Raw genomic sequence first — 72089 nt, forward strand, 5'->3', positions numbered from 1 at the left:
GTAATCATGAAAATGTTTCCCTTCACTACAGTACAACACAGGCTTTATTTTTATCTAAGTATAATCTAGGTAAGGTATGAAACAATGTTTACTTAACTGTACTGTTCTAAATTTCATTTCTGACGGTCTGATTCTTGTTGTTTGTAATATACTGTATATCTAATCTACTTTTCTTTTTTTTTACAGGTTCCTCTCCGAAGGAACCATCACCTTAACGTGGTGGAGAGGTTTGCGTGCCCCAATGAACCTGGGAGCTATGTTGTCTGGTGCCTTGTGCTCCTGGAAGGGTCTCCCATGGCAAATTGGTCTCTGGGGAGGGGCCTGACTAAGAATGGTTCAAGAAGACCCAAAGAGCATGATGAAGAGTATTAGTTCGAGCTGAGGCATTGAGGTCATTTCACTCCATCAGACAAGGTAAGCTAAAAGCTGATCTCTGACGAGGCCAGATGATTTAAGGCGAACATTTTTATAATGCCTCCTTCTAGCTTGATAACAAAGTAAGTGGGAACTAATCTCTCCTGATGTAGGTGTGATCTAGGTAAGGTATGTCCACTTAATTGTATTGTTTTCAAATGCATATTTGATTGTGTTTTGTGTTTTTAATGTGTTTTCTCATAATCATTTCATTTTGTGTCATTTTACTGGCAGATGCTGAAATAGAGAAGAAGGGAAGCTGATTGATGGAAGAGGAGAATTGAAATTGTGACGAGAACTTGAAGATGGAGAGAAGTTCAGTATAAGTTCCATCAGAAGGCATTTGAGATCATTTCACTCCATCAGACAAGGTAAGCTTGATTTTCACTTAAGTATTAACTGAGTAAGTATGGAAAGATGTCCCCTTTACTTAAGGTAATTTACAGTTGCAGTGCATCCAGGAGATGATTCCTACATAATATTGTAAATGTTTGTCCATCCATCCATCCATCTTCAACCGCTTATCCGGAATCGGGTCGCGGGGGTAACAGTTCCAACTGAGACTTCCAGATTTCCTTATCCTGCGCAACTTCCTCCACTCCCTCTGGGAGTATACCGAGACGTTCCCAGGCCAGTCTGGAGATATAATCCTTCCATCTGGTCTTTGGTCTGCCACGGGGTCTCCTCCCAGTGGGACGCGCATCGAGGACCTTCCTAGGAAGGCCCTCGGGGGGCATCCGTACTAGATGCCCGAACCACCTAAGCTGGCTCCTTTCCAAGTGAAGGAGCAGCGGTTCTACTCCAAGTCTCTCTCGGGTGATTGAACTTCTCACCCTTTCTCTAAGGGAGATACCAGCCACCCTTCTGAGAAAACTCATTTCGGCCGCTTGTACCCGAGACCTTATACTTTCTGTCATGACCCACACTTCATGACCATAGGTGAGAGTGGGAACGAAGATTGCTCGAAAGACAGACAGCTTTGCCTTCCGGCTCAACTCTTTTTTCTTCACAACAGTGCGATTCAGCGACTGCAAAACTGCTCCTGCTGCTCCGATTCTCCGGCTGATCTCCTTCTCCGTATTCCCCTTTCTCTCACTTGTGAACAAGACCCCGAGATACTTAAACTCCTTCACCTGGGGTAATATCTCATTCCCTACTTGAACTGCACAATCCATCGGTTCCCTGCTGAGAACCATGGCCTCAGACTTAGAATGTTTGTTATTTATTTAAAAAAATTGGTTCTTGGTTTACCTACGTTTTTAGGTTACTACTTCTAGGCATGTGATATGGGGCCGCCCTAGTGTTGCTGTTAGAGCACACGCCTTTCCCGTCGTGGGTTCAAACGCAGCCGGGGTCGACGTCAGCAACGAAACGCGGTCGCAATGGGCCCCTTGTTCTGAATAGGGGCCGCCCTAGTGTAGCTGTTAGAGCACACGCCTTTCCCGTCGTGGGTTCAAACGCAGCTGGGGTCGACGTCAGCGTGGAATTGCGGTCGCAACAGGCCCCATATTGTAAATCGCTCTGGATCAAGACCTGCTTGATTTTCACGTAAGTATTTTAATGTGTTCGTTTGATAGGCATCCTATCTTCTAGGCATGTGATATGGGGCCGCCCTAGTGTTGCTGTTAGAGCACACGCCTTTCCCGTCGTGGGTTCAAACGCAGCCGGGGTCGACGTCAGCAAGGAAACGCGGTCGCAATGGGCCCCTTGTTCTGAATAGGGGCCGCCCTAGTGTAGCTGTTAGAGCACACGCCTTTCCCGTCGTGGGTTCAAACGCAGCTGGGGTCGACGTCAGCGTGGAATTGCGGTCGCAACGGGCCCCATATTGTAAATCGCTCTGGATCAAGACCTGCTTGATTTTCACGTAAGTATTTTAATGTGTTCGTTTGATAGGCATCCTATCGTCAGACGAACATTTTATAATGCTTCCTTCTAGCTCCATATCAAGGTAAGTGGGAAATAATATGTCCTTAGCTGTATTGTTTTAATTATTTTTAGACAACAATAAATGTATTTTTTTAATGCCTCCTACTGTAGCTTGTTAACTGGTAATCATGAAAATGTTTCCCTTCACTACAGTACAACACAGGCTTTATTTTTATCTAAGTATAATCTAGGTAAGGTATGAAACAATGTTTACTTAACTGTACTGTTCTAAATTTCATTTCTGACGGTCTGATTCTTGTTGTTTGTAATATACTGTATATCTAATCTACTTTTCTTTTTTTTACAGGTTCCTCTCCGAAGGAACCATCACCTTAACGTGGTGGAGAGGTTTGCGTGCCCCAATGAACCTGGGAGCTATGTTGTCTGGTGCCTTGTGCTCCTGGAAGGGTCTCCCATGGCAAATTGGTCTCTGGGGAGGGGCCTGACTAAGAATGGTTCAAGAAGACCCAAAGAGCATGATGAAGAGTATTAGTTCGAGCTGAGGCATTGAGGTCATTTCACTCCATCAGACAAGGTAAGCTAAAAGCTGATCTCTGACGAGGCCAGATGATTTAAGGCGAACATTTTTATAATGCCTCCTTCTAGCTTGATAACAAAGTAAGTGGGAACTAATCTCTCCTGATGTAGGTGTGATCTAGGTATGGTATGTCCACTTAATTGTATTGTTTTCAAATGCATATTTGATTGTGTTTTGTGTTTTTAATGTGTTTTCTCATAATCATTTCATTTTGTGTCATTTTACAGGCAGATGCTGAAATAGAGAAGAAGGGAAGCTGATTGATGGAAGAGGAGAATTTAAATTGTGACGAGAACTTGAAGATGGAGAGAAGTTCAGTATAAGTTCCATCAGAAGGCATTTGAGATCGTTTCACTCCATCAGACAAGGTAAGCTTGATTTTCACTTAAGTATTAACTGAGTAAGTATGGAAAGATGTCCCCTTTACTTAAGGTAATTTACAGTTGCAGTGCATCCAGGAGATGATTCCTACATAATATTGTAAATGTTTGTCTGTCCATCCATCCATCCATCTTCAACCGCTTATCCGGAATCGGGTCGCGGGGGTAACAGTTCCAACTGAGACTTCCAGATTTCTTTATCCTGCGCAACTTCCTCCACTCCCTCTGGGAGTATACCGAGACGTTCCCAGGCCAGTCTGGAGATATAATCCTTCCATCTGGTCTTTGGTCTGCCACGGGGTCTCCTCCCAGTGGGACGCGCATCGAGGACCTTCCTAGGAAGGCGCTCGGGGGGCATCCGTACTAGATGCCCGAACCACCTAAGCTGGCTCCTTTCCAAGTGAAGGAGCAGCGGTTCTACTCCAAGTCTCTCTCGGGTGATTGAACTTCTCACCCTTTCTCTAAGGGAGATACCAGCCACCCTTCTGAGAAAACTCATTTCGGCCGCTTGTACCCGAGACCTTATACTTTCTGTCATGACCCACACTTCATGACCATAGGTGAGAGTGGGAACGAAGATTGCTCGAAAGACAGACAGCTTTGCCTTCCGGCTCAACTCTTTTTTCTTCACAACAGTGCGATTCAGCGACTGCAAAACTGCTCCTGCTGCTCCGATTCTCCGGCTGATCTCCTTCTCCGTATTCCCCTTTCTCTCACTTGTGAACAAGACCCGGAGATACTTAAACTCCTTCACCTGGGGTAATATCTCATTCCCTACTTGAACTGCACAATCCATCGGTTCCCTGCTGAGAACCATGGCCTCAGACTTAGAATGTTTGTTATTTATTTAAAAAAATTGGTTCTTGGTTTACCTACGTTTTTAGGTTACTACTTCTAGGCATGTGATATGGGGCCGCCCTAGTGTTGCTGTTAGAGCACACGCCTTTCCCGTCGTGGGTTCAAACGCAGCCGGGGTCGACGTCAGCAACGAAACGCGGTCGCAATGGGCCCCTTGTTCTGAATAGGGGCCGCCCTAGTGTAGCTGTTAGAGCACACGCCTTTCCCGTCGTGGGTTCAAACGCAGCTGGGGTCGACGTCAGCGTGGAATTGCGGTCGCAACAGGCCCCATATTGTAAATCGCTCTGGATCAAGACCTGCTTGATTTTCACGTAAGTATTTTAATGTGTTCGTTTGATTGGCATCCTATCTTCTAGGCATGTGATATGGGGCCGCCCTAGTGTTGCTGTTAGAGCACACGCCTTTCCCGTCGTGGGTTCAAACGCAGCCGGGGTCGACGTCAGCAAGGAAACGCGGTCGCAATGGGCCCCTTGTTCTGAATAGGGGCCGCCCTAGTGTAGCTGTTAGAGCACACGCCTTTCCCGTCGTGGGTTCAAACGCAGCTGGGGTCGACGTCAGCGTGGAATTGCGGTCGCAACGGGCCCCATATTGTAAATCGCTCTGGATCAAGACCTGCTTGATTTTCACGTAAGTATTTTAATGTGTTCGTTTGATAGGCATCCTATCGTCAGACGAACATTTTATAATGCTTCCTTCTAGCTCCATATCAAGGTAAGTGGGAAATAATATGTCCTTAGCTGTATTGTTTTAATTATTTTTAGACAACAATAAATGTATTTTTTTAATGCCTCCTACTGTAGCTTGTTAACTGGTAATCATGAAAATGTTTCCCTTCACTACAGTACAACACAGGCTTTATTTTTATCTAAGTATAATCTAGGTAAGGTATGAAACAATGTTTACTTAACTGTACTGTTCTAAATTTCATTTCTGACGGTCTGATTCTTGTTGTTTGTAATATACTGTATATCTAATCTACTTTTCTTTTTTTTACAGGTTCCTCTCCGAAGGAACCATCACCTTAACGTGGTGGAGAGGTTTGCGTGCCCCAATGAACCTGGGAGCTATGTTGTCTGGTGCCTTGTGCTCCTGGAAGGGTCTCCCATGGCAAATTGGTCTCTGGGGAGGGGCCTGACTAAGAATGGTTCAAGAAGACCCAAAGAGCATGATGAAGAGTATTAGTTCGAGCTGAGGCATTGAGGTCATTTCACTCCATCAGACAAGGTAAGCTAAAAGCTGATCTCTGACGAGGCCAGATGATTTAAGGCGAACATTTTTATAATGCCTCCTTCTAGCTTGATAACAAAGTAAGTGGGAACTAATCTCTCCTGATGTAGGTGTGATCTAGGTATGGTATGTCCACTTAATTGTATTGTTTTCAAATGCATATTTGATTGTGTTTTGTGTTTTTAATGTGTTTTCTCATAATCATTTCATTTTGTGTCATTTTACAGGCAGATGCTGAAATAGAGAAGAAGGGAAGCTGATTGATGGAAGAGGAGAATTTAAATTGTGACGAGAACTTGAAGATGGAGAGAAGTTCAGTATAAGTTCCATCAGAAGGCATTTGAGATCGTTTCACTCCATCAGACAAGGTAAGCTTGATTTTCACTTAAGTATTAACTGAGTAAGTATGGAAAGATGTCCCCTTTACTTAAGGTAATTTACAGTTGCAGTGCATCCAGGAGATGATTCCTACATAATATTGTAAATGTTTGTCTGTCCATCCATCCATCCATCTTCAACCGCTTATCCGGAATCGGGTCGCGGGGGTAACAGTTCCAACTGAGACTTCCAGATTTCCTTATCCTGCGCAACTTCCTCCACTCCCTCTGGGAGTATACCGAGACGTTCCCAGGCCAGTCTGGAGATATAATCCTTCCATCTGGTCTTTGGTCTGCCACGGGGTCTCCTCCCAGTGGGACGCGCATCGAGGACCTTCCTAGGAAGGCGCTCGGGGGGCATCCGTACTAGATGCCCGAACCACCTAAGCTGGCTCCTTTCCAAGTGAAGGAGCAGCGGTTCTACTCCAAGTCTCTCTCGGGTGATTGAACTTCTCACCCTTTCTCTAAGGGAGATACCAGCCACCCTTCTGAGAAAACTCATTTCGGCCGCTTGTACCCGAGACCTTATACTTTCTGTCATGACCCACACTTCATGACCATAGGTGAGAGTGGGAACGAAGATTGCTCGAAAGACAGACAGCTTTGCCTTCCGGCTCAACTCTTTTTTCTTCACAACAGTGCGATTCAGCGACTGCAAAACTGCTCCTGCTGCTCCGATTCTCCGGCTGATCTCCTTCTCCGTATTCCCCTTTCTCTCACTTGTGAACAAGACCCGGAGATACTTAAACTCCTTCACCTGGGGTAATATCTCATTCCCTACTTGAACTGCACAATCCATCGGTTCCCTGCTGAAAACCATGGCCTCAGACTTAGAATGTTTGTTATTTATTTAAAAAAATTGGTTCTTGGTTTACCTACGTTTTTAGGTTACTACTTCTAGGCATGTGATATGGGGCCGCCCTAGTGTTGCTGTTAGAGCACACGCCTTTCCCGTCGTGGGTTCAAACGCAGCCGGGGTCGACGTCAGCAACGAAACGCGGTCGCAATGGGCCCCTTGTTCTGAATAGGGGCCGCCCTAGTGTAGCTGTTAGAGCACACGCCTTTCCCGTCGTGGGTTCAAACGCAGCTGGGGTCGACGTCAGCGTGGAATTGCGGTCGCAACAGGCCCCATATTGTAAATCGCTCTGGATCAAGACCTGCTTGATTTTCACGTAAGTATTTTAATGTGTTCGTTTGATTGGCATCCTATCTTCTAGGCATGTGATATGGGGCCGCCCTAGTGTTGCTGTTAGAGCACACGCCTTTCCCGTCGTGGGTTCAAACGCAGCCGGGGTCGACGTCAGCAAGGAAACGCGGTCGCAATGGGCCCCTTGTTCTGAATAGGGGCCGCCCTAGTGTAGCTGTTAGAGCACACGCCTTTCCCGTCGTGGGTTCAAACGCAGCTGGGGTCGACGTCAGCGTGGAATTGCGGTCGCAACGGGCCCCATATTGTAAATCGCTCTGGATCAAGACCTGCTTGATTTTCACGTAAGTATTTTAATGTGTTCGTTTGATAGGCATCCTATCGTCAGACGAACATTTTATAATGCTTCCTTCTAGCTCCATATCAAGGTAAGTGGGAAATAATATGTCCTTAGCTGTATTGTTTTAATTATTTTTAGACAACAATAAATGTATTTTTTTAATGCCTCCTACTGTAGCTTGTTAACTGGTAATCATGAAAATGTTTCCCTTCACTACAGTACAACACAGGCTTTATTTTTATCTAAGTATAATCTAGGTAAGGTATGAAACAATGTTTACTTAACTGTACTGTTCTAAATTTCATTTCTGACGGTCTGATTCTTGTTGTTTGTAATATACTGTATATCTAATCTACTTTTCTTTTTTTTACAGGTTCCTCTCCGAAGGAACCATCACCTTAACGTGGTGGAGAGGTTTGCGTGCCCCAATGAACCTGGGAGCTATGTTGTCTGGTGCCTTGTGCTCCTGGAAGGGTCTCCCATGGCAAATTGGTCTCTGGGGAGGGGCCTGACTAAGAATGGTTCAAGAAGACCCAAAGAGCATGATGAAGAGTATTAGTTCGAGCTGAGGCATTGAGGTCATTTCACTCCATCAGACAAGGTAAGCTAAAAGCTGATCTCTGACGAGGCCAGATGATTTAAGGCGAACATTTTTATAATGCCTCCTTCTAGCTTGATAACAAAGTAAGTGGGAACTAATCTCTCCTGATGTAGGTGTGATCTAGGTATGGTATGTCCACTTAATTGTATTGTTTTCAAATGCATATTTGATTGTGTTTTGTGTTTTTAATGTGTTTTCTCATAATCATTTCATTTTGTGTCATTTTACAGGCAGATGCTGAAATAGAGAAGAAGGGAAGCTGATTGATGGAAGAGGAGAATTGAAATTTTGACGAGAACTTGAAGATGGAGAGAAGTTCAGTATAAGTTCCATCAGAAGGCATTTGAGATCATTTCACTCCATCAGACAAGGTAAGCTTGATTTTCACTTAAGTATTAACTGAGTAAGTATGGAAAGATGTCCCCTTTACTTAAGGTAATTTACAGTTGCAGTGCATCCAGGAGATGATTCCTACATAATATTGTAAATGTTTGTCTGTCCATCCATCCATCCATCTTCAACCGCTTATCCGGAATCGGGTCGCGGGGGTAACAGTTCCAACTGAGACTTCCAGATTTCCTTATCCTGCGCAACTTCCTCCACTCCCTCTGGGAGTATACCGAGACGTTCCCAGGCCAGTCTGGAGATATAATCCTTCCATCTGGTCTTTGGTCTGCCACGGGGTCTCCTCCCAGTGGGACGCGCATCGAGGACCTTCCTAGGAAGGCGCTCGGGGGGCATCCGTACTAGATGCCCGAACCACCTAAGCTGGCTCCTTTCCAAGTGAAGGAGCAGCGGTTCTACTCCAAGTCTCTCTCGGGTGATTGAACTTCTCACCCTTTCTCTAAGGGAGATACCAGCCACCCTTCTGAGAAAACTCATTTCGGCCGCTTGTACCCGAGACCTTATACTTTCTGTCATGACCCACACTTCATGACCATAGGTGAGAGTGGGAACGAAGATTGCTCGAAAGACAGACAGCTTTGCCTTCCGGCTCAACTCTTTTTTCTTCACAACAGTGCGATTCAGCGACTGCAAAACTGCTCCTGCTGCTCCGATTCTCCGGCTGATCTCCTTCTCCGTATTCCCCTTTCTCTCACTTGTGAACAAGACCCGGAGATACTTAAACTCCTTCACCTGGGGTAATATCTCATTCCCTACTTGAACTGCACAATCCATCGGTTCCCTGCTGAGAACCATGGCCTCAGACTTAGAATGTTTGTTATTTATTTAAAAAAATTGGTTCTTGGTTTACCTACGTTTTTAGGTTACTACTTCTAGGCATGTGATATGGGGCCGCCCTAGTGTTGCTGTTAGAGCACACGCCTTTCCCGTCGTGGGTTCAAACGCAGCCGGGGTCGACGTCAGCAACGAAACGCGGTCGCAATGGGCCCCTTGTTCTGAATAGGGGCCGCCCTAGTGTAGCTGTTAGAGCACACGCCTTTCCCGTCGTGGGTTCAAACGCAGCTGGGGTCGACGTCAGCGTGGAATTGCGGTCGCAACAGGCCCCATATTGTAAATCGCTCTGGATCAAGACCTGCTTGATTTTCACGTAAGTATTTTAATGTGTTCGTTTGATAGGCATCCTATCGTCAGACGAACATTTTATAATGCTTCCTTCTAGCTCCATATCAAGGTAAGTGGGAAATAATATGTCCTTAGCTGTATTGTTTTAATTATTTTTAGACAACAATAAATGTATTTTTTAATGCCTCCTACTGTAGCTTGTTAACTGGTAATCATGAAAATGTTTCCCTTCACTACAGTACAACACAGGCTTTATTTTTATCTAAGTATAATCTAGGTAAGGTATGAAACAATGTTTACTTAACTGTATTGTTCTAAATTTCATTTCTGACTCTGTTGGATTCTTGTTGTTTGTAATATACTGTATATCTAATCTACTTTTCTTTTTTTTACAGGTTCCTCTCCGAAGGAACCATCACCTTAACGTGGTGGAGAGGTTTGCGTGCCCCAATGAACCTGGGAGCTATGTTGTCTGGTGCCTTGTGCTCCTGGAAGGGTCTCCCATGGCAAATTGGTCTCTGGGGAGGGGCCTGACTAAGAATGGTTCAAGAAGACCCAAAGAGGATGATGAAGAGTATTAGTTAGATCTGAGGCATTGAGGTCATTTCACTCCATCAGACAAGGTAAGCTAAAAGCTGATCTCTGACAAGGCCAGATGATTTAAGGCGAACATTTTTATAATGCCTCCTTCTAGCTTGATAACAAGGTAAGTGGGAACTAATCTCTCCTGATGTAGGCGTGATCTAGGTACGGTATGTCCACTTAACTGTATTGTTTTCAAATGCATATTTGATTGTGTTTTGTGCATTTTTAATGTGTTTTCTCATAATCATTTCATTTTGTGTCATTTTACAGGCAGATGCTGAAATAGAGAAGAAGGGAAGCTGATTGATGGAAGAGGAGAATTGAAATTGTGACGAGAACTTGAAGATGGAGAGAAGTTCAGTATAAGTTCCATCAGAAGGCATTTGAGATCATTTCACTCCATCAGACAAGGTAAGCTTGATTTTCACTTAAGTATTAACTGAGTAAGTATGGAAAGATGTCCCCTTTACTTAAGGTAATTTACAGTTGCAGTGCATCCAGGAGATGATTCCTACATAATATTGTAAATGTTTGTTATTTATTTAAAATAATTGGTTCTTGGTTTACCTACGTTTTTAGGTTACTACTTTTAGGCATGTGATATCTCTCTCTAGGTCGTCCTCAGACGAGCCTTCCATCGTCGCTTCCAGTCATCCCGGTTCTCCATACATCCGGCCAGCTCGCTGGTGCGCTCCTGTGTCTGTCTTGAGTACATCCACATATGTTAGTGTGGGACGTCCTCATGATCGGTGCCCATGTCTTGGTTCCCACAGCACCAGTTTGCTGGCTGGCAGCTCCTGGTGTCTTTGGCAGTGTCCTGCAAGTCTCATTCTCCTGGCTGCTATTTTAACGCTCACCCTTAATATTCCAGCATACAGATTCTTGTTGGTAACATGTGTACCCTTGCTGATGTTGAGCACTACACGTAACATTCTGGTGTAGCACCCATCTAAAGACTTCTGCAGAGTTGGCTTCAGGGTCCAGCATTCACTGCCATATAGGAGAACAGACTCTACCGTCGCATAGAAGAAGCTGAGTTTGGTTTGTCGGGGGAGGTTGGAGCTCCATACACTAGCCATGCCATTCAGGGCCCTCCATGCAAGTGCCTTCCTCACTTTAAGATCTTGCTCTGTTGAGTTGACCCATGAACCCAGGTATTTGAAGTCCTTGACTTCCTTCAGAGCCGTGCCTCCTGTTGTTGTCAGAGGTGGGTGTTCTGATTGGATGTTATAGGTGATCACCTCAGTTTTCTTGGCATTCAGCTGAAGGCCAACCTTGGCACACTCTGACTCCACTCTGCTCAAGAGCTCCTGTGCTTGCTCCACCTGGTTGGAGAGTAGGCTGATGTCATCCGCGTAGTCTAGGTCTGTCAAGACTACTGCAGGGTGCCGTCTTGACCTCTTTGGTGTTTTAATGTGTTCGTTTGATAGGCATCCTATCTTCTAGGCATGTGATATGGGGCCACCCTAGTGTTGCTGTTAGAGCACACGCCTTTCCCGTCGTGGGTTCAAACGCAGCTGGGGTCGACATCAGCGTGGAATTGCGGTCGCAACGGGCCCCATATTGTAAATCGCTCTGGATCAAGACCTGCTTGATTTTCACGTAAGTATTTTAATGTGTTCGTTTGATAGGCATCCTATCTTCTAGGCATGTGATATGGGGCCGCCCTAGTGTTGCTGTTAGAGCACACGCCTTTCCCGTCGTAAGTTCAAACGCAGCCGGGGTCGACGTCAGCAAGGAAACGCGGTCGCAATGGGCCCCTTGTTCTGAATAGGGGCCGCCCTAGTGTAGCTGTTAGACCACCCGCCTTTCCCGTCGTGGGTTCAAACGCAGCTGGGGTCGACGTCAGCGTGGAATTGCGGTCGCAACGGGCCCCATATTGTTAATCGCTCTGGATCAAGACCTGCTTGATTTTCACGTAAGTATTTTAATGTGTTCGTTTGATAGGCATCCTATCGTCAGACGAACATTTTATAATGCTTCCTTCTAGCTCCATATCAAGGTAAGTGGGAAATAATATTTTATTAGCTGTATTGTTTTAATTATTTTTAGACAACAATAAATGTATTTTTTAATGCCTCCTACTGTAGCTTGTTAACTGGTAATCATGAAAATGTTTCCCTTCACTACAGTACAACACAGGCTTTATTTTTATCTAAGTATAATCTAGGTAAGGTATGAAACAATGTTTACTTAACTGTATTGTTCTAAATTTCATTTCTGACTCTGTTGGATTCTTGTTGTTTGTAATATACTGTATATCTAATCTACTTTTCTTTTTTTTACAGGTTCCTCTCCGAAGGAACCATCACCTTAACGTGGTGGAGAGGTTTGCGTGCCCCAATGAACCTGGGAGCTATGTTGTCTGGTGCCTTGTGCTCCTGGAAGGGTCTCCCATGGCAAATTGGTCTCTGGGGAGGGGCCTGACTAAGAATGGTTCAAGAAGACCCAAAGAGGATGATGAAGAGTATTAGTTCGATCAGAAGGCATTTGAGATCATTTCACTCCATCAGACAAGGTAAGCTTGATTTTCATTTAAGTATTAACTGAGTAAGTATGGAAAGATGTCCCCTTCATTCACAGGTCATATACAGTTGCAGTGCATCCAGGAGATGATGCCTACATAATATTGTAAATGTTTGTTATTTATTTTTAAAAATTGGTTCCTGGTTTACCTACGTTTTTAGGTTACTACTTCTAGGCATGTGATATGGGGCCGCCCTAGTGTTGCTGTTAGAGCACACGCCTTTCCCGTCGTAGGTTCAGACGCAGCCGGGGTCGACGTCAGCAAGGAAACGCGGTCGCAATGGGCCCCTTGTTCTGAATAGGGGCCGCCCTAGTGTAGCCCTTAGAGCACACGCCTTTCCCGTCGTGGGTTCAAACGCAGCTGGGGTCGACGTCAGCGTGGAATTGCGGTCGCAACGGGCCCCGTATTGTAAATCGCTCTGGATCAAGACCTGCTTGATTTTCACGTAAGTATTAACTGAGTAAGTATGGAAAGATGTCCCCTTTACTGACAGATAATTTACAGTTGCAGTGCATCCAGGAGATGATTCCTACATAATATTGTAATTTTTTTTATTTTTTTTTAAAAAATTGGTTCTTGGTTTACCTACGTTTTTAGGTTACTACTTCTAGGCATGTGATATGGGGCCGCCCCAGTGTTGCTGTTAGAGCACACGCCTTTCCCGTCGTGGGTTCAAACGCAGCCGGGGTCGACGTCAGCAAGGAAACGCGGTCGCAATGGGCCCCTTGTTCTGAATAGGGGCCGCCCTAGTGTAGCTGTTAGAGCACACGCCTTGATCTTGTAGATCAGCTACTTGAAGTGGTTAATGTATGTTTTGTAATGATAATAATAATCTACAAAGTAACTAAAGTTTTCAAATAAATGTAGTGGAACAAAAGTACAATATTTGGGACCAAGATGTATTGGAGTAGAAATAAAAGTATTGGAAATTGGAACTCCTCAAGTAAAGTACACGTTTTTTGATTGATTATTTTATTAGACAAAAATGGAGACCAGTACAAGTATAGTCAATACAATAGAAATGTAGTACAGTACAAGTACAGTTAAACACCCTGCCTAAAAGGAACACATCAAATAAGACCTTTTATGGTCTTTTTTTTTTACGTTTAAAGCCTCCAAATTGTACTCCACTGCACTGCTGCTTGCTAGTTCCAGTTGTATATATAATCACATAACTAGTAATGCCCCTGCCCTATCAATGTAAATGTGTGTATGTTTGTCTGTCTAAGTAGGTCGGGAGTGGCTTATTGTCGGTAACAGCCTGTAACACGCGGGAGTCTGTCCCCGTTACAATGCGCTAGACCCCTGGGAGATGGACTGCTGAGGTGGAGCGCCACACCTACCATCAGCTCCCAGTACTTGCCGCACAACGAGCCGTGCTACTCATACGCTGAGTTGGCGGTGCCCGGAATCGAACCCATGACCTTGCGGTACAGAGGCGAGAGCTCTACCGACTGTCTGTCTAAGTGTCATGTAAAAACAGGGTCACAAATGAGATCTCTGTTAGAGCTCACTGCTACCGCTCTATGAAGAAAGCTGAGAAGCCACACCAGCTGCGAGTAGGACTAGTAAACATAACAAAAGTGTCACGTTGACACGTTCAAAGTTGTCTCTGAAGCCAGACAAGTGTCCCACAATCTTTGAATGCTGTATGACTGAAGCATTTGAACATTGTGTGTGAGTCAACGGTCTGGCTGTTGTTGAGACTATGTTCAAAGCATGTATTGCATGTTACTGTTAAACCAAAGGTGTTGTTCAAAGCATGCATGTTCTTTTTCTGTTCTACAATGTTTCAGCTTGAGTTGTAGGCCACATTCTCATAATATAATTCGGTTTAGTCTTGCGAATGGGAGGGGTGAAGTTGCTACATTCTTGCATATTTAATTGAAACGTTTGCCCTCGCACTGCACTTTGTCATCCGAAACAAACAAGGAATCGTCCACGTCTGTCCATGGGACATGTATGTATCCAAGCTGCATAATAATGCCTCCTTCATCTCCCTGTGTTTATTAATTCTTCAAGTTCAACTCACAATGTACCCGCAGGACCGCCGCAAAATTGAGCAGGCGTTAGCCTATTTATCTGCGGTCGTCAGTCGTAAACGGGCGATCAAAAAATAAAACCAGCGGCGGCCGGAGGGACTCGCAAAATCTACCAGCAATAAACCAGACAGCAAATACATTAGCAAGATATGAATATCTACGAAGAGTAGAGCGTCAACGTCTCTCTCTCTCTCTCTCTCTCTCTCTGACCCTCGTCTTGCCCTCCGCTGGCTCCCTCTTTGCGCTCCGCGCATGAAGCGTCTCCATTTGGACACGATTTGGCACAGAGCCGCGCGCGCTACTCGAGCAAGGGCGAGAGACCCACACATCGGCCTATATATTATAAGCCTATTATGCCTATAGCCTATAGGCATAATAGGCTATATGATATACAGCAATACAAGTGACTCCTGTGGGACTTTCCTATTATCTAACTGTGAGCAACAACTACTCATAATAATTCACCATGTGCGATCGAGCGGTTGATCAGAAATCAATGAGGGGAGGAGGCGGCCAGAATCGTCATAAATCTAATGAGAACAGACAGGGGGATTTAACCTTTTATAAATAACTATGGATTTAACCCGCACATGGCTCTATATAGCCTACCACAATGTTTCATTGCCTGTATTTGAGACGGATGGATTCACACCAACAGGGAAGCGTTTGCGGTAGCGCATCGAAACCACCGTTTTTTTGTGGATTTGCATTCGTTTCTTTTATTCGAAAAAGAATACGGATGCGTCTTCACACATGCCCAACCGTTGTGTATTTTCCAACAATACGTTATAGGATTCATTTTAATCGTCATAAAACGTGCCTGTGTGAATGTCGCCTTAGTTTATGTTGAGTTATTATTGTTGATGATCATATTTGTGAATAAAACATAATACAGTGATATCCATGATATCCTATTAAATAATATCAAAAAATAAATAAACAGTGGCAATGCAGTTACGTGGTAGCTGAGTGAGTGTGATGTCTGTTAACAACAATGTAAACAAAGGCATGTAGCTATGGTTGTAAAATAATGATGATAATGTTTCTCCAAAAATGTTATGGAAATGGAGAAAGTGACCTTTCATTCCCTCAGCTATCTTCTAAACTGCTTATTTTGGTGGTGGTCTAAACTGTCCTGTCATCTTTAACTTTTCACGATGTATTGCTTAGGAACAAATTTACTTGAGATAAAGTAATTTTAAGTTGTATGTGTGTGTGTGTGTGTGTGTGTGTGTGTGTGTGTGTGTGTGTGTGTGTGTTTTTCAGATGACCTTACGGGATTCAGATCCAGTTGTGCTGGTTAATAGCTTCTGTTCATGTGTGGCTGGCACTGGGTTATGTGCAACCACTTGGTAGCCTTGCTGTACCAAACTGCCCATTACTCTGAGTGTGGCATGTCCGCTGTCCCTCCTGTCCTTTCATGCATCGAGACTGAACAAAAGTGGCATAAACCTCGAACAATGGTATGTATTATTTAAAGATCTTTCATAATGTTTGATTGCTGTAACCTGTTTATTAATAGCTGTTTAATAAATAGGGAGTAAAGCCAGGACCGGTTGATGCCATGGTGGTCGTGAGGCCCAAACCAGGTGCTACTTCAGCAAGTGGAATCAGGTAAGCATTGCAACTGTTGTTAAATCTAGCTTTCATCAGCTGAGGCCAAAATCAAGTCTGCTGTTGTAACCCTTTTTGATATTGAACATCTTGTGCTTTTATCTCAACCCAACTCGACTACTGTAATGCACTTTATGTTGGTGTTAGCCAAGCCAGCTTGTCGCTCCTACAGATCCAAAAAGCTGATGCTCGGCACTTAATATAGGGGCATGGGGGGCATTCGTTACAGGCTGCCTTCAGTTTAAGAAGTTTGTTTTTAAGTCTTTGAATGGTTTGGCACCAAAAATGGCTATTGATCATGTATTTATTTTTCCAGGTCTACACTATACAGAGCCTACAATGGTGAGCTTCCAGACCCGTCATGCCTTGACCCTACTCCTTTCTACGCTGACTTCAAGACAGGCTCCACTCCTCTAATCTGCACTTAGTCGGGGACCCAGTCCCCAAAAATGGAGAGGACCTGTGATGTTCTGCCGTACTTTTTATTTCTGTTTTATCTATTAGTTTGGCAATTAAGGTCCACAGAATGAGAGGCCTGCTCTGCCGGAAAGTTCGCGAAAAAAAGTTAGAGGCATTTTTGTGTAATAAAGCCTTCATTTTTTGACCCTTTGATATGAACTAGGTTTCCTTTCTTAAAGTGCTCATTAAGTTGTGTAGAATGTCAATATATCATTCCCAGATACACAGAACACAGGTGTGAACAACACCAAGTCAAGAAATAATTTCCCAAAGCCTTTCCAAATGATTTATAGCCATTTTATGTACAAAAATGTACCTGTTTCTTGCATTTTTCCCAATAATTTTATCTTTACTTCAATTGTAATCAACTTTGCCATGGCTTATGACATCAGGCAATGTTTCATCCTTTTCAGCAATCTTTATAGTTATTCCACACAAAATATTATTAAAATCAACCCTAAATTAAAGGAACTGTGGTGATTTTATTACCCTTATGCTCCAAATTCATATAGCCTTTTTTTGGCAGAAAAAAACCCCCTCAAAAAACAAAACAAACATGTAACACAACAAATTCAAGTATTTTTTTTTATCATAAACAGCTGTTATCTTATACAGTATATGAATTGATAAAACAGGAAATTAAACATTTAGCTGAATAAAATCAAGATTATGATATCTAATATCACGAAAATGAAAATAACTAACGATTAACTCATTCACTGTCACTGTCCTCAAGTATGAGTTCAACTCGTGAACATTTGTTTGGGTCCCCAGTGCAGAGACATGCAATTACACACTTGACCCCGGCTCTTGCACATGAGCATCCTCTGGTACACTTGCTCTTCTTGCAGTGGCAGTATTTGGTGCGTTTATATTCTGCAGGTTTGGCATCCTTCAGCATCATGGTTGCCACTAGCTTACCACTGACAAGCTCTCTCCCAAAGTTGGTTGCAACAGGGTAAGTTGGCTGAGACGTGTACATACAGCCAACTGATGCAGGGCTCTGTAAAGGTAATAGACCGTTTGTCAGCCTTCTGATTGGTCCCTGAGACTCCCTGACTGGCCAACCAGAAAAAAACATTCACTTTTTGCTATCGGGGGTGGAGTTTGTGCAGTGGAGAATGTTGCTTCAGCCTTTCAAAAACTGTCCGCAGTGCGCGACACGGAGATCGGCCGGTACGGTGATAGCGACGGCAAGCGTCAAGCGATCTCGCTCATCATAACGAATAAGCTTCAACAAACTAGTTCACATGTACCTTATCAATGGTCTAAGAGTCACGATTGGGTACATATAATTTAAATGGGCAGAATTACGAAAAGCCAGCCTATTATGTGAGGAGAAACATTCTCTCTGTCCTCTTCCTAGTACCCAAGATGCAATGCGCTTCTCTTTCTATCACTGATCCAGAGGATTAAACTAATTAAAACATTTATTTTTCGGGGGAAAACTACTGTTTTGCTATGTAATTACTGTACCTTTTTCTTCCCTTTTTATTAATATCACGTAGATGTGTTTTTTGTGGTACTTTATATAGCTGTAATGAGGCTATGAAGGGAAAAAAAATCGCATCCACTACCACTATAAAAGAATCTGCAAAGAGGATTCTGTCCCACTGGGATTAAACAAATTAAAACATATATTTTCGGGTAAATCCCCTGTTTTGCAATGTAACTACTGTACCTTTGTCTTCCCTTTTTATTAATATCACCTAGGTGTTTTTCCTTTGGTACTTTGTATAGCTGTAATGAGGCTTTGAAGGGAAAAAAAAATCCCATCCACCTCCACTATAAAAACAATCTGCCCAGGGTTAATGTCCCATCATAGTAACAGGGCAGAATGGGGCGGGATTTGCAAAAGGGTTTATTGGAAGGCATCTTCAGTAGGTGGAAGACAACGCATGTCTCCTTTGATGTTGCCAAAAAGATGAGCTCGCAGTGCTCGCAGTACAACATCTGCACCACGAACGGGCTGTAGTTGTGGCTACTGACACAGATGTGATCATGATGTGCATATACTACATCACACACATGGATGGCCTACATGAGTTATGGGTAAAGAAGATGGACACTTACCTACCTGCTCATGCAATTGTGGATGCCCTGGCAGTGAAGTATGATGTTGAAGCTTTAGATCTTTCATGCATACTCCTCAGCAGCTACATACTGACTGGATGTGACACAGTGAGCTATTTTTACAGAAGAGGAAAAAGGCGTGCCTACAAAACTGCTGTTGAGCACCCAAAAGTCCTTCTGCCTCTGTGCCGATATGGAGACTCTGGGGAAAGTCTGGAAGTTACAGAAGATGTTGTGACAGTGGCTAGACGATACATGGTTTCACTGTATGGGAGGAGTGATTTCAGTGGTAATCTGGATGCACTGCGAGCTCATCTTTTTGGCAACATCAAAGGAGACATGCGTTGTGTTCCACCTACTGAAGATGCCTTCCAATTACACCTTTACAGAGCCCTGCATCAGTTGGCTGTATGTAAACGAGCACACGTCTCAGCCAACTTACCCTGTTGCAACCAACTTTGGGAGAGAGCTTGTCAGTGGTAAGCTAGTGGCAACCATGATGCTGAAGGATGCCAAACCTGCAGAATATAAACGCACCAAATAAGAAGAGCAAGTGTACCAGAGGATGCTCATGTGCAAGAGCCGGGGCCAAGTGTGTAATTGCATGTCTCTGCACTGGGGACCCCAACAAATGTTCACGAGTTGAAACCTAACCCTAACCCATACTTGAGGACAGTGACAGTGAATGAGTTAATCGTTAGTTATTTTCATTTTCGTGATATTAGATTTTATTCAGCTAAATGTTTAATTTCCTGTTTTATCAATTCATATACTGTATAAAATAACAGCTGTTTATGATAAAACAATACTTGAATTTGTTGTGTTACATGTTTGTTTTGTTTTTTGAGGGGGTACAGGTTTTTTTTCTGCCAGAAAAAGGCTATATGAATTCGGAGCATAAGGGTAATAAAATCACCACAGTTCCTTTAATTTAGGGTTGATTTTAATAATATTTTGTGTGGAATAACTATAAAGATTGCTGAAAAGAATGAAACATTGCCTGATGTCATAAGCCATGGCAAAGTTGATTACAATTGAAGTAAAGATAAAATTATTGGGAAAAATGCAAGAAACGGGTACATTTTTGTACATAAAATGTCTATAAATCATTTGGAAAGGCTTTGGGAGATTATTTCTTGACTTGGTGTTGTTCACACATGTGTTCTGTGTATCTGGGAATGATTTATTGACATTTTACACAACTTAATGAGCACTTTAAGAAAGGAAACCTAGTTCATATCACAGGGTCAAAAAATGAAGGCTTTGTTACACAAAAATGCCTCTAACTTTTTTTCGCGAACTTTCCGGCAGAGCAGGCCTCTCATTCTGTGGACCTTAATGACCAAACTAATAGATAAAACAGAAATCAAAAGTACGGCAGAAAATCACAGGTACCCCTCTTTTCTTTGAGCTTTTGGCCATGTGGGTCCCCGACTAACTATGGATATATCATCAGATAAACAACTTGTAGACTCCATCTTTGGTAAAGTACAGGCTGGTAGCGTCCTCTCATATCAGCAGCCGCCTGCTACATCAGAGGACTGTGTTATCAACCATGATGATGCCCCCCCATTCCCCAAAATACCTTTAGAGGGATACCAGCTAGAGCCAACTGTCTGTACATTTGTGCCAACTAAACAAGAACAGTTGCACCTGAGATCTTTGTCTGTGACCTTGTCACAGTCACACAAGATTGAAGAGGCAACCAGATGCCAAAGTGGAGCACCTGAGTGGCATTTGCTGAGGAAAGAGAGGGTGACGGCTTCAACATTTAGAGAGGTAAGCCATGTTAGAGGGCAGAGTTCAGCAGAAAACCTGGCTGAGAGGATCATCCGAGGAACACGTCAAACCGCACTCATGAGGAGAGGCTTGGATCTGGATACGGGTGCATTAAAGGACTATGCAACACAGAAAAACATCAACTTGAGGAGATGTGGACTGGTGGTTCATCCAGATGCACCGTGGCTTGGAGCATCTCCTGATGGGCTGGTCTATCACTTGAGAGACCATCATTTGGCTTAGTTGAAATCAAATGCCCAAATGTACAAAGCTATATTGAATGCAAGTACCTCAGAGTTGACCATGGCACATACAAATTGAAAGAGAGCCATGCCTATTATTGGCAAGTGCAGGGGCAATTACTGATTACGGGTATGGAATGGTGCGATTTTGTCATTTGCGCCCATGATGACATGTTTTTGCAGCGTATTCACAGAAACACAACTATGTTACCTAAAAAAGAAATGTGACTTGTTTTTCTTTTATACTTATCTGTCAAAATACCTCATCATTCAAGTTGACAGTTCATATCAAATGACTAACATTTACTGAAATTATACTTTGGGAGAAAACTCACAACCATAACTGTCAGACTCAGAAGAGGGTTATTTGCCCTCAGTGTTTTAAGCTGAAATAATAAAACAATGTTGAATTTATACTCATTTGTCTTATTTTTTTAATAATGGTTTGCTCACCTGCCATTTGATTGGCACTGACATTTAAGCTTGGGCCTTTTGTATAGAGTTGGGATAAGAATTTGATCACTGAATATAACTCTGGTGGGATGGATAACATGAACTGCACAGTGCTGTTTATAACATGACAAAGACTTAAACACTTCAATGGCTATGAAATACATTTAATGGCTATGCAATACATGGGTTTTATCATTGCATTTTATTTTCAAAAACAAATGGTACAATCACATTCAGTAGGTGTCACACATGAGGAACGGTATTAAAATGTGTCAAACTTGAGGAATGGTATTAAAATGGTGTTATCTTAATACATTTTAACTGTACATATGATGGCAGCAGAAACCCTAACAACATTGGCTTGTCATCATTTACGTTTATGAAGTTGTTGCCAAACAGTTCCATGGTTTTGAGATCACATCTCTTTTACCGAGCCTTTGACTAAGGGGCCAAGGGCCCATTTTGATAGTTAACCAAGAGGCAGGCTACTGTGTAAAGTTGATTGATACTACCTGTGAGTGAAAGAGGGATTACTGTATCAAATATTTTGTGCTCCTTAACTCTTCGAATGAGGCGCTCTACATGGATTCTCAGTCTTGCAATAGACTGTGTCTGCCTAACATCTAGTGCAGATAGTTGTGCTCTCTTGGACAGGAAGGCAGGTATGTACACCTTACAGGGCACACAGTCCTCCACAAGGAAACCCTTGTCTACCATGATGGCCATATTTGGTTTGAGGAGAGGCACAATGCCACTCTGCTTCAGGATCTCTTTATCGCTGATTGAGCCTGCATAAAGAGCTGACACAAAGGTTATTGCACCGTGAGGGGCAATGCCAATCAACCCTTTAAAGGTGCAATGTGATTTGTAGTTGGAGAACATTTCACTCTGAAGGAGAAGAGAGTGTGGTGTTTGGCAACGCAGCTCAGTGCAGTCCAACACCACTTGTGTATCAGAGTAGTTGGCGAAAACATCTGGCAGGTGAGCCTTTACAGCTTCCTCAGACATCCAAATGCCTACAGCTCCAAGTACTGTGTAAAGAAAGTTAACCCATGTTTTGATGATGCGACTCACTGTTGACTGGTGAATTTTGAATCGATGGGCCAGATCTTTCTGCATCAGACCCAACGACAGATAGGTCATGAACAGAAAAAACTCATCAATGGGTTGCTGGGACTGCAAATGTAGAGTCTTCTTAGCTGCAGGCTGAGCTTTTGTACTGGTGAGCATCCTGTGTGTTGCTGGCTCTATCTGCTTCCAAAAGGCCATCAGGTGAGCATACGTTGCAAACCTGTCAAAATTTAAACATATAGGTGTCAATAGAATAGGATAATAGATAGATATAGATGTATGTATGTACAGTGTGTGTGTGTGTGTGTGTGTGTGTGTGTGTGTGTGTATATATATATATATATATATATATATATATATATATATATATATATATATATATATATATATATATACATATATACATATAATATATACAGTATATATATATATATATATATATATATATATATATATATATATATATATAGAGAGAGAGAGAGAGAGAGAGAGAGAGAGAGAGAGAGAGAGAGATACTGATATATAGATAGACATGTATATTTATAGATATACTTCTATCAATGAATCTCTCTCTCAATAGACATCTATATTTATAGATATACTTCTATCAATCTCTCTCTCTCTCTCTATAGATAGTAGCTCTGGTCCATAGCGTTAGTGGAGTTCTCCCTAACGCTATGTTCCTCTACATCCGTATTCCTTGGCAAAACCGGAAAACCCCGCCGTCTGGTCCGAAAATAACAAAAACTGTTTCGCCCCTCATCAAACCAAAGGTATATGTGGGCAGTTGAAAGCTTACTCTACTTAGTGGAAGCGGCCTGAGCCCCCCACCACACGATTAAAATACATTTCTAGGGCAAAATGAAAAATATTCCACCGGATGGAGACTCAATTTCTTCTCGTTTTTCACTATTTGTCGTCGCCATCAAGGTGCCAACTCACTACTGCCGCGCAGGTCAAAGGACCGAATTACACAGAGCATTAGTCTCACTGGGTGTTATTCAACTCTGTGACGTTGGAAGCGCTGTTTCGTAAAAACCAGGACGAGCGTCTCCATCCGGTGGAATATTTTTCATTTTGCCATAGAAATGTATTTTAATCGTGTGGTGGGGGGCTCAGACCTCGTCCACTAAGTAGAGTAAGTTTTCAACTGTCCACTGATACCTTTGGTTTGATGAGGGGCGAAACAGTTTTTGTTATTTTTGGACCAGACGGCGGGGTTTTCCGGTTTTGCCAAGGAATACGGATGTAGAGGAACATAGCGTTAGGGAGAACTCCACTAACGCTATGGACCAGAGCTATATAGATAGGTAGATAGATATATATGTAGATATACATTTATTATATAGATATTTTGTATTAATATAGGATATAGGAACATGCATGCATTAGACCATGGACCACCATAACTCTGAGTGTACAAATGGAACCAAATGGACCCTTCACAGGTCCATTTGGTTACATTTGTACACCCTAGGGGTTACAGTTACAGCCACGCTTACCTTGTGAAAAACCTTATGTCATCGTCGGAAGCAGCAAAGCGTTCCACGCCAAACTTGTTTGTGATGGACATTTCCAACATCTGTTTCTCAAGCTCCGTTATCGTTATGCGCTCCTGGGCGAGAATTATGGTGAGATCCGCTGCCGAAGGCTCAGGACTGGAACAGTAGTCGTGGTCTTGGTAATCTATTTCCATGGGAGGGTCCTCCTTTTGGTTTATCGCAGGGGGGCAGTTCTCAGTATTCGGAGATTTCGGACGCTCTTTCCTTTGCCAAACCCCGGGCCGAGGAGTGGGTAGGGTAAAGTCATTCCATGTAAAGAGCACCGGGACAGACCCATCTTTGAGACGTTTAAGTGAAGATCTAACAGGTCCATATAGGGGCGCTTGATGCTCGATCAGGTCTGTGCTCTGGAAGTGTCTGCTACAAACTCTTGTATTCTCCGTGATAGTAAATTTGTCTCTTCGGATATTAGTTACCCACCTCTTCTGCCGCTGTTTGTCTTTTGGAAATCGGTGGAAACTGAGAAAGGAGTTGAACTTAGCTGACGCTGTACACTGTGGAACACAGCAGTGGTATGAGGCAGAACTGCCCTCCCGTTTTTGTAAAGTGAATTTATTAAGACGTTTTGAACTCATGGCATCACTTAAACGTCGACAAACAAATAATAAAAAGTATAAAAGAACATGACATAAAAAACCACGTCAACTAATCCCGTTTTCACCGTTTTGTTTGCTTATTATGATGACCACACGTCCTTTATCCATAGAATAACAATAGATTCAGGTCACAACAGGAAGTGGCGCCCCCATCTGTGACGTCGCTTCTTCTTCTTCTTTGTGAGGTTTTACGGCGGTTGGCATCCAAATTTATGTTGCATTACCGCCATCTATAGAAAAATATCTGCATCATCTCGAACGTAATACTATTATTGTCTCCACCAGCCGAACTTAGGCTGAGGGAGAGTATGTTTTCCCCTCCGTCCGTCCGTGCGTCCGTCCGTGTGTCCGTCCGTCCGTGTGTCCTCGCAGTTTGTGTGCAGCTAATCTCAGTCGCCGTTGGCCCGATCGCTGCCAAACTGAGCACACACACTCCCTGGATGCCAATCTAGAACCTCTGCCCCACATTTCTCAAATCAGCCTCATGGTGGCGCTATAACAGGCCGATTTGTGTGGCCTGGTTGTTACCAGCTAATCTCCGGCGCCGTTGGCCCGATCGCTGCCAAACTGAGCACACACACTCCCTGGATGCTAATTCAGAACCTCTGCCCCACATTTTTTAAATCAGCCTCATGGTGGCGCTATAACAGGCTGATTTGTGTGGCCTGGTGGAGACCTGTGCTCGGAAGAGCACTGCTTCTAGTTGACCATGTTGTCCACCCAAAGTGTTCCAAAACTAAAATTGTCCATTCAATTCAAAACCCAGATCAAACAGACTGGGTTTGCGCAAATCCTTCCCTCAACTTATTGTCCAAATCCTCTCCAGTAACGTCCTCAACGCGCAAAAATCTTCTTGCTGCATCTAGCACCATTTTAATCCTCTCTGATTTTGTTTGAATGTCCACTGCACAATTAATCACCATAGCGATGAAGGCCAAAAATCCTCTCTTATCAATGCTAATGTTGTCTCCATGTTCTTCTTTCTCCAGTTGTTGAACTTCCTCATGAGCTCCCCTCCACTTTCTTTAATGCAGCTGCATATGACATGCCTCTTTCTTCTCTGATTTTATTGACCTTTCCTTCCTTCACTCTCCTTGGACATTGTGCTGTCCCAGCATAATGCTCCCCTCCACAGTGTACACAGTTAGCTTTCTCTAGATCTTTACATTCCTCCTTACAGTTTTCTTTTCCACATCTCCCACATCTTTTCTTTGCCCTACAAACAGCTGCCACATGACCATAGTCCTGACAGCAATAACACCTAAGAGGTGCTCTTTCAAATGGCCTAACTTTATAGCTCAAATAATCCAAATATACCCTCTCAGGTATATCCCCTTCGAATGTCAGGCAAACAGACTTGGTCTCCTCCCGACTCCCCTCCCTAAACCTAGTTAGCCGTTTAGCTTCAACAACACCAGCTTACCACACGAATTCCTCTGTCTCTACTGACAGTGGCACTCCACTTATTACCCCTTTACATCTCTTCGATCCTTCCAGTCTAAAACAACTTACTGGGTTGTCCTCAAACTTCATAATCTGCAAAGCGTAAAACATTTGATCAAAATCCTTACATTCAAAAATGACAATTCCAGTTCTAGTGATTCTCAACTCTTTCACTTTCCCGATCTTCCCCTCAACAAACTTTCCGACCTTTAGTGGATTACTGAAAATCCCATCTTTTGGTGTGTCCGCTCTCATCATCACCAAAAATGTCTCCTCTATTTCATTCCTCTTTCTCTTTCTTTCTCCTTTCCCTCCATCTTCTTCATCATTATTAATACTATGTTTTCCCCCTTCCAAATCTTCATCCCGTCACTGCACCTCCTATGACACTGCTCCCACAGCCTCCTCACCCACATGCCGCCTTTGGTGGAGTTGCGTCATCTCCGTGACGTCACGAATATGCGCCGACATTTCTCCCATCATTCTAAAAATAGTCTTAATTTTTCAAACGCCATGGTGATGTCACTAGGATCCACCACGTGTCGTTTGTGTACGTTCATCGCGCGTTCTTAGCAACGGTTGCTAAGCTGTGTGTCACCACACCATATATGGTCATCATCATAAACAAATCAAAACGTGGTGATGTGGCAGAATTTGGCCCTATAAAAGGAGATCACAGCCACACGCACACATTCTACTCATTCTACAAATTCTACTCATTATGATTCACATGGATAAAGTACATAGAACAATTCTACTCATTGTGACTTCAAAGTTCATGGATAAAATAAATTGGACAATAATACAGTTTTTTGAACGTAAACATTGCCAGAAGACGGGAAGGTTTTCAATCCTATTATGACCAACAACAACAAAATGGAGAAGCCCTTCAACGACATGGAGAAGAAGCCTCTCACGTTGGACGAGGAGGAAGGAGACAAGGGGACGACCGGAGGAGAGGAGTCCATGGAAAAGATGGAGGCATCCAAGGAGGTGGAACGGGAGGGGGTGGGAGAAGACACAGAGCTGGATCTGGACGAGCTGAACATGTTCAACCAGATGAAAAAAAAGAAGAAACCAAAGGTGTTTGACCGCCAACTCGAGGAGGGAATAAAAGACCTGAAGATCACTGAAGACGAGCAGACTATGGAGGCTATGGAGGAGGACGGCGCCGATCTCATGTTTCCGGCCAAGAAGAAGAAGAGGTCAAAAAAGGTCCACTTTGATGATGGAGAGACGCAGGAGAGCGACGGCGCTCTGAAGGGCGACAAGCCTCTGGTACGTCTGGAGAGAGGCTCCAAAGGGCTGGCCTTGGCCCCAGACTCAGAGAGAGACTACACGTACGAGGAGTTGCTCGACCGACTCTACAGCAACATGAGGGAGAAGAACCCGTCCATGGTGCCCGGAGAGATGAAGAGGTTTCGGTGGAAGCCTCCTCAACTGGTCCGCGTGGGCACCAAGAAGACCTCCTTAGTGAACTTCACAGACATCTGCCGTCAGTTTCATCGTCAGCCAGAGCACCTCCTGACCTGGCCTTCCTCTTGGCCGAGTTGGGCACGAGCGGCTCCATAGACGGAAACAACCAGCTTTTGATCAAAGGCAGATTTAAAGCCGTCCAGATAGAGGAGATTCTGAAGGGATACATCAAGGAGTATGTGATGTGTCACGCCTGCCGCTCCCCCAAGACCATCCTCCAAAAGGACACGCGTCTCTACTTCCTGCAGTGTGAGACGTGTCACTCCCGCTGGCGCGTCTCTAGCATCAGGACCGGATTCCAGGCCCTCACGGGCAAGAGGGCACAGATCCGCGCCAAAGAAAACTAAACATGCTTTTACCTATGTTCCTTTGAATGTAGATTTAGACTGACAAGTGTCAGTTGTTGTTTGTTTGGATATTGTATGTTTATGTTGTGATGTTTTATGTGATATATGTTATTTTATGTGAATAAAGAATAACAAAAATGAAGAATGTGTAGTAACAAAACTGTCACCTCCGTTCATCTACCGAAATGTGAGCCAAAAAAGTAGGTTTGAACCTCACCTCCCCAATATTTTGTCATGGCCTGCATGAGCCAGTTGTGACATTCTCTTCCTCTTGTCTAGATAATTCTGTTGAAAAGATGCAATTGGAAACGGCAAGTGTGGTTGCTGTGATGCGAGTCATACTCGCAAATTAACCATTTGAATTTTCACCATTCAGCAAAATTAATTCACTAATATATTAATGGTCATATATGGAGATCTCTTTGTCAGTCCCTTTTATGCACAGAGACATCATGTTACCGCGCTGTGCTATATATGGTGATCCCTAATGTTATCATATCTTGGAATGCCCATTTATGGACATATACTGTGTCAGTCTCATCATGTGGTCTATGATGTCAGTCATCTCCATATTTGGGAAAAGTTTTTTTTTTTTTTTTTACAAAGATGGATGGAATAAAGTTGGACAAAATACAGTAGTCACACTAATACAAATCATGAAAGTAATTAAACAGACAAAAAGTTCCCCCCCACCGGCAGTTCATAGCCCCCAGTTTGAAAACATGTACCCTGTACAGTAAGTACCCTTGCAGCTGCATCATCTTCGTCACTTTGTCCTCAGCATCCCTATTCCCCGCAGAGCCACGTCCACTCTGGAGATCAGCTTTTCATGGAAGTCCCACAGCCGGGTGTCGGCACATAGCTGCTCCATGGTCAAGCCCTTCTTTATGGTTTCCTTGATGCTGCTATGTTATTATTGTAAGACCATTTCTTTTACACGGTCCACCGTGAGATTTAACCTCTCAAGACTTCCATGCTGTATTGATGTGGTACCATAGGAGAGAACACTACAGGCAAATGTTGATAAAAAATAACAATTCTTCTACATTCTCTAATTGTGTAGACCAGGGGTCTTCAACGTTTTCAGGACAAGGACCAGGGACCCCCACAACCTTTTCACCTTTAGTTTCCATATAGTTTCATTGTTTGACAGCACAATCATCAGTGTATTTTGGATTCATATCAATTTGTGTTTTCAGATATTTAATCTCTTGAACCGTCAATACAAAAAACATTTTTTTACCGAAGTAACTCTGTACTTAGTCTGCTCTTTTTCACCAATACACCAAAGCTCTTTGCCGAAAATAGCCGATTTACAAGCTTTACTTTAGATCTGCTATTTTTGGCTAAAGTTCTCAGAATATGGGCGCTAGGGTTCAAGTGGTTAATATAAAAAAGGAGAAAAAAAAGTTTCTATCACACAAAGATTTGGAGGACCCCCTGTAGTAACTCTGAGGACCCCCTAGGGGTCCCGGACCCCCTGTTGAAGACCTCTGGTGTAGACTTATTGAAGCAATAATTTAACTCTTGAGAGCGTAAAATGAAACCAAAATCACCCGAAAGGGTTTTACACTCTCAAGAGTTAAAGATATACAGTATAAGGGTCCTTTTGGTTACAAACTCCACATCATTTAGTTGGGGACCACATGGAACCCCTCAAGGACCACTGGTGGTTCTCGGACAACTGGTTGAAAACCACTGATCTAATGTAGTCATAAATAATGTACTGTATGCTTGTTGTAGAGAATAGTGGAGAACGAGAAAGCCAACACAGAGAAGATCTCCAAGCAGAAAGTGGACCTGCAGTCCCTCCCCACCAGGGCCTACCTGGATCAGACCGTCGTGCCCATTCTGCTTCAAGGCTTATCAGTGCTGGCCAAGGACAGGTAGGCTTCAATGGGATCACTGATTTTATCATTAGAAATTCATATTAGGATCTACTAGTATGCAGTCATCTCAAATCCCTTTTCATTTGTGCTTGACTAAAAGCTTATGATTTGAAGTAAGTTCTTATTCTCTCCTTCTGATTTCTTCTCTTCCAGACCACCGAATCCAATTGAATATTTAGCAGCTTATCTTCTCAAGAACAAGTCACAGTTTGAAGACCGAAATTAGACCCTGGACACTGGAGAGACCCTTAGAGGCCATGTGTTTGAAAAGTAGTTGCTTCATGTGTTTACTAATTATCCAGTAGTTCTTTTTTTAACAGAAGAAAGATGTGACTATGATTGTCAGTCATGTTCTGTGACCATTATTTGTCATTTAAAGGAGTAGTTCACCCCCAATGTTTTTCTGTTGATTACTGGAGACATGAGTTCAATAATGTTTTTGTCGCATTCCTAAGACAACAAAGAGGGGGTTAAATTAAGGGTCAAGTAAATTTACCCCATTTGTTTCTCACACAAATGCATTTGGGTCCCCATCCAGGCCCATGCATTTGGGTCCCCATCCAGGCCCATGCATTTGGGTCCCCATCCAGAATCAATGGGGGTACATTTACTACAATACATTTTTGTCTTAGGAATGCGACAAATACAAAAAAAAAATATTATTGAAGTCTCCATGGTGTGACTAATCACTAAGGGAAAAAAAACATTTTGGGGGTGAACTACTCCTTTAAGGTGAGGTATTTGCATTTTGCAGTCTCCATGGTGTGACTAATCACTAAGGGAAAAAAAACATTTTGGGGGTGAACTATTCCTTTAAGGTGAGGTATTAGCATTTTGCAGTTTCACATTCACTTTGCTTCTAAATAGACAATTTAATGTTCTCAAAAATAGAAATGACAAGTTTTTAATTCTCATCACAGGTCAGCATTTTGAAGCTTTTGTGTAGTACAGGTTTACATTGTGTCTAGCTCTAGGCCCTTTGTATATTGTGTACCACTTTATTGCACGTCACAATGAAAACAGTAATTTGAATTAACAAAAATGACCATTTGGGAACAATCACTTCATTTTCATTATTTAGTTACAAAATCAAATGTTACACCTTAATTACAGTCTATAAAATATACATCTTCAATATAAAGACTAAATACAGTACAGTACTCCTATAGCAAGTAAAAGTCCCCCAACCAAAGAGCAGTCAGTGTTAGTGTGTCTACCTCTCTAGAATGTTACATCATGTGGTAAATGGCAACTGAATATCAAAGGTGCAGAAAACTGCTGACTGCAGAAAAGTTCCAAAATTCAGAGTATTTTACAAGACAAAATATACATAAAAAGTAGTAATTAAATTCCAAAAAGGTAGCACATCCAAAAATGTAAATCAGTGGAGGACGAAGTACTCACATTTCCACTTTATTGGTGTGTGCCAATAAAAAAAAGTGGAAATGTGAGTACTTTGTCATCCACTGATTTACATTTTTGGATGTGCTACCTTTTTGGAATTTAATTCCTACTTTTTATGTATTTTACAAGACAATTTGTTAAAACCGAAGTGAATAATGAATGGTTAAATCTAAACTATAGAGAAAATATTGGCACACCACCGTTTCCAAGTTCTGTATACAATATTTCCAGTGTTATCACTTGCACAAATTAAATTGACTGAATTAACATTGATAACCAATATATCAATGATTAATTATCGGGTTCTATGTTGAGGGGAAGGGGGGTGACCAGAGTATATATTATGTTCATGTAAAACAAGTTGACTAGCCTCTTATGGGTAATAGGAAAAAAAGACCTGTGGTAGTGTAGGTAGAGATTTAAGGGAGACAGACAAAATATATAATGAATTTTGGTAATGCATCCACCATCTAACTCAAACTCTAGTTTGGTTAATCGCATGGACAATAAGAGCCAGGTTTAGGTAAATATATCATCGCTTTTGTGGCTTAAAAAAATGTAATATAAAAGTTACATAGTCATTCATGTAGCCATATAATTCATTAATATGGTAGAATTTCAAATAAACTGTAGGCCAGGGTTCCCCAAGGGCCAAATTATGTCTAGGGTACCAAGCCGAGGGCCACAACATTGCAGGAGACGGCGGTGGCGTTCCCACTACTCCAGCGACAGTTCAGATATCGTTGTTGTCGGGTGGAAATCTTTATGTCCAAAACCATTTGTTTTGCATTTATCATTTAAAAAATGATTTAAACTAGTGAAAACAGCCCATCTACAAGCACACAACGCCGTGTGCTTGTAGATCGGCGTTGTGTGCTTGTAGATCGGCTGCTTTCACTACTTTTGTGCGACGGCCTTGTTTGATCAAGCAGAGCTTTACTTTGCAAAAGAACCTACACATTTTGAGATACGGGTTTTCCACCCGACAATGACGATATACTAGTGTTGTTGCTGCTCTTATACCACCATTATTACTGGGGTTGGTGGGGGCCAGACAGTAGCCCCCCGCGGGCAGCCTATTGGGGAACCCTGCTGTAGGTGGTGAGACCGTGAGAAAAGGTATTGTAGAGACACTTTCTGTCCAACGGCTATGAAGTGACGAATGTCTAATTTTTGGAAAAAGAATACCCGCATCACTTGAAATCAGGCTGGTAGCCATAACTCCCACATAGAAGGCCACATGAAACTAACAATCCCTGATCCTCTCTGCCCACTTCCCAACTCCCCCCACCCCTTATGGCATGGCCATACGATGCCAATTTAGGAATGGGCTATGTGAGTGGCTGATTGGCCACACCACTGCATTGTGGGCTTCAACATATTTGTGCTTGTTAAAACCCATTTAGGCCTAGAATTGTTGAATGCTTTAACTATTGAAAAATAGCAGATATACAAGCTCACAGCGGCGAGCTTGTAGATCTGCTATTTTTGAAAAAAAGTCGTGAAAATCTTTGAATGTATGTATTTTTAAAGCTAACGTTTGTAACTCAAATTTTGCTTCTGGGTGGTCCCTGGAACTAAATATTTTGAGATGGGGGTCCGTGGCCAAATACATATCATTTGGGGGGTCCTTCACATGAAAAGGTTTGAGAACCACTGACATAGAAACATAGGTTTATCAAAAAAAACTTAGAAGGATTCAAAAGACACCGGACAGAATCGTGTCAAAATTCAACTTTTCACGATTTCTCAAAAATGTTTAAATAGTTAAAGCATAAAATAATAATACGCAATAATGCGTAATGGCTTAACACTAGGGTCTGAATCCCTTGCCCAGCTTCCATGCAAAGCTTTAGTTAAAAAAAAAAAAAAAGAAAGAAAAAACATTCCTGAATAACGTAACGTGACGACATGGGACAGAGTTCAGTAACGCTGACCATTCAAATCCCTAGAGAGGGGGAGCAGGAGTTGGGTTGAAGCTTAGATATAGTACTGGTGAGCAGCAAGGTTTTCCATGAAGGGTCTGACGAGGTAGTCTGTTGAGAAGTAGAATACCAAGCCAAAAGTGATAGAGATGGGAAGTGCCGGTAGAGCCTTCTTAAAAATGGCCAGGAGCAGAAGGGTGAGGCACAATCCCTGCATGACACACAGAGGGTAGAGAAACATTATATGATGGAAACTTACTTGGGTAGGAATGTTCTGAATATTCTGCCTTAGTCAATAGGCAGAACATTAAATAAAATGCATTGTTTGCTAGCACCATGTTTTAAAGTATAACATGTATTTAAATGGATTCACTTAAAACAATATTAAAATATATGTATAAAAACTTAGTTGATATCTTAAGTTTCTCAGTTTGTAAGTGTTGTAAGTGAAATACAGACACCAAAGAGTTAGAAAAAGAGTGAAAGTCTTACTTTCCATTATTGCCTATTTTAATACAAGTGGAACTGCTGGCCATGTACTGCATGGGAACAACAATGTTTTTTTTGTATGGGAAGCTAGTTTCCTTTGCATTAATAGTACCAGTTAGAAACAGTTTACTTACTATGAGAATAGCCACAAAGCAGGCAAGCAAGGTGTTCCAGTCTCCACCAGTGGCAGCAGCCTTCCCTACCAGTACGCTGTAGAAGATGAAGTCCCCTAGACCTAACTTTATCCCTCCTAAATGAGACAAAACACAAGTCCAGTCGATCCTTTAGATGTCCCTCTGAGTATTAGTAGGGTCTCAACCTCAGGTTCTGTGACCATCCTCTGGGAAGGATGGTTTGATGATTGATTTGACCTCTATGGACACTTTATAAAAGATTTAGCCCCCAGGTCCCTTGCAGAAATGCCAGCAAAATGTTTGACAGCTAGGGTAATTTTCAGTCTCATTCACTTACAATACACTACACCAGTGGTTCTCAACCTTTTCAGGCCGCGACCCCCAAAATAATCATATTTTAACTAGGGACCCCCACAACCTGACGAGAAGAGTTGAGGCATTACATTTTGTATAACAGTTCTACTGTGAAAATAGCAGATCTACATGCTCACAACGCCTCGCGTTGCGAGGCGTGTGAGCATGTAGATCAGCTATTTTCACAATTTCTTCCTCTCATATTTGACCATTTGGCCAGTGTTTAATAAGTCATTTTAGAGGTATCCTTAAATTGTCACTTTAGAAATGTTTAGATACCCTCTTTACTTTATGTTGATTTTTTTTTACTGTTGAGAGAGAAAACAAAGTTCCACTTAATCATCTGGGGACCCCCAAGAATGATTTGGGGACCCCCCTGGGGGTCCCGACCCACAGGTTGAGAACCACTGCACTACACTATTCACGATATTCCTGGCCCCGCCCCCGGCTTCCTGTTCATATCCTGAAAGAAAATAAAAAACATCATTTGGTTTCCTGTGTCCTTGCATTAAAGTGTCAGTAGAGGCGCTCTGGGCTCTTGGCTCTGAATGAACCGGTGTTGCCATGTCTGCTTATAATAAGCAATTGGTGTCGTTGTTTATTGGGCTTACTTTCTAATATTTTTTAAACCAGTGGTTCCCAAATCTTTTCATATCAAGGACCCCAGATTAACAGATTTGTCCACAGTCGCAGACCCCCATCTGAAAATATGTGGTGCCAGGGACCGCCACACAGATTTGTGTTGTTAAAATGTTTCAAAAATATTCAAATTATTTTCGTTTTTTCTTTCCTCTATATTTTTTAAATAGCAAATATACAAGCTCACAATGTGTCACAATGTGACACATTCTGAGCTTGCTGATCTGCTATGTTCAAATGTAAATGTAAAGTAGTAAAACTGAACCTAGTTAATTCTATTGGGCTTATTATTCATAGACCTGGCCGCTTGTCTCTGGCAATATCTGGCAACAGACAATTCCCTGTCACTTCCTTGGGATCTCTTGTTCTTCGACTTGGGAGGAAGTGAAAAGATGTTTAAAAATGCTCCAGCGCCCTCTGTAAAAGGAAAATGGCAGCCTCCATAGAATGGCCAGGAATATCGTGAATAAAGGCAAAAATGACTCCCAAAAAATCTGCTTTAAGTGGGATGTGAGGGGTAAAAATAGGGGTGTTTAATTATTCTGAATCCATTGGAAGCATTTGTTTTGCATGAAAAACATTCCTTGGACTAAGAACGGCCAACAAATCTATGGTTTAGTGATGAGTCATCAATTTTCACAGTCTTTTGGGGTCCATTCCTTGGGCTTTTGGGGCCCAAGAAATGTTTTCATGCAAAACAAATGCTTCCAATGGATTCAGAATAATTAAACACCCCTATTTTGACCCCTCACATCCCACTTAAAGCAGATATTTTGGGAGTCATTTTTGCCTTTATAGTGTAGTGTATAGTAAGTGAATGAGACTGAAAATTACCCTAGCTGTCAAACATTTTGCTGGCATTTCTGCGAGGGACCTGGGGGCTAAATCTTTTATAAAGTGTCCATAGAGGTCAAATCAATCATCAAACCATCCTTCCCAGAGGATGGTCACAGAACCTCAGGTTGAGACCCTACTATATATGAAATAAGTTAAAACATAAATATTTTACCTTAAGACACAAAAACACATTGATGACTCAAGTGTTTTTTAAACAATTTTTCAATTAAATGATCACTTACTGTCCTCTTCCATCTCTTCCTCTGTTGAATAGGACCTGGCCATTCCTGAGGGCACTCTGCGCTCTGGCTCTGTTGTCCTGTCTGTCTCTACATCACTGCCATCACTCTGACGGGCCTCCTCGTCTGAGACACAAAAACAGCAGCAGTTCAAACTAGACTTACCTGAAAGAATTACTTGCTATGCAAGTCAAAGCCCCACCTGACTATTTTTGGGCACTCGTGTTAGATCATTTCCATCGCCACTCGAGATCTGAGTGGCGTTCTGATAGACTACGGTAACTTTGAACTCATCTCAAAATCTCATACCCACAGTTTGTTTGTGCATGAAAAGACAGAGAAAACGGGGCACACATGTGCTTTCATAGGACCTCACATGGTATATTGTATATTACATTTACACACCGCCTCCAAAATAGTCATTCAAGATTTCATATCAGTCTCCAATTCCCGTGGGTTTCTTTTCCGAATTCATCATCTTGTCTGTATGTTGCAGTTTTTTCAGGCTGAACCCTGAACAGCCCATCTGCAGATTACCAAATGTATATATATTCTTTTCTGATGCAATGGCACAATCTGGAATGCCAATCAAACTCTTGGAGTGTGCATGTGTCCACAGAGCCAGCTGCTGGTCAGGATCAACTGAGTCATGGAAATTGTGGCTCCAGTATTACTAAACTGGTCGCACGTGAAACTCTCCTCGCTCTTTATGCAATCTCTGGAGTGGATGGACCAATATTTACTTTGTATTTTTCCGTTTTGTGACCACAACATTATCATCACTCAGTTCACTGATTTATGACTCAATTTGGTTCCCTTCTGCAAAACAAATAGGATATTAATACGCAGCAGTGTGCAAAATATGTGTGGAAGGGCCTTTAATCAATGGACTTTTTAAGAAAGCTTAAGATAATTTCTAGCAATGCTTTCATTTAGGGAGCCTTTTTAAATATTATATTTCTTGTATTTATTCTATTCCCTTTTATCTTTCTTGCCTTCTGGGCATACTTAACACTTCATTTGGTTAAAGTTTGTTTGGGAGAAACTACACAGAACATACCTGTTTCACCATTACCAGCCCCTCTGTTTTCTGCAGGGTTAGCCATTCCTACCATCCATATCATGGCGGCTGGAAATGTAAGACATAATTATGTAGGTCAGCTGACTTGAGCAATAACATAAATAGTTCAGATGAAATAAAAATTCCTTGTTAAGATAACTGTAATTCACTCTGGATAAGAACATAAACTAAATTGTATACCTACATGAGTATATGAGGGCAGGGAAAATGGGTTCATTGCGTTCTTGGGCCGTTTCCACCAGCATCCTCAGAGGGCCTTTGGGACACAGGACTGCAACTAAATCTGTTAACAAAAGAACATGACTTTAAGTTTGAAGCTCTTAAACACAAAAAAGGCCAAACAGCTCCACCCATGTTCGCCATGTTCAGGCTAACTACTACTGTCAAATTGAACGGAGCTTGGACAAAAACAAATTCCACCCACTGTTTACAACCTGTGATGGGGGACAATAAAGATTATTCTGAATCGTGTGTGGCATTAGTTGTGGGTTACCCTGTGTAGTTCAAATTGCATGAGCTTGGCACAAACTCTGCCATGACTAGGGATTCTATTTACTGATATGGTATATTAATTAGGCCTAAAATTATTGAATGCTTTAACTATTGAAAAATAGCAGATATAAAAGCTCACAGCTCATGAGCTTGTAGATCTGCTATTTTTGAAAAATCGTGAAAATTAGAATTCTATAGATTCTATAAGTGTCTTTTGAATCCTTCTAAGGTTTTTTGAAAAACCTATGTTTCTATGTCAGCAATCTGGCCAGCCATCGTCAAAGAAAAGGTTCTTTTTCACTCAACTGGAGCTCAGTTAGTCTGTTCTTGAGAGACTACTATGTCAGTGGTTCTCAAACCTTTTCATGTGAAGGACCCCCAAAATGATATTTATTTGGCCACGGACCCCCATCTCAAAATATTTAGTTCCAGGGACCACCCAGAAGCAAAATTTGAGTTACAAACGTTCGCTTTGAAAATACATATAGTCAAAGATTTGCACACATTTTCACGACTTTTTCAAAAATAGCAGATCTTCAAGCTCGCAGCGCGGCACTCGGTGCCGCGATGTGAGGCCTAAATGGGTTAACGTCATGCTCATACTGTGCATACCAGCATCTGTTAGTGTAACTGTACTGAACAAGAATCGCAACATCCTAATCAGCACAATTATGCAGTGGTTGATAAACACAATTACTCTTTATTCATTCACCATAGATGGAGATGGCCCCTAGTATGACCCAGGCAGACCACTCAGGCAGGTACTTGACAAAGACGAGGGCCATGAGTGCACTGATGACAATCAGGTAGGCCTGTTGGAGCTGCAGAGGTCCTTTCCAGTGAATGCAGATCATCCCCACTGCCCCAAAGTTCCAGACGATGACGGCCACTGTGGGGTAGTCCATGGCTACGTTGTACGTCTTAAACACCTCCCTGAGCAGGTAAGTCAGAGAAAGTTAAAATACACACACCAATGTCCACACACACACACACACACACTAGACCAGGGGTTTTCAAAGTGGGTGACGGGGCACCCTGGGGTGCCGCGACGGCAGTCCAATGGTGCCGCGAGATAATTTGATAATATTTGGAATTTATATTTAGTATCATTTTAAACTTGAAGTACAAAGTCATTTTCAGTCAGTTCTAACCAAAATGGCTGTTATCTTAACGTTTTCCTTGCAACATAATCACTAGAATATCGTCACTGTCGGGCAGAAACTTCATATCTCCAAGTTTCAAAAGTGTACATCTTCTGGTAAAGTAAAGCCCAAGTTTCAAATGTGTACATCTTTTGGTAAAGCAAAGCCCTGCTTCAGCATACAAGACTGTCGCACAAAACTAGTGAAAACAGCCGATCTACAAGCACACAACGCCTCGCATCGCGAGGCGTGTAATTAGTCCTTCCCACGCATCTGTGTTGCCATTGCTTTTGTACCCTACTACTGGCGCACCTGCCAGTGAGGAGCCCCCACCAGGAGGATGTAACACCTCCATCCTACTCCTCGCACTCAACACCCCAGTCTGTACAAGCAACAGAGATCACCCTCGACACCCGGCTTCCCTGCCCCAAACACATGCCAGTTGTTTTGAGTTCATATACTGGTATAGGGCCTAGCCCTTGAGTCTAGACCAGTGTTTCTCAACCTTTTTGGAGCTGTGTGAAGCACAGGCTCCCTATACGTGGCTGTGTGGGTCTGTGTGTCTGTGTGTCTGTGTGTGTGTCTGTGTGTATGTAGCCTGAACTTCCTAAACTTCGGCACGCTACTAGTCCCACAGTTTTGCCACCACACACTCGCGCCATATGTCAAATCGACCGGCTTACTCGGGAATCGTGGGCTAGTAACTTGCTAAGAGAAAGGTTCAATAGTTTAATTGATATTAATTTATTAGTGAATTAATTTTCCCCATTGACTTATAATGGGAATCGCAAAAACTCACATTCAATTATTTGTCTCTCGCAAACCATAGGGGCTAGAGTTTCAAGACTTGGAGAGGAGGTTCATAATGGTTTCAAGGATTAAATAAAAAATAATTGTGTCATTTGGCCGCATGGTGGCGCCATAACACCCCACTTTACGTTTTGGCCCGTAACTCTTGAACCGTAGGTCGGAAAATTAAAAATATTTTTTCCCTGGATTCCTTGGGTCATGACGCATCTCCCCATATAGGCCACGCCCATTTGCGCCATGATAGATTTTCCGCCATCTTGAATTTTCTCCAAAACACACTTTTTGCTCCTTTTCCTACATATTTTCTTCAAATGTCACAAAAATCGGTACACATGATCCACACACACACACACACACACATGATCCACACACACACACACACACACACACACACACACACACACAGCTCCACTTCACACGGGTGTGATTTTTTCTGCATGGGCACACTTTTCATGTCCCAAGAATCCATGGGCACACGAACATAATACGGTGGGTGTAAATATCGTCACTGTCGGGAAGAAACCTTGTATCTCCAAGTTTCAAATGTGTACGTTTCTTCGCAAAGTAAAGCCCTGCTTCGTCATACAAGGCTGTCGCACAACAGTAGTGAAAACAGCAGATCTACAAGCACACAACACCTCGCACCGCGAGGCGTTGTGTGCTTGTAGATCGGCTGTTTTCATTAGTTTAAATCCTTTTTAAAATGATATATACAATACTGGCTTTCAAGCAGTTTCAAGGGGCACAGGCACAGTGGTTGAGAAACACTGGTCTAGACTATGCGGTGGTGGACAGATATTTTGACATAACATTTGTTCTACGTCCCAATATTTAGACGCGGGTGAAACCTGGTGAAATGCTAACCTGCCGACGCTGGTGAAAAGCTAACCTGCCGACGCTTCTATGCCTAAACCTAAACCTAACCCAAACCCTAACCCTCAATAACCCTGACGCTAATGAGTAGCTAACCTGCCGACACCCGCAGTCGAAATAATGGGGCGTAGAAATAGCAAGATTTCCCCATGGACATGGTTCTTTACCCATGCGCCAATATTCCGACTAGTTTCCCATCACTCATACATTATGAAATAGAGACCAGACAACTGAACCCCCATTGATCCATTTGACATACATGTCATGTCAAATCATGTGTTGAATGCTAAGATCTGTGGACTGCGTCACTCTGTATCAGCATAGCATACATACAGTAAGCTGTTTCACATGAGATTACTTACCCCAGATACATGTAACTGAACCAGAAGAGCAGCATAAGAGAGGAGAGTATCAGCCACCCGTGGATGAACTAAGACAAAGTCACACACAAAATGATACATTAAAATTAAAAATGAAGAAAGGTATTCATAGTCTAATGTTTTCCGTTTCTATGAGTTCCTGTTGTTCCTATAAGCATGTGCATAAGTATGCTCAGTTACCATACAAATTGTTAGGGGTGGATATTGGCAAGAATCTCGCAATGCAATACGTATCACGATACTTGGGTCACAATGCAATAGTATCACGATATATTGCGAATCTTTGCGATACGATACTATTGCGATACTATTGCAATATATCAGCTTTAAAAGCTGAAGGCGCTCCTCTAATGTTGTTGTTTTCATGGTTCGCAGCCATTTTTTCGAGAGACCTCACTCACTGAACCATGGGAAGGGGAATTATGTTACTATTGTACAGCGACATCTAGAGGCAGCGGCGATTATATTGCCCACCCCCACAAATTGTAGGTATGTCTATGCAGCAATCTCAAAAAGACCAATTCCAATATATTTCTTAATCCATAAAATAGATTGTGAACGTTTTTTTTTATATATATTTGAGCTTTGGCTATCATACAATACACAGACTTATCAGTGATATAAGTCTACATTGAAATCATTGCATAATGCAAGCCCCAGGAGTTCTGTGTCTAGCATGTTTTGAGAGACATGACAAAGTGGCTCTATCTTTATGTGAACACAGAGGCCAGTACAGAATAAAATTCTGTTCATTAGCAACAACAACAAAAACCTTGTGAGATTAAAATATCAACTTATTTTCAACCCCTCATTCCCCCAAACACACAGTTAACCAGAGTCCCAGACCTAATATAACAGTAAAAAGATCAGTTTCATCCTTCTAACCTTGTAACAGCGGTACTTGTACAAGACCACCAGGAAGATGGTCATGACCACAATGACACTGATCATGATGATGGTGTTCAGGAGAGAGTTGAGGAGACGCAGGCCCACGGATGGCGTGTCCTCCGTGAAGGGGGTATAGATCCTGCAGGTACAACCAAACACAACCTCATCAGCATCCATCTTGACAATAGTTATCAAACATATAATTATCCAAATGTCTGTCTGTCTGAATGTCTGAGTATCTGTCACAACGTTTCTCCTCGGTGGCTGGACCAATTGATCTGAATCCGTATCACCATTAGCATAAGAACTGCAAAGCCCGTTTGTCACTTTCACAAATCGTATTCTGTATATTAGCATTTTTATGGTGTATCTATTCTGCATCTAGCATGAGGCGTATCTATTCTGCATCTAGCATGAGGCAAAATGTATAACCAAAATCTTTGCTTCTGGGCCAGGGGTCCCCAGAAGAAAAAATATGATTGAAATGGGGTCTGCGCCAAACACATCTTTTTGGGGGTCCTCGACATGACACAGTTGGAACCACTGATATATAGCATAAGGTTTTTCAGAAAACTGTTTTGGATTTACAAGACCTTTGTTGACTCAAGAATGCTCTGTCTGCTGAGAGGAATGTGTGTGTGTGTGTGTGTGTGTGTGTGTGTGTGTGTGTGTGTGTGTGTGTGTGTGTGTGTGTGTGTGTGTGTGTGTGCACTTTCAACACATTTTCATGTTATATTGTTTTTATTATATTACAAATTGATTCTTTTTACATTTTGCTGGGTTCTCCAACATTTCTTCTGTTATTCCTACATTTCCACATGCAAGCACCACTAATCCCTCATATAGCCTATTGTACCACCCCATCACCTACACTCTACAAATAATTTGAAGCACATATCTTTGAACGGGTAGGACTAGTTGATACAAAGGAAAATATGTAACTCTCCCTTTTACCCATAACATTGTGTGTAGGCCTGTCATAATTATTACCTAATCGTCTAAACGCAATTATTTGACATAATCACAATTATTTGACAATACTGTAATCATCATAATCGTTTCCATGTTGAAAAATGTTCACATATTTTCAATCATTTTCAAAAACTGTGGAAATAGCAGATCTACAAGCTCACAACGCGTCGCATCGCCAAGCGTTGTGAGCTTGTAGATCGGCTATTTCCACCATCAATGTTTTTTTTTAGTATAACAGTGTCAAATGTCAGTCATTTATTTGCATATTTAGGTTATGTGTCATATCTGCCATGTGCAACTTCAAATCCTAAAAGCCAAACAGAAATGCCATTGCCAACGACAAAAACACAATTAAATTGTTAATCGCAGTTATATGAGTGACAATTAATCGTCATGTAAAATATCATCATCGTGACAGACCTAATTGTGTGTTTGCCTGTCATTGGAGCTATCATGTCGGTATATCTTCGTTGTCGGGTGGAAACCTTGCATGTCAAAAACCGTTTGTTTTGCATTTATCATTTTAAAAATGATTTAAACTAGTGAAAACAGCCGATCTACAAGCACACAACGCCTCGCGGTGCGAGGCGTTGTGTGCTTGTAGATCAGCTGTTTTCACTACTTTTGTGCGACGACCTTGCAGGGCTTTACTTTGCGAAACAATTTAAAAATGTGAAACTTGGAGATACAAGGTTTCTTCCCGACAGTGACGATATAATAAGTGGATACAAAAAGCTACTGCACGGCTTATCAGTTCTGCTCAATTATTATAGCAATGCAGAGGACAATGAGCAAACAAGAATCACCAGGTTGGGTCTCATAATCCCATGGTTTCCTTTTGGATCTCTGATGTCAAATTGAATGCATCATATTGATGATGCCAGGTTAGAACAGAAATCTCACAAGCCAGACTGTTGCCTTCCACAATTTTCAAATGCATCCGTCATACAGTCTGGAGCACGGCAGCTCTGAAAATGATCAGAGGATAAAGAGGATGTGATGCCTCTTCTCGCTTCCCTTTTTGTCGTTACAGTCACATAAATGTGTCCTAATATAAAACGTATTGACGCATATAGCTTGCTGCTTATCATAAATGATAATGGCTTAAAGGACAACTTGTAATTGTAATTGTAATTTGAGAAAAGAAAAGATGAGTGTTAAAAATGTTTTCATTTACTGCTTTCTATCGTTTTAGCGATTTTAGGGATTTTGATTTCAATGGGTGGGGGCATGCGTACGAGTGGCTAAATATGTCTTTTTAGGCACAATAAGCCGTCGATTTCTTATATGCCGTCGCATACTCCCACCCATTGAAATCAATATCGTTAAAATAGATAGAAAGCAGTAAATAAAAACATTTAAACACTCATCCTTTCTTTTCTGTAATTACAATCTAAAATATGAAACCTTGTTGTAAAAAAAGTTGATTGATTGGATTGGATGATTTGAAATTAATGAGAAATCTGGGGTCTGGTTCAACCACCAAACAGCACATGGCTACTGATGGACATCATGGCTGTATAGTGGTGATAAAACCTGTGACCTATAAGTTATTATAACAAGTTCTCTCAAACAAATGGAATAGGAGACCTCTGTGTCTTTCCGTAATATAACACTATTATTAAGGAGGAGTCCTTTTACAAAGTTATCTAAGGAAATAAGATGCACGTGATATTTTCCCTAGTCCTGACCCCCAAAAAGAACAATGGTTCTCATGCTGTCAGTAAGGTTCATATTTCAAGTACCAACTTCAGCTTTTGTTATCCAATTTCAAGAAACTTCCAAACTTTTAAAAGACCTGGAAAGGTTTACATTTGTGTTTTCCACGCACATTGCACTTTGCAAACCTAGGCAGGAACCTTGTTAAAAAGCATAACAAAGGGGCATCCTGTTGGCCCATCAGTGAGCTAGGCTTTACAATAAGAAGTACAATATTCTCTACCTTTTCTCGCAAACCGAGATACTCAAAGCTTCATAAACAGCAACGAAACAGTGTTTCGGTCTGCGGTCTTCTTCACACTCTCTGGACACTCTCCTCCTGTCTCTCCCATCTCTCAAGTGTGTTCTAATACAGTGGTTCTCAACCTGTGGGTCGGGACCCCCATGGGGGTGCTCAAATTATTTTGGGGGGGGTCCCAAGATGATTAACTTAATGTGAAACATTGTTTTCCTCACTCAACAGTAAACAGACCAACATGAAGTTTAAGTGTATAGAGGGTTTGTGCACATTTCTAAAATGACAATTTAAGAACTTTTTAATACCTCTAAAATGACAAATTAAACATTTGACAAATTGTCAAATATTAGAGGCAGAAATTGTGAAAATAGCCGATCTACATGCTCACAACGCCTCGCGTTGCGAGGCACTTAGAACTGTGTTATACAAAATGTAATGCCTCAACTCTTAGTGCTCGTCAGGGTGGGGGGGGGTCCCTAGTTAAAATATGATTATTTTGGGGGTCGCGGCCTGAACAGGTTGAGAACAACTGTTCTAATAAGCCAAACGGATGCTTAAAAAAAACATATGTGCATGCAACACACACACACACTTACAGCTGCTGTCCGTTCTTCTCTGTGTAGAAGCTGACAGACTTGATGGTGGCGACCACCACCACCATGCAGAGAGTGACGGGAATGAACAGCATGATGACGTGCTTGGCTCCGTATTTCAGGGTCAGTTCCTCCTCGTCTACCTCTGGCTCGCGCTCCACAGTGCTGCGGTCCTCCCCAGCTGGCCCTCCCCTCCCGTCTGGACGACTCTGCATTGAACGTGGGCAGGGGGCAGACACAGGGTTCAACTCCGTCGTGGACAAAGTACTCAACCCCACTACTTGAGTCAAAGCAGCGGTACTCCTGTCCAAATATTACTCAACTACACGTGAAGGTTGCTCAGTCAAATTTGTACTTGAGTTTAAATAATGGAGTACTACTTGACTTTAAAAATACTTGGGTGTTCAAAGGTAATATGCTTTAAAATATATATATATATATATATATATTTAATGCTTTAAAAATATATAAATGTATATCAATGCATTGCGGTATTAAACATTTTGCATTAACCACTTATATACTGTACCAATGCAACTAGTCACAACAACACTTACCCTTTTGGGCTCCATATCCGTGGGGGGCATGGGCTGGTCCGTGTCTGGCTGGTAAGGCGGTACAACCGGATTCTCGGATGGGACCAAAGCAGTCCTCTCATTGTAAGAGTCCTCGTCGCTGTCTGATGTATTCATGGGTGTAATATTCACAACCACACCAAGGCAAAAACCTGAATTGATTGATTGATTGAAGACTTTATTAGAAGTTTGCATGGGAAAAGGTACAGTTTCATGACGGTACAGAACAGGTGGCCACTGGCCACACTTCATTATAGCACATAACATGGACCTGAATAATTAGTATAAATCCCTTTAAAACCTTCTCCTTTAAAACCTTCTCCTTTAAAACCGCTCTGAAAAGTCACTTAAGGTGGCTGCAACCCGGAACTGGTAAAAAATACAAAGCCTATCCAACCTCCCCCAGCTCCCCCTGACCTTTTTACTATACCAATTTTCTTGTATTTATGTTTCCTGACTGTCCTTAGTACTGTGTTGTATTTGTCTGTCATTTAATGTTGTATGAATTGAGTACAAATGGGACCCCAATTTAAAGCCATGCATTGAGCTTTCTTCTTTATCATTTTAGTTGCCTTTGTATCAGTGAACTGTACTGTACTGTACCTTTTCCTATGCAAACTTCTAATAAAGTATTCAATCAATCAATCCAAATAAATGACTTCCTACACTTTCGTAAACTTCCCAGTTGTTAGCCATCCTATGTGTTATAAGAAGCATATAAGGTGATCAGAGCAGAGTGATGAATCAGGCTAGCAACAACACAATCACAAATGGCAAAGTGAATCTGAAAGCCGACTGCTCCCCTGCCCTGCTACGTCATGTACTGTAATCGTTTCGTGTTGCCACGTACTAAACCCAATTATGTTGTCCAAAACATAGTAATTACCTTCACGATTTCCACTTATTTCCTCATGAAAAATATTAACACATAATTGGTGTTTCTCCACTGACGGCAGCCAAGTAGAACCAGTGGATCAACAAGGAAGGGAAGGGAGTGGGACGGCTGCATCTGTCAGCTGATCCCCAGAATAGACCACGTGATCACTAACAATGACGTCACTTGGGACCTCGTGACCAGAGAAAACTATGCTCATGACTGTGTGCACGATGTGACAGTGCGTGCGCGTGTTCATTACTACGCAGGGAGGGGTTGACAGGTCTCAGAGGAACTTGCCCGTCGGGCAAGTACAGTTCATGTTCTAGTTGCCCAAAAGGTCATACCCACTTGCTCATTATAAAATGATAGTTAAGATTTTAATTACCAATCAATTTAACACTTATTTCTTAATTTTCTGGGGCTGTGTAATAAAATAAAATAAATCAGACAATACCTCCGTCCAAAACCAAGTAGGCCTACCTACATAGCTATGATTGAATATGTCTATGGTTTCACACTTGTTATTTTATATTTTTAAGTGTAGCAACAGTAAAAACAGCACATTATAGGTAATCAGTGCTCTTGTTTTACATTCCACAGACCAGAAGACAGAGCACGCTGGCCACGTTTAGGTGTTTAGACAGATATCTTATGTTGTGCTTATAGACGGTTATTGTGTCCACTCTGAAATGAGCACTTGACCGGTCGGGCAACCTGAAAGCAAACTTCACCTGCCCGAAGGTTTTATTTACCTGCTAGGGGCAGGTGGGCAAGCATGCCTGCTACGGGTAGAAAATATCTAGTTAAATCAGTTTATTTGGCTCATCCACCACACGGTGCCATTCATTTACGGGTACACTTGTAATTCATTCGCTGATGATATGATGGTGTGTCAAAGTCAAACCCTTGCAAGTGTATGGTATTGTTTGTTTACACATCTATCTATACTATAATTTTGCGAATGTCTGAGTGAGTGTCTGAGTGAGTGTCTGAAACAGCGTTTCTCCTCAGCGGCTGGAGCAATTGATCTGAAATCGCATCACCATAAGCATATGAACACACCTGACATAACTGTGAAGCCCGTTTGTCACTTTCACAAATCGTATGCTGTATATTAGCATAAATCGCATCACCATAAGCATATGAACACACCTGACATAACTGTGAAGCCCGTTTGTCACTTTCACAAATCGTATGCTGTATATTAGCATTTTTATGGTGTATCTACTATCTATTCTGCATCTAGCATGAGGCACATCTATTCTGCATCTAGCTTGAGGCAAAATGTTTAACCAGCTCTGTGTGTGTGTGTGTGTGTGTGTGCAGGCAGGCGGGTGTGTGTGCAGGCGGCGGTGCTGGGGGTGGGGCGGGGCTGGGGGGGGGGGGGGGGGGGGGGGGGGGGGACGACAGTATCTCTGTAGCCATTAAACGAAACGGGTTTCTTACATCATGCAAGCACCAGTTAAAGTTACTTTCCATCCCTCATATACTGTGTGCACAGTGCACATCCCATAACCCACACACTGCACATCATTTTGGAGCTCATATCTTTGAACGGGTAAGAGCTAGTTATAGAAATTCCGTGAACTTCGAGTGTATTGGAGTTATATGCCCACAAGGTGGAGCTATGTATTTGTTCCTTTACCCTTCCTTGTATAGGCCTATATATATAGTGTGTGTGTGTGTGTGTGTGTGTGTGTGTGTGTGTGTGTGTGTGTGCGCGCGCGCGTGTGCGTGCGTGTGCGTGCGTGCGTGTGTGTGTGTGTGTGTGTGTGAGACTGAGAGTGAGTGGGAGAGAGAGATCTGAGGGAGGCATTGAAATATAGAGATTTCTTTGTGATACAAAGTTAACACAGTTGGGTCTCATGTCTATAGATTAACTGTTGCCCTTTTTGCTACTTCTTGAGTGTAGAAATTGACCCACATTTTTAGACTTTCAATTTGAAATGAATAATACAAGGATTTTACTGTCCATCCTCCACACTCTTCTCCAACTGGCCTGTGCTCCCTGCAAAGGGGTTCAGCTTTGTAGAGTGCACATACTAAACCAAGTTTGTATATTATGTGCACTCTACAAAGCTGAACCCCAAAGGTTTGATCATAGGATAGCACATGATAACACTGTGACACCATTATTTACTAAACATACCTAAAACAAATACATGAACTTGCTCATATTATTTGAGGGTCCCTGTTAGTCAAGGGCCCTATCGAGTTGGGGTGGCTTACCAGGCCCAGGCCCCAAATAGCTGTTATTAACTCTTTCTTGTCAAAGGGCTTACTAGTCATAAATATTAATAATAACAAAACCTCAAATGTCACACTGAAAAGTGGCTCAGGAGGAGGTAGAGCGGAAGGTTCCCGGTTTGATCCCTGTGACCCCGTCTCCCCCTGAGTTAAGGTGTCCTTGTGCTGCTAGACACTGAATCCTGATGAGCAGGTTGATGCCTTCTTGATGCATGCTTTCCTCCGCTGTCTGTGTGTAAATGTGTGTGTGATTGGGTGAATCTAATGAACGTTGTAAAGCGTTTCGGATAAATGCACCATTTACCATTTACAAGTCTGTGCCCAGGGGCCCACTGTCTCATAAAGTGCCTCTGCCTAGAGGATAGTGCCGGGGCCTCAATTATAAGTACATGGGGCCCATCACAGTAGCCTGAAACAAGCCTGTAGCCTACTGTTGTTACTGAGATCACACCTGGTTCAAATCAACTGTGGCTAGATGCCTTAGTAAACGCAATGTGTTACACATGCTGCAAAGGTAAATGTTTGGACAGTGACTAGAGAGAGAGATGGGAACTTTGGGAAGACACACAGAGTTCATGTTACTGTTCATGTTCAGAGCATGACTACCTGTATACTGAATTACATCTGTTCAGTAGAAAAGGGCAGATATGGGATAGATGTACTGTGTAGGCCTACTGTAGATATAAGAAACACTGAGCATGCCTATGTAAGCTGAGGCAACTCCATTGACTGTATGCAGCCGCTTGTTTTTTGGAGAGGATGTGTTTTTTACAGCCTCTGAGCCTCCCTCCCCTTGAAAGAAAAGAATGACCTCATCCCTCTATAATGACCCCCTCCCCTTCACTTTTCACTTTCTCTCCACATTTTTTCCCCCCTTTCTTTTCAGGCACTCTGCCAGACACTTCTGCTTGGCGGTGGCTTGTCTACTCATGAGGCACTCCTCTTTTTCTACTCTTCTTCTCTCCTTCCATCAGTTTCCTTGACACGGCACAAGCAGCTGGTGGGAGCACAAGACAGATGCTGTCCCTCATGCGGAGCGGAAGGCGCAAGGACACTTGTTTCCTTTTTGCAGGCCAAGTCAGGATTTCTTACAAGACAAACAGTGAAGAGATTTCTTTTTTAGCTTTCAAACTTCAACATTTAAAGACAAATTATATTCTCTTATTGATATAATTTAGTTTTCTTTTTCAACTGTACTTTCTATTTGCATCAGGTCTGCTATCATCTTGTATTCCCCCCTGTGATGTTGGCTTGAAGACAAATCTCCAGGAGAAAGCCTAACCATGTCAGGCGGGGCTGTTAGGAAGGTTCAACCGTTTACCATTGGGACCAGACTCTCTGTCCCCACTGAGCACAAATGTTGTGACACTGTGGACGTGGACGTCTGTTTACCAAAGTCTTCCTCGAATAACTCGGAACAACAGACCAACTTGGACGAACAACAACCTGTTCCTGCCAGCCAGAGCCATACGCAGACTAGTTGTCCTGATGTCACTGATGTCCATGATGTGGACGAGCAGGCCAATAGTCAGGTGTTGTACGATGATGAGACAGAGGACAGAAACTCCATGTCCCCCACCGTTTCCTCTCGGTCCATCAAGAAGATAGCCATCTGCAGTAACACTGAAGCTGTTCCCACGGCGTCCGGGGACGTAGATACTGCTGGGTTCCTGGACAAAACAACAGTCAAGGAAAACAGCGTCCATCCGTTGTCACAGCTGGAACCAGGAGAGGAAGAATTAGTTAAGAGGAGCAACTCACACTGTAAGGTAGGTACCTGCAAATAGTTTTGTTTCTTCTCATTGGCTATTGTCATTGTGTCTTTCATATCATAGCTGTGTGTGTCAACCAAGTAACATAAACAGTAGTCCATTCAAATAGAATTGTCTCTGTTGAGACATGTATTTGATTGGCTGTTTTAATTTAAAATGTAAAATGGCAAATTAAATGAAATTTCATCCCTAAACCGAATTTGTTTGGAGATTGTTTAATGAGATGATATGCACGGTAATCTATATAATGGCAGTAATTTGTCAAAATACAAAATCATCACATTATAAGTTATAGTAGATAAATGATAATAATAGAATTCAAATTGGTAGGCAAATTACAGGATGTGGCCTCATGCATATACAGTCTCATTTTCACAAATATGTATGTACAAAATGTTATTCTACCTCACAAACATGTAATTTAGTCAATTTGGGGTTGCTATGACTCTTGGATTGTATCCATTCTAAAAGATTTGGGCTATGATCAGCTGTTTCCAGTGCCAAATACTGTATACACACCACTTGAGAACTTGTGTTCCACCATAAAAACTGTAACCCTACAATGGCAAACTGCTCTAATCATTGCATCAACTAGAGATTAGATTTCACATCAGCAGACTATACCTGGACTATTCAATAACGCATATTAAACAATACACCTCGTAGACCAAGAAATCAAATTGAACGTTTTCTCAAATTAACTTCAGGCCCAGTTACTTTTGTTTTGGGCAGTTCAGTACATCACCAGAAGGCTCTCGTTAAGTTAATTAGGGCTGAATCTCTCCACAGAAAAGACTCCAGATAGATAATTGAAGGGTTTTTGCATTGAAAATAGCAAGGTACCACATCTGTGTGTTACACCAACATCCCCATATCAACTACAACCCAGAAATAATCATGTTTCAAATGAACATGTATGAACAACCTGCTTATTACACTGTTAAAAGTGCAAACCATGTGACTTTTAAACAAAATGTCTAGGGTACATTTTCAGGTTCAAACATTAGACAGTCTGTGTTCAGTATGCTTTAGCAGTTATTGAGGCATGATTTCTTGGCCCCTGCAATTAGTCGTCAGTTTTGAACAGGGACATGGAGACAAACAAGCTGGGTGAAATGGTAATTGCAAATATTTGCATGGCTTCATTTGATGTTTCTTTATTTCTCTTATCTCATTGTGAGTCAATAGTATTATGCAACAGCTAAATGTGTCAAATGTGTACGTTTAGACAAGAAGCTTTATGAAAGTGATCAATTAAAATCAAGTTGGACCTTAAGCCCTATGTACTTCCACTACTAATAGTGGAAATAGTCAAAAGAACTTGAGAATCTTTGACCAATTTTGACAATACCACATGCCCAAAATAGTGTTGCCATGATGAAAGTGGTTAAGCATTTCTGCTTTATTGTCTCCGCGGGCCGAAGGTGTGGCCGAGACTATGTTTTCGCCCACCGTCCGTGTGTCCGTCTGTGAGCAGCTGATCTCTGGCACTGCTGGGCAGATCGGCATGAAACTGTGCACAAATACTCCTCGGAGGCCAAGTGAAAACCTCTGCCCCAATTTTTTTAAATCGACCGAATGGTGGCTCTATATCAGGGCCCTTCGCGTTTCCGCCATTTTGCGTTTTCTTCTAATAACACTTGCTACTACTCATACAGATTATTTCCAAAACTCGTGCGAATAAGTAAACATTGTATCTGTGGTCACATGATCAAGATGTATCGGTCAGCTTTTTCAGATTCCATTCAATTTGGTGATCATGACGCAAGTTCCCATAAAGGGTTTTGTGCCAAATACATTTTCCATCATTTTGCTTTTTCTTCAACCAGTAAGACTCCCTAATCGGGAGATAAGCGACCTGTCAGCACTTATTGCCAAAACCCTTACATCTTTTGTCCAAAACTCACCAAAATCTGTACACATTATCTCTGAAGTCATGTGATCAAGATCTATGCGTTCAAATGTTCTATGAATGCCTTCCAAAGTTTGCAGGCCCTGAGTACGCCTGGCGGAGACCTGTGCTCCGGGGAGCACCTTTTTCTATAGTTACTACTAATGTAATTATTAGAGGAGAAAGAGAGAGAGAGAGAAGATTGTAACACAGACCATGTGCCAGACTTCAGTCCATTAATCCATGTCCAGGTCTTTGTGGTGGGCAGATTAAAGGTGCTGTAAAAACAAACATTTGACAAATTCTGGGCCTTGGGTACAAGGATTCACTCACATTTTGTGCTTACATTTGAGTTACAAATGTTCGCTTAGAAAATACATGTATTCAAAGATTTGCACACTTTTTCATTTCTTTTCAAAAATAGCAGATCTACAAGCTCGCAGCGCGGCACTCGGCACTGTGAACTTGTAGATCTGCTATTTTTCAATAGCTAAAGTATAAAACAATTAGGGCCCCTCCACCTTGGGCCCTAGTAACTCAGCCCCCCCCCCCCCCCCCCCCTTGTGACACCTCATGAAGGCTAAACATATGAAATTGGAAACAAAAACATAAGTAGACACAATTGGAACACTATACGAATCTAAGCTGAGAATAGGTTCCCTCTCCTGATTGAAATTGGTGTCCCACCTGGAACTGTATTTTGAGTTTACTAAAGAGCTGGAAAAATGGGGAGACCCCCCAATACTGAACAAACACTCTAAATGTTTACTATGGGAACATAGTCACAAATCTATTTGTTTATTTTCCACTTACGGCACCATGTGTGCACGACCACAAAGACTTAGACATGGAGTAATGGGGCTGGAGTCTCTCTCTCTCTCTCTCTCTCTCTCTCTCTCTCTCTCTCTCTCTCTCTCTCTATCTCCCTCTCTCTCTTCAAATACTTTTAAAGGTATTATGGGCCTTTTTCTGCTTTTATTGATAGTAGTCAGTGAGAGAGAGAGACAGAGAGACAGGAAACTGGGAGAAAGAGAAGGGGAATGACATGCGGGCCCGGGAATCGAACTGGAAGCGAGTGCCCAGTTACATTACTTACTACAGTATACCGTCGTTGTCGGGCAGAAACCTCGTATCTCCAAGTTTCAAATGTGTACGTTTTTTCACAAAGTAAAGCCCTGCTTCATCATACAAGGCCGTCGCACAAAAGTAGTGAAAACAGCAGATCTACAAGCTCACAACACCTCGCGGTGCGAGTTTAAATCCTTTTAAAAATGATAAATGAAAAAGGAACGTTTTGGACATACAAGGTTTTCACCCGACAACGACGATATACTTAATGTAGGTACTGTAATGTGTAAAGTGTCCTAACCCCCAGAAATATTTTTGTTTTAATACAAATGTTCACTCACAACACCTTTAACCAGTTGAACCACTGCATTGGTATCTCAGGTAATATGTATTGTCCTGTTGTGGTGAACATCTAGATCTGGTTATTCAACCAGATTAGAACACTATGAATTAATTTGTAAATAATATTGAACCCAGGCCTGCCAGGCAGCCATCAGAGAGTGGGGAGGGAAGGAGGGGGTGAGGGAGAGAGAAAGGAACTTGGGCAGCAAACAGAGGAGCAGTTATTTGGAGGTGAGATCATCCTTTTGGCACTCGCACCCTTCAACTTAGCCCTGAGGAGGTAGGCGGAGACTCCACACTCCAAAAAACTGGGGTTCATTAAATGTTCTTTTGAGATGCAACGGGGAGCCAATAATAAGCGCAAGACCTCATGGGAGTGCTGTCAGAGTTCATGAATTCTTTTTGAAGGGGTACTTCAAGGAACCATTAGGGGTTTCCCTGTGGCCGGCTGTACACTTAATGGTACCTGGAAGCCCTTTCTCTTTTTTTTCTTTTTTTTTTTTTTTGAGTACGTGGTGGAGATTCTAAAAACCCACATTAGCTCATGCCTTTATTGAAAACACACATCACATGGTAACTTATTTGATATAGCCCATTGTGTAATGCAGTCGTTCTCAACCTGTGGGTAGGGACCCCCAGGGGGGTCACCAAATTATTTTGGGGGGGGGGGGGTCCCCAGATGATTAACTTAATGTGCAACATTGTTTTCTCACTCAACAGTAAACAAACCAACATAAAGTTTAAGTGTATAGAGGGTATCTGAACATGGAGAAATTGTGAAATTAGCAGATCTACATGGTCACAATGTAGACAGAGGCGTTGTGAGCATGTAGATCGTCTATTTTCACAATAGAACCGTGTTATACAATATGCCTCAACTCTTAGTGCTAGTGAGGGTGGGGGTTCCCCAGTTAAAATATGATTATTTTTGGGGTCGCGGCCTTAAACGGTTGAGAAACACTGGTATAATGTATCATATATGTGTTTTGGCTTCTAACCAAAAACGTTATTGGTCCATATATTTGCTAACTTGAATCAAGGCCACTAAATGCACAAGTATTTGTCTCTATTTTATAGGTGCAGAGATGTTGACACAATATATTAATTCAGTACATACTGAATTATATACTACAGGGACAAAGGGACCTCACAGTCAGCACAGGGGGACAGCGCAACACATACGATACAATACAGTGAAAGCATAAAAATGGAACCGTAGTGGTCCATCCATGGCAAAGAAAACCCAGCATATACCAATAGGTGGTTTATTATCAAAGAAAAGCTAATTGTGAGACGGACGAGTGATGACAGTCAACACCACTAGTCTTATGCCAGCCTCCCAAATGTGAAATGTCCTTTTAGTAGGGGTGTAACGATACATTTTAGCAACCATACGATACGCATCACAATACATGGTTGACGATACGATACGTGGATGATATTGGTTCATTCATGGCGATACGATACGATTCGATTCAAGGACTTAAAATTGATATAGTAATTATTTAGCAAAGAAATTAAATCTGTATGAAATGTGTCAATAATGCATGTTTTTAAGGGAAAAATCTATTATTATGGATGTAAATAAGTAAACACTGTGATTCTCTAGCAAATAAATGGACATTATATTCATCAACACATAATATGGACAAACCTGCACCTTGATATGAACACAGAGATTACACACATTTATCGATAGACCAAGAGTAGCTATGGAAAAGTAATTAAACCCCTCTTTTTCATTTTCCTTTTAAAATTGCCACATACAAGGCACACACTTAAGTTTCCATACAATCAATTATTTGCACTGCAAAACGATTCGATACCGATTATCTGCATTAAAACGATACCGATACGATACAAAGCCAAAACGGTACGATATATGCTTTTGCGTATCGATATAGTAGATCATTGCAAATTAAAATCGATTTTTCGATTCAGTATATCGTTACACCCCTATACCTTTTAGTGTTTCGTTTATATCTGCACTGGTTTAATTAAACCCACAGCTAAATGTAAACGTGATATCCAATGAAGATACAACAGAAGGGGAAAAAAGAAGAATACGCCCGACAGCATGTGCATTCCATAATCCCCACATTATGAATTGTAGCCTACTTTCATCCAAGGGAGATCCTCGTGACATTTATAGAGGTGCATAACAGCAACGAGGACACCTGTGTTCAGTTCATACAGTATATCCACAGCAGAATGAGGCAGTATACTACACACTACAGTATATAATGTGATAGGCCTGAACACATTATGACGCAATATTTTATGCTTTAAATATAAAAAATAGCAGATATACAAGCTCACAGCGCGGCACTCGGTGCCGCGCTGCGAGCTTGTAGATCTGCTATTTTTTGAAAAATCGTGAAAATTAGAATTTTGAACCGATTCTATAAGTGTCTTTTGAATCCTTCTAAGATTTTTGGAAAAAACCTGTGTTTCTATGTCAGCAATCTGGCCAGCCATCGTCAAAGAAAAGGTCCTTTTCACTTAACTGGAGCTCAGTTAGTCTGTTCTTGAGAGACTACTATGTCAGTGGTTCTCAAAACTTTTCATTTGAAGGACCCCCAAAATGATATTTATTTGGCCACGGACCCCCATCACAAAATATTTAGTTCCAGGGACCAAAATTTGAGTTACAAACGTTCGCTTTGAAAATACATATATTCAAAGATTTGCACACATTTTCACGACTTTTTCCAAAAATAGCAGATCTACAAGCTCACAGCGCGGCACTCGGTGCCGCGCTGTGAGCTTGTATATCTGCTATTTTTCACTGGTTAAAGCATTCAATAATTCTAGGCCTAAATGGGATAATGTGCTGCTGACAACAGCCGTGTGTGTGTGTGTGTGTGATAAGAAGCAGAGCTAACAGATTCCAGATAACGCCGGAGACACAGGAACCTGGCGGCCTCACAGATTCAGCTGCACACTCCATGATGTAATGTAAGGTGCTGGAAGGTCTCTGCGGTGCATGTGGTCATGGGGACAGAATGCGAGGGCCGGCCATGTTGCCCCGCAAAGAGGAAAAGCAGGAACTACTTTTTAACGTTTTAAAAAGTAGGGAAAACGTGGCTAGGGTGTCGAATTCACGTCAACAAAATATACCCATGCACTAACTGCTAATAAGCAAGCAGTATACACTACCCTTTTCTATTAAGACTGCGGGCTGGGCAAGAAATCAACCTATCACGTTTTTCGTAGTCTCACAACTCATGCAATTACTGCTCTTTAGGGTCAGGGTCTTTTTAGAGACACACAGCAGAGCTCGAAGGCAGGGACGTGCTGGCCATTGGGAAAAGCGGGACAACTCCCGAACGGCCGGTTCATTCCCGGCCGGTCCAGGCCGGCCATTAGGAAAAAATGTAAAATAAAACGTCGGCCATTTTGAGGGCTGGGCGGCCAACAAAGTAAATCGTCACTGTCGGACAGAATCCTCGTATCTCCAAGTTTCAAATTTATAAATTTTTTCGCAAAGCAAAGTCCTGCTTCATCATACAAGGCCGTTGCACAAAAGTAGTGAAAACAGCAGATCTACAAGCAAGCAAGTGCTTGTAGATCGGCTGTTTTCACTAGATTAAATCATTTTTAAAATGATAAATACAAAACAAACAGTTTTGGACATACAAGGTTTCCACCCAACAACGACGAAATATAACTCATGTACAGTAATTGGCCCACTGGCTTGTCACTTGTTATGATCTGAAATGGCAAATCTTTGAGTAGCAGCAGCGCTATAGAGAGATCTCTCTCCAACTCTCTTTCCCGGGCTGAATCAGGGGCTACCCTTTTCTATTAAGAAATCAACCTATCACTTAATTTATTTGTAGTCTCACAACTCATGCAATTACTGCTCTTTAGACTTTTTAGAGACACACAGCAGAGCTAGAAGGGGAGGTCTGAGTCAACACAATTTCAAAGAATCTGGAGGCGCAAAAAGCTCAATACTTACAAAAACAGAGAGAATAGGCTGTTCATTCAGTCAGTCAGAACTCCACCTCATGATTCATACGATCGTGGCATGATGGGACATCTCCTAACCAGCAATGCTGCGCTCTGTATGTCAGTCACTGGCATGCTATCAAAAATGTAGGTTTTGAAACTTATAGGTATTTATTGTCAGATCTTTACATTTCTGTAGATGTGGAGTATTACTATTATTCAAGCAGCTGAATGGAATGTTTGGATCGGGAGTCTGGTCTCTGGTGCAACGCACATGTTCTGGACCTGGTGAGAGCAGGAGAGGACCTGGTGAGACGTAGGAGTAGCCCGGCCAGTAGTCAACCCATAGAGCCTAGTTCTTCCATGCGCCAGAGTGGCGCTGCCCCCAATCCTGGCAGAGTAGTTCAGGTGCAGCACATTGAGTGCCCCTGGTCTTTCCCTAATAGGACTGATTGTGGATAGCTACTGGGACTTAAGTCGGGACTTGATCAACCCCGGCTGGGTTACCAGGGCGAGGGTGTATGATGTTGCGAGACCCGAAACACCCAGCGAACCCAGGCTACATCACTGATGATGCGTCCCAGTTGCATCCTTGTGATGTTTTTTTGTTCTTTTTATTTTCATTGCTTTCTGCTGTTTAAATTCCCTGTCAATGACAAGGAATTGGACTTTGGCCAAATGAATGACTTCTTTGAATGGTGTGTTTTCTGCATAGAATACCACTCAGGATGGAGCTCATGGACAACTGGACTGTGACCTGAGAGAGGAGAAGTGGCAGGAGGAGTTGACCTTGAGGAGTCCTGCCGGGGAGAAGACATCAGAGCACCTGTACGTCTCACCTGACTGCTCCTGCAGTTACAAATAATGTATTCAAAAGAATGTGATTAGACTACATTCAGGGTTCCCACACATCTTTACCAATTAATTTCCAAAACTTTTCCAAAACTTTTCCAGAATATTTAAACCGATTTCCAGGACTATATAACAATAATTCAGCTCAGTAACGAGTCGCTACTCCTATGCGCAATGCCCAAAGACAGGTAGTGTATGCCAGTGGTTCTCAACCTTTTCAGGCCGTGACCCCCGAAAAAATCATATTTGAAGAGAATTTTGTATAACACGGTTTTATTGTAAAAATAGCCGATCTACATGCTCACAACGCTGTGTGTGTGTGTGTGTGTGTGTGTGTGTGTGTGTGTGTGTGTGTGTGTGTGCGTGCATTTGTGCGTGCGTGTGTCATGTAGTTTGCGCTGGCTGCTAAATAACTACCAGCAGGATGTGAGGCTAGCTCTGGATGTGTCGTCCTTCTACCAACAAGCTGACGCCATCATTTCCAACATCAACAAGAAGGTACGACTAATAAAACTAATTGTAATAATAATTTATTTATAATAATAAGTAATTCACGATATTACGTTTCAAATGTCTGTTTTTTTTGTAAAGTAAAGCCCTGCTTGATCATACAAGACTGTCGCACAACAGTTGTGAAAATAACAGATCTACAAGCACACAACGCCTCGCCTGTGTGCTTGTAGATCGGCTATTTTCACTAGTTTAAAATGATAAATACAAAACGAACGGTTTTGGACATACAAGGTTAACCCAACAACGACGATTTCATTTGCCTACATCTCTGCCATGCTGGATTGAGACGGACAATCTCTGTGACCTTTGAACTTTCTAGAGTAGTGTCCTCACCGGGTCAGCTAAGCTGAGAAGCAAGGACATACCTGACATTCAGGAGATTGCCTTTCAAATATCAGTAAGTCTTCTTTCATTGTTGGGCACACTCACCTCTCCTGTAACATGTGCACGTTGGGAGTTACTTAACCCATTTAGGCCTAGAATTATTGAATGCTTTAACCAGTGAAAAAATAGCAGATATACAAGCTCACAGCGCAGCACCGAGTGCCGCGCTGCGAGCTTGTAGATCTGCTATTTTTGAAAAAGTCGTGAAAATGTGTGAAAATCTTTGAATTATGTATTTTCAACGCGAACGTTTGTAACTCAAATTTTGCTTCTGGGTGGTCCCTGGAACGAAATATTTTGAGATTGGGGTCCGTCGCCAAATAAATATCATTTTGGGGGTCCTTCACATGAAAAGGTCTGAGAACCACTGACATAGTAGTCTCTCAAGAACAGACTAACTGAGCTCCAGTTAAGTTTATTTGACGATGGCTATAGCCAGATTGCTGACATAGAAACATTCCAAAAATCTTAGAAGGATTCAAAAGACACTTATAGAATCGAGTCAAAATTCTAATTTTCACGATTTTTCAAAAATAGCAGATCTACAAGCGCGACCCCCTTCCTATAGAAGCCTATTGTAACTTTCAAACTCTATTTTAACCATGATAGATTCATCGAAAACACCCGTCCTTGGTTCTGGTGAGTGGTGACTCATACTGTCCTCCTAATATGTGAGCATGGTGTGTTTTTCAGTTACTTTTTTCTTTCATTTCTTTTTGGAAAATTAATGAAATTGAATACAATAAATAAAATATTAAAAATAGATGAAAAAAAGTAGTTGAAAAAACACTGCCTGCTCTTATTAGGAGGACAGTATGAGTCACCAGAACCAAGGGCGGGTGTTTTTGATTCTAACATGATTAAAATGGAGTTTGAAGTTACAATCGGTTTGTATCCACAACTTTCCAACATCCCATCGTGCATTGCGCAGAAGGCGAGCGGCATTTCCGGCATCGCAGCCGAGTGTGATCTACAAGCTCATAACTGTTGCATCTGCGACGTAACGTGAGCTTTTATGTCTGCTGTTAACCGGAAGTGTCCCGCAGATAATAATAATTATAATATATAATATAATGCTACAGTAAAGTCTTGCAGAAACAGGTGGATAGGAAGGGAGCATGTCTGATAAAATGAATATCAAATATCTAAATACTGTCTCAATCAACTTAAAATCTGTCCAGGGTGCTCCCAAAAGCCAGATTAGACGATAAAATGACCAAAGGTCAAATATCCCTTTAAGCACTCTGCATCGCTGTTTCCCATTTGTGGGTCGTGGACACATTTGTATGGGTCCTACATTTTGTTTTTAATTGTTATTATTTCAAAACCTTTTCAAAAAACATTCCCAAAAAATAAAAAAGGAAAGTTCATAAATGAAAAACAAATTCAGTGATTTTTCCCCCTAGTAATTTCATGAACAAATCAATGCAAAATCGAAGAAATCACTAGTTAGAAAACAAAGTGGTAGTGAAAATAGATCATCTACAAGCTCACAATGCAGCATGAAGAGACACGTGGTGATCTTGTAGATCTGCTGTTTCACTAGTTTGGGTCTCGGGAAAATTTCTAATTTCTCTTTTGGGTCACAAGCTAAAAGGTCTGGGAACCACTGATCTACAGTATAGTCCATTCATCCATTCATCTGTCCTTCCGTCCGTCCGTCCGTCCGTCCGTCCGTCCGTCCATCCATCTTTTCTTTCTTTCTTTCTTTCTTTCTTTGTACATTCCACACATCGTGGTTGTTATGTAATCCATCTGTCCTTGGTCTAGTTTTGAAGTGAGTGGGTCTCTCTTGAAGCTTGTAAACCTGCTGCAGTTAAGTTGTGTCATTTCCCTCCATTGCAACACACACACACACACACACACACACACACACACACACACACACACACACACACACACACACACACACACACACACACGCGCACGCACGCACGCACGCGCGCACACACACACACACGCACACACTTCTACAACCACCACCCCAATAAACACAAACAGCCACAAGTGCAGTTTCTCTTTCTCTTCTCACACACACCCTGGTCCATGCTCTTTCCAGATGTTGGAAGAGACTGCATTACGTCTGTCAGACCTTCATCCCACACTGGCAGCGAGAGTGACACAGAAACAGGCCGAGGTCCAGGAGAGCTGGACCATTCTGCAGAACCACAGCAGGTACACATACAGTACATCTCATAGCAGCTAGTTACTGTAAAATAAATACATTCAATGTATTCTGGAGAATTAATTCAATGGCCTTTTGGAGCACACAACGCCTCGCACCGCGTTGTATTTATCATTTTAAAAATGATAAATACAAAACGAACAGTCTTGGACATACAAGGTTTCCACCCGACAACGACGATACAACACATGTACAACAGTAGAATAAGCTTCATTTCCTAGAAAAACAATCTAGCTGTTCAAGCAGTGCCTACACCCTATTATTGCATGATCATAACAAGATTGTGTATGGAGGAAATACACAATACTGCAATAAGCATAAGTGCTAAGAACTTAGCTCTCACTAAACTAAATGTACTCAGCTAGGCCATACTGCTGTTGAGTGTTGTGTGTGATATGCAGCTTGCGGAGTATTTCTCTGGGCATGCTCTGTTGAGTGTTTGGCAACACCCTGCTTGGGCGAAGGATCAAAGCATGGTTGGATTATGACTTCATATCCAACACTCGGTCCCCAAAAGCTGACATCACTAAAACAATCCCCATGAACTTATGGAAAACAAACCTCTAGATGAAAAGGATAATTACGCCAAATTAATCATGGAAACACTGCCTGTGAATAAAACAACAGAGTGCTGGCTCTTACGTAACAAAGTGTTTTTGCCCAGAAGAGACCTTTAATAGCAAGTCAAGTCGATTTTGAGATTAATGTTGCCCTATTAAGCCCGGGAGTTTCTTCTCAGGGCAAATTGACTTAAGATAAACAACATGACACTAATATGAGGGAAGCTAATTCCTGACATTCTCTCTGAAATATGTAACGGCTGAGCTGCCAGTCCGGCCGATTTAAACATAGGCTATTATCAGCAACTTGAATGTACTGATAATATCCTGTATGTTTTGAGAAAGCTTTAGCCAAGAAAATATTTACACATGACTAAAACCCTGGATATTCAAATAATGTGTTTTTCAGCAAACAACAGAGTGCTATTCTCACTGATGCCTGAATCATTATATGGTAGGGTAGCAGGTTTCAAAGGACAGAGTGGTTATGAAAGTCACTTTAACAATATTCAAGTGTTAATAATAAGTGTTTCAATCTTTCAATTCAACTAAAACGTTTACCCAACAGCAGTTATATAGCAACACATTGTTGTCTTGAAAGGATCTACACTGGAGTATGATAATACGTATATCCCCTGATTTCTCCACCAGATGTGTATCTTACTCAGACATGTGGTATGGTCCAGTGAGATGTGGGAGATGACTGTAGCTTTACAACAGATTGGGTCAGTTTAGTTCCTATGGTGCTCATCTCTCCATGGATTGTTTGAGTCATGCTCCTAATTAAAGTTGAGATAAAGCCAGCTGCCGAGATGCTTATGGTTGGTTGAATAGTGGTTTGAGTAATGTGTAAATAATGTGAGGGAGTTGGCGGTGGAACTTGCAGAATGATGGGGATGCCATCCTGTTTTGGTCACTCACAAGTTGGATCTCTGCAACTGGCACACATGTTCCAATGAAGTGTCCTTGACCGAGACTGGAACCCTGCATGCTTGGCCTATTGCATAAGCAGTGTCAGCTGCAATAAATGCCCAAACTGTTAAGAGAACAACATTCTCAAACCATTTAAATTACTGTAAATGGATTTCCTTTTTCTTTTGGATACCACATTTTAAAGTAAATCTGATCAAAGAAAGCATATCTGCACGCTCAAAGCAGCTCATAGGAAGAAATATCTAATCCAAGGGTCTTCAACAGGGGGTCCGGGACACCTAGGGGGTCCTCAGAGTTACTACAGTGTGGGTCCTCCGGATCTTTGTGTGATAAATTTAGCCTAGACGTAGACGGACATTGAACTTTAGCCAAAAATAGCAGAACTACAATCTCACAACGCCTAGCAGTTTGGTATAGAGGGGAAAAAGAGCAGACTAAGTACAGAGTGAAAGGTCAAGTGTATTAAATATTGACGATTCAAGTGGTTAAATATCTGAAAACACAAATTGACATGAATCAAAATTACACTGATGATTGTGTTGTCAAACAGTTCAACTATGGAATCTATGAAAAGGTCCTTGGCCTGAAAATGTTGAAGACCCCTGATCTAATCTAAAAAGAAACATAAAATCAACATGACAAATAAAGGCACAACTGATTTGCTGTACAGTAGATGGCAGAAAGTGAATGATAAATGAAAGGAGGAAGGCAGTTTAAAGAAGGTTTAAAAAATAAAATACGTAAAAGACAAGCCGGGGAACCGAAGCCCATTGAAATAAACCACAAGCATTGTCTTCTCCTCTTGTTTCCAAGACCTCCCATTTGTCTCCTCCCTCCTTTATCTCTCCTTTCAAACAACTGAACCTCTTCCTGAAACCATGATCTCACCTCCTCACAGTGAGATGACATCATGCTCTAGAACCCTGCCAGGCAGCCGCCCGTCACCCGAGAGACAAAGACTTCTGTCTTGTCTGCCTGCATGTCGAGGTCGCTGCGGTTACATAACATAACATTAGCTAATGTGGAGTATCACTGAGTGCTGGCCTGTACATCCTGTTGTTCAGTCTCACGTTCCCAAAGACACGTATGGACATGTCATGCTTTAGAAAAACTATCATAGATGACATGACAGTGTTTTTGTTTGTATGGTATGTTGGACCACAATTGAAATATGGAGAGTAGGTCCCTGGTTGTGTGCAGTCGTTCCATTCTATACTTTTGGTTTTTACAACATTTGTACTGTATGAACTACATGTGTCTGACTAATCCGTTTTTTAAATCCGTTTTCAAATTTATTCTGGTCTAATCTAGCCTACACCCTCACCCAACGAAGATTCAAATAGCCCATCATAACATTCAATTTGTTTTCATTTTCTTGCCCGGGTAGCTCAGTCGGTAGAGCTCTCACCTTTGGACCACAAGGTCATGGGTTCGATTCCGGGCACCGCCAACTCAGCGTATGAGTAGCACGGCTTGGCAAGCTGTGCGGCAACTCCGGCAAGTACTGGGAGCTGATGGTAGGTGTGGCGCTCCACCTCAGCAGTCCATCTCCCAGGGGTCTAGCGCATTGTAACGGGGACAGATTCCCGCGTGTTACCGGCTGATACCGACAATAAGCCACTCCCGACCTACTTTGTTTTCATTTTAGAGACTGGTATTGGCTCTCTTTGTTTTTCCATTTGAATATAGCAGCATGCAGAAACTCTACCTTGTAACTCTGTTAGTAACCTTTTAAGCTGAGCTATACTAAGTTTGTTCGGAATGGTTTGGTTAAATAGCAACACCTTTATCCAAAATCCTTTACAATGTGCATTACCATCACCCATTTATGCACCGATGGCGGAGGAAACCATGCAAGGCACCACCAACCTGCTCATCAGGAGCATTTAGGGGTTCTTGCTCAAGAACACTTCATTAACCCAAGGAACCCTCTGTCCCAGTTGCCCGTTCGAACTCCCCTTGGTCTGACCAGGTTAACATTCACCAGGTTAGCATTCACCAGCGTCGGCAGATTAGCATTTCACAGGTTAGCAGTAAGCGTTAGTTTTACTGAGGTTAGGTTTCGGGTTAAGGTTAGGTTTAAGTGGTCGGACCAACAGGAGGTCGAACCAATTTCATGTTACCCTCTTTTAAGGCTGCCTTGAAGAGACACCTATTCGCTCAGGCTTATGGCATATAGTTTTTTATTTGGTTATTTGTCTATGGTTTTGTAAAGCGTCCTTGAGTTCATGAAAGTCGCTATATAACCAGTAAGACTCCCTAATCGGGAGATAAGCGACCGTCAGGTCGCAGCGTGATTTTAGGGCAAAATGTGTATGAGTAGGAAGCGCTATATGGGAGAGTTCCATGTTGATGAGATGAGTGTAGACATACTGTGTACCGATTTGCGTGATTTTAGGGCAAAATCTGTAGGAGCAGTTTCCAAAAATATGTTTGAAAAAATCTGCCTGATGGTGGCGCTATATGGGACAGGTCCATGTTGATGACATGAGTGTAGACATACTGTGTAGCGATTTGCGTGATTTTAGGGCAAAATCTGTAGGAGTAGTGTCCAAAAATGTATTTTAAAAAGTCTGCCTGAAGGTGGCGCTAAATGGGACAGATCCATGTTGATGACATGAGTGTAGACATACCGTGTACCGATTTGCGTGATTTTTGGCCAAAGATTTTAGGTGCTGTGTCCATAAATGTGTTTTGCAAGAATCGGCCTCATGGTGGCGCTAGAAGAGGGTCATGTGAGAATTGATGGGTGATGTGGTTGTGGTTTGGTAGGCAAGGAGTGTGTGTGCAAAGTTTGGCATGGATCGGGGCAACGGTTGCAGAGATATGAGCAGGGGAAAAGTGTGACGTGTGACAGACTGACAGACAGACAGACAGACAGACAGCTGGTCGAGGTTTTGATAGTAAATGCGACCTGACGGTCGCAATTATTATTATTATTATTGTTGCCTGCCTGTCTATAAGGAGGTGGCATATAAAAGGAGGTGACATCCCTGACAGAGTGTGTACATGTTTCTTTTACAGAAATGAAAAAGCAGATTATTTAAACAGTCCCTCTGCCGAAGGTCATGCTCAACTTGATGCTGCACTGCAGGAATCCACATCATCAGCTGCTAAGGTACAAGCTCTGCCCACTGTCGCGTATCTGCGGTATTCTTTTTACATCCAGTTATACATCCATTATACATACAAACACAATCCCCAAAACTGAATATTATCTTGCATGGCTTTTAATGCATGTTTTAACCTTGCTGTATTTACTGTATCTTGTACTTTTGCGATGTTCTATTGACATGGTTTTCTTCTGTATACTGCCTTTTATATACTGCTTCTATAAAGCACATTGTAATTGACTTGTAAAACAGCAAAGTTTCTGTTTAATTGTGTCGTTTTCCAGCCACTGTTACCCTTTTGGACCAGGATGCGTGTCTCCTCTCATGGTTATTAACACTGTGTTATCTTTCTTTCCTCTGGCTTGTTGTTCTCAAAGACACAATCATGGCTGGAAGACAATGTTTCCATGATTTCAACTACTCAGCAGCGGGTGAGAGTCAACTGTCCTGAAACAGTCTGTATGACACAGGAAGAGGTCAAGTCAATGAGACCTGGATATAGACCTTCTTATGTAAGAGTAAGCATTTATTTACCAAGTGTTCACATTAGGGCTGTCACATTTATTACATAATCGTCTAATCGTGATTATTTGACATAATCGTGATTATTTTTCATAATCTTCATAATCGTTTCCATGTCAAAAATAGTGGAAATAGCAGATCTACAAGCTCACATATTTAGGTTATGTGTCATATCTACCATGTGCAACTTCAAAGCCTAAAAGCCAAACAGAAACGTAATTGTCAACGACAAAAACACAATTAAATCGTTAATCGCAATTATTTGAGAGAACATTAATCGTCATGTAAAATGCCATAATCGTGAAAGCCCTAGTTCACATCCACAATGCTATGTATTTATAAATCTTTATATATTCCAAGCCTTTTGAGTGTTGAAACCTTTAACTTTGTCAGTTTATTATTGCAACTTTAATAAGGGGTTCTACATCTCACCAACTGTGGAGTCCAAAGAACATAACACAAATCCAATAAAGTACATTTTGGAGGTCCACCAAATGTCACCAATATGTCTCTTGTCCCAGGATTCCACTCTGACCCTGAAGATCAACCAGCTCCTGTCCAGATGTGCTGAGCTCAGCATGGACATACTAGACATAGAAACTGAACTGGTGACCAGGTGTGACCCGGCAAACTCTGACCTCGAAGGACTACAAGAACAGCAGGACAAACTAGAGGTGTGACTAAATTAACCAGAGGAGCTTAAGCTTTACATCAGCAAAACAATACTTTTCTCTCCTCCTGTTTTCCTAGGATTTGTCCAGCTTGGTGGAGGTTTCTCTCATGAAACTGTTGATATATCGTCGTTGTCGGGTGAAAACCTTGTATGTCCAAAACCGTTCGCACCGCGAGGCGTTGTGTGCTTGTAGATCTGCTGTTTTCACTACCTTTGTGCGAAGGCCTTGTATGATGAAGCAGGGCTTTACTTGGTGAAAAAACGTACAAACTTGAAACTGGGAGATACAAGGTTTCTGCCCGACAGTGACGATATGTTTCTTGCAAGTAGTTTAGTGAATAACCACTTAAACCCTTTAGACTTAGTATACTTGACCTGAGTTGGCTCTGCACTTGAACTGCTTTAGTTTTTTCTGTCTACACCAAATCTCTTCGCTAAGAATCTACATGTTCATATTCATAACATGTTGCAACGCGAGCGTTGTGAGCTTATAGATCTGCTATTTTTGGTGAACGTTCCCCCCAGAACATGTCTTGGTATGTTGGTACTATCTAGCTTTAAATGTCTGGGGACTACGGATGAAAAATAGCTTTTGTTAACTCCTGCCAGTTTACTCTTGTACACTTGTTATGTTCATGTCACTGTGTTCATCAACTGGCACTGTCCCGTCACAATAAACAAATAAAGTAAAGTAAAGTAAAGTAAAAGGATGCTGGGGTTCAACTGCATGAACCCATGATAGCCTTTGATAGACTCCTGCCAGAGCCTTAACTCTTGTGCTGACTGTACTCTGACATCTTAGCTTGTTTAGCAGGAAATATTCAAGATTATTCAGGAGTATTAGTTTCTTGCTTTGTAGTAAAAATGATGCACAGTAATACTATCTTGGAATAGTTCTGTAAAATATAGAAGAATTATTTTGATATCTGATATATCACAGTGAGAATCCATGTGTCAGACTGGCTTGGTGTGTGAGGTTGAGCAAGTCAGGAATGTGTTGTTGCATTGTGGGATGTTCCCACTTGACTATTCTAATGATAAACCGGCTTTCACCCTCCCACCCTCGTTTCCTCTATCCTCCAGGCCAGCAGTCCATGTCAGCACTTACTCAAACTTAATACGACAGGGTGAAGGCATAGGTTTGCTGTGATATGGTTCTTCTGTTCAGGGGTGTCACGGGGGGGGGGTAACTGAGTTACCAGGGCCCAAGGTGGAGGGACCTTAATTATTTAGCTATTGAAAAATAGCAGATATATAGCAAGATATACAAGATATGCAAGCTTGTAGATCTGCTAAGTCGTGAAAATGTGTGCAACTCTTTGAATACATAATACATAATATTTTTTGAGCGAACATTTGTAACTCAAATTTTGTTTCTAGGGCGTCCCTGGAACTAAATATTTTGAGATGGGGGTCCGTGGCCAAATGCATATAATTTTGGGGGTCCTTCACATGAAAATGTTTGAGCACCACTCACATAGAAACATAGGTCTTTCAAAAAACCTTAGAAGATTTGAAATATTCAAAGAAAAAAAAAATAGCAGATCTACAAGCTTGTGAGCTTGTATATCTGCTATTTTTCAACAGTTAAAGTACCCAGGGCCCAGAATTTGGTGCGACACCCCTGGTGATATGGTTCTGCTGTTGTATGTCTTTTAGATGGAGCAGGAGATGATGAGAGAGGATGTGCAGGAGGTGGAGATCCAGATACAGAAGCAGTCCTGTGGCCTGCAGGCCTTGTCTCCTGAGGAGGTCCGTTCTCTGAAAGAGGCGCGCTCCACCCTGCAGGCATGGGAGGAATTAGGGTGGAGTTTGGCAGAGAACCGGTCCTCACTACAACAGTACAAACAACTGCAACACTTTCTGAGGACCTACCTGGCCATGATGTGAGTCATTTATTGTCTCCACCAGCCGAAGGCATGGGGGAGAGTATGTTTTCGTCTCCGTCCGTCCGTGCGTCCGTCCGTCTGTCCGTCCGTCCGTGTGTCTGCGTGTCCGTCCGTGCTTGCGTGCGTCCTCACAGTTTGTTACCACCTAATCTCAGTCGCCGTTGGCCCGGTCGCTGCCAAAATGAGCACACACACTCCCACACACACTCCCTGGATGCCAATTCAGATCCTCTGAACCACATTTTTCAAATGGGCCTGTTCTAGCGCCACCATGAGGCCAATGTTTGCAAAACACATTTCTGTACACTACTCTTACAGATTTTGTCCAAAAATCCTACAAATCGGTAGGCAGTATCTCGACAGTCAAAATGCCTCAAATCACAAACGCAAAGTGCAATTATCATGAAATCGCGCACACACATTCCCACTAGGCCGAGGAAGAAATGCCACCTATTTTTTTTTAAATCAGCCTCATGGTGGCGCTATAACAGGCCGATTTGTGGTTTTACCTATAACTCCACCGATCAGTTTCAAACTTTGTAAGTGCACTCCCTATAGAGGCCAAGGAAATACCCTTTCCCTGCATTTTTCACATCAGCCTTTTATAGCGCCACCATGAGGCTGTTTTTTGACAAACACATTTTTTGACACTTCACTGTCTCTGAAGCTAACTTGTCCACTCACCTTGGATTGCGTTTGACCCCGCTCATTCATAACCACCTAATTCAATACCACCCAATGCACACCCACAACCAACATACCACACCTGGTGGAGACCTGTGCTCGGAAGAGCACTGCTTCCAGTTCGTGTTTTTTTTATCTAAAAATTCCTAAAACAGTTTCCTGAAAAACCTACGTTGCTTTATATAGCAACAACTAAAATGACACAGTTGCTGTCCTGGATTGAAGGGGTTAAATATCAATCAACATTAGGAAAACGTTTGTTTTCCCAAAACTAAACTGTTACTGTTTGGAATTGGAAATTAACTCTTCACGAGAAGCGCCACGTTTACCACTGTTTCCTTTCCAGCTCCTGGGCTGAAGAAACCCGAGCATCCATTTTCTCCGAAGTTACAATGCAGAAGCTGAGACAAGCAGAATCGACTGAGTTCTCGGACCTGGACCTTGGGATTCAGCAGAAGTTTAAAGACTTTGATGAGCTCGTAGAAGCTGGACAAAATATTGTCAAAGACAGACATCATCTGGCAGACATCGTAAGTTCTTTCACAAAGATACAGTATATACAGCATATATATACAGCAGGGGTCTTCAACGTTTTCAGGCCAAGGACCCCTTAGTCAAGAGAGAGATGAAGCAGGGACCCCCCACAACCCATAGATACCATATAGTTTCAACGTTTGACAGCACAATCATCAGTGTATTTTGGGTTCATGTAAATTAGTTTTTTCAGATATTTAACCACCTGAACCGTCAATACTTACATACATTTCTTTTCAAATCTTTTTTATTAAGGTACAATGTCACAATGAGGCAGGTATAGTGATGGCACCCCAAATCACATTCCAATCACAACAATCATTGATACAAAATAGCACAGGATCTGAGGCGATCACGGTACGTACACATTCAGTTGTAAGGAAGAGAAACCCTGCCCATAAGAGATAATAAAAGAAAACATTTTTTCCCCATATACCCAATTTAGTGTCAAGCCAATTCCCCCATCCCCATACTCTACGTTTGACCTATCCCTGCTAATCCCCACAGTAGCCATTGGGAGGGTGAAGACAACAACGGGTCTCCTCCGATACCCGATCCGTCATGCCACCATCTTCTTTTCACCTGACGATACTTACATACATTTGACCTTTCACTCTGTACTTAGTCTGCTCTTTTTCCCCTCTTCACCAAAGCTCTTTGCCAAAAATAGCAGATCTTACAAGCTCACAACGCCTCGCAGCTGCGAGGCGTTGTGAGCTTGTAGATCTGCTATTTTTGGCTAAAGCTCTCAGAATATGGATGCTAGGGTTCAAGTGGTTAATATAAAAAAGGAGAAAAAAAGGTTTCTACCACACAAAGATTTGGAGGACCCCCTGTAGTAACTCTGAGGACCCCCTAGGGGTCCCGGACCCCCTGTTGAAGACCCCTGATATATAGTATAAATATATAGGTGGAGATGTCATTGTATTAATTATGATTTTTCACGATTGTCTACGATGATTTTGGTGAAAAGTAGTTAGGTTGACTATCCTACAACCAATGTCTGAGGTATCCCAAATGGCCACTATTTTCTACTCTGTGTCCCTGAGCAAAGCAAAGAATCACTACCCACGGCCACTGCATGCACTCCTGCTCAGTCTGTGTTAGGGCTGTAACGATTATGACATTTTACATGACGATTAATTGTCACTCAAATAATTGCGATTAACGATTTAATTGTGTGTTTGTCGTTGACATTTACATTTCTGCTTGGCTTTTAGGCTTTGAAGTTGCACATGGCAGATATGACACATAACCGAAATATACAAAGAAATTACTGACATATTTGACAACTTTATACTTAAAAAAGAACATTGATAGTGGAAATAGCCGATCTACAAGCTCACAACGCGTCGCGATGCGATGCGTTGTGAGCTTGTAGATCTGCTATTTCCACAATGTTTTACTTAAAAAAATATATATATGAACATTTTTCAACATGGACACGATTATGACGATTATGAAAAATAATCGTGATTATTTCAAATAATTGCGATTAGACGATTATGTAATAATTGTTTGTAACAGCCCTAGTCTGTGTTTGACCATGACTTCTGATTTTGAGGGAAAGCACAAGTGTTTTTCAGTCACACACATACAAAACAAACCTTCCCTCTCTCCACAGATAAAAGAAAGGACTGAGGAATTGCAAAGCATGCTGGGATGGATTATGGTCCACTGGAAGGCACAAAAGGCCTTGCTGGGTCAGAGAAAGCAAGCTTTAACACAGGAGTCTGATCATAAACATAAAGTAGCGCCTACACAGCCTCCACCACAGGTAGGAGATACCGGTGCGCACGCACGCACATTAGAGATGGGACGT

The 72089-nt window shown here is 42.1% G+C and overlaps 2 protein-coding genes and 1 pseudogene across 3 annotated transcripts; 2 read left to right on the forward strand and 1 right to left on the reverse strand.

Annotated features, from left to right (window-relative positions):
• Positions 1-26636: 26636 nt before the first annotated feature.
• Positions 26637-27601, forward strand: LOC308282380 (eukaryotic translation initiation factor 2 subunit 2-like; annotated as a pseudogene). The gene has a single exon. The product of its transcript is annotated as a eukaryotic translation initiation factor 2 subunit 2-like (transcript).
• An 869-nt stretch (positions 27602-28470) lies between these two features.
• On the forward strand, positions 28471-29716 carry LOC308282381 (protein dpy-30 homolog; the record flags this gene model as incomplete). The annotated part of the gene is made up of 3 exons (XM_080722726.1): positions 28471-28491; positions 29345-29487; positions 29644-29716. 3 exons carry the CDS (start codon positions 28471-28473, stop codon positions 29714-29716), a joined length of 237 nt encoding a protein of 78 aa, XP_080578852.1.
• Positions 29717-30378: 662 nt separating this feature from the next.
• On the reverse strand, positions 30379-46265 carry psen2 (presenilin 2). The gene is made up of 11 exons (XM_080721677.1): positions 46161-46265; positions 45257-45426; positions 44703-44908; positions 41175-41316; positions 40272-40339; positions 37797-38017; positions 36777-36875; positions 36572-36640; positions 35515-35637; positions 33443-33558; positions 30379-33030 (listed from the first exon to the last, which is right to left on the reverse strand). The coding sequence occupies exons 2-11, from the start codon at positions 45389-45391 to the stop codon at positions 32875-32877; spliced, it is 1335 nt and encodes a 444-aa protein (XP_080577803.1). The 5' UTR covers positions 45392-45426; positions 46161-46265; the 3' UTR covers positions 30379-32874.
• Between the last annotated feature and the right edge of the window lie 25824 nt (positions 46266-72089).

Source organism: Nannobrachium achirus, assembly GCF_963921795.1.
Source record: "Nannobrachium achirus genome assembly, chromosome: 3".
Lineage (NCBI taxonomy): Eukaryota > Metazoa > Chordata > Actinopteri > Myctophiformes > Myctophidae > Nannobrachium > Nannobrachium achirus.

Bases quoted from the DNA above. Each gene is read 5' to 3' on its own strand.
- psen2 (XM_080721677.1), bottom strand. From the start codon at position 45,391: ATGAATACATCAGACAGCGACGAGGACTCTTACAATGAGAGGACTGCT. The intron at 41,317-44,702 runs GTAAGTGTGTGT...TTGTACCTGCAG, and splicing joins GAGAAGAACGGACAGCAGCT to GATCTATACCCCCTTCACGG. The intron at 38,018-40,271 runs GTAAGTAATCTC...TTACCTGCTCAG, and splicing joins TTCAGTTACATGTATCTGGG to GGAGGTGTTTAAGACGTACA.